Consider the following 64,731-nt stretch of genomic DNA (forward strand, 5'->3'; position numbering starts at 1 on the left):
GATCACAAATGCCGCGGAGCAACTAAGCCCATGCGCCACAACTACTGAGCCTGCGTGCCACAACTACTGAAGCCTGTGTGCCTAGAGCCTGTGCTCCACAACAAGAGAAGCCACCGCAAGAGAAGCTGGCACACCGCAACGAAGAATAGCCGCCACTCGCCGCAACTAGAGAAAGCCTGCGCACAGAAACGAAGACTGAACGCAGCCAAAAATAAATAAAGTAAATAAATTAAAAAAAAAAGTCTATCAAGCTATGTAAAAGTCATCCTTAAATCTGGAATAAAGATACACTAAAAACAAACTTTCTTGGGGATTTTTTGAGGCTTATTGGATCTGGAATTTCTTTCCAAAATTAAAGCAGATTTTCTATTATTTGCATATATGAGTTAAAAACTGTATTATTAATTAACTTTACCTGTTCCTTTTTACTTTTTTTAGATTGCCCTTAGCTAGCCATTCAAAATCCCTTGGATTCTATACAGTACACTGGAGATCACATTAAAGGTTCTAGACCTCTCATGAGGTGGGGAAGGGCCACAGAAGTAGCTGACCGTTTGCCAGTGAACCTGAAGGGGTTTCTGATTAGCATTTAATGAAAAGGGAATTCATGACCCTGGTGACTGGAGGGCATGGATGCAGTAGGATTGGGTACCAAAAATGAATGCCTCTATGCAAACTGTAGAAGTTAGAGCAAGTTGGAGGATAGTGATGGACAAGTTAACTCCTCCCAACCTCCTTCGTGGATCACTCATGGAGAGATGGCATGAAACATGGGAAAGGGCAATATAATCTTGAAACGGCAAATTTCAACTGAAAGTGGCTGAGTGTACCTTAAAATGACAGGATTATGTAAAAATGGAGGGCCATGAGCTAAATTAAGTTATAGAGAAATAAAAAATAATTTTGCACATCTGAAGTTGTGGTTATAAAATCATACCCCATCTCTGGTATAAAAATTTAAAGAAATTATTAAAGAATGCTTTAACTCTCAAAATGTCTTGGCTTAGGTTTTAGATTTAATGTGGAAGAAGAATATTACCCTGTCTTTTGTTCAAGAAAATTAAAGCAAATTATTTTTCGTTTATTGTCCAGCTTCAGGATTTTAATCCAAGCAATAGTTATGAGTAAGTCAAAAGACAAAGAATCAGATAAAAGCCTTGCAATCTGAAATCACACAAATTAATTACAAGGGTCTGACTGAAAGTTGGACTTAGCAGAGTGTCTGCCAACAGTAAGCTGGGAATAAATGTTATGATTGTCTTTATTACTTTTATTACATTCCACTCCTAACCAGTTTAGGAGAGAAGCAGGGCATTCAGGGGGAGCCTTCTTGGTCTTACCCATAACTACCTCCATGACAGTGTTGTAGGAGTTGGAAGCAGGCTTTGAGAGAGAAACTTGAACTTGCCAAATGATTTCTTATACTGGAAGTTTTGATTCCCTTGATTGCTGACCTGAAAGCCACAGCACAGTGCCTATACAGTAGTGGTGAGGGAGGGGAGGGGCAGCTCATGGACACATACGTTTGAATTGGTCTTCAGCTGTATTAGTCCTAAGGCGCCTTGATCTTGCTGGTGATAAAGCCCACCTATTGCTTCTATTTACAATCAAGGTTAAAGACTGTTAGTATTAAAGTAAATTTCATGGGCAGGAGGATTATAGTAATATCTCCATTCCTTCCTAAAACAACTAAGTTTCTGCGTATTCCAAATGGTATTTATACAAGTGTGTATGGGACAGTTTAACACCCTAAATGTGATCTAATAGTTCTACTGAATTTTAGACTGAATGCTACCATAAACATCTACTATATTAAAAATATTTGCATATGGCCTTCTCCTATTCTGAAAATTTATGAATTTTAATAAAGTTGCTTAGATTGTATAGCCCACAGTTATAATTGCTCATAATCCAGGAATATTATTTAAAGGGAATTGAAATTATATGAAAACACTTAAGAGGAGAATTATGTCTTCAGCTTTCCCATTACTTTTTATATGTTGATTATTAATTTCACCATGGTAAATGAAAGGATACTTAATTGAGATGAAAACTCTACTTAGCTTTGTAAATATGTTTATGAATTAACATGTGTACAAGTGTATCTTCATGATAACTTAAGATTTATCAACAAACAAACCTATAGAGTAATATGTACTTTGGTCCAGCCATTATAACAATTAAATAGTTGTTTTCTTAAGGCAAGACAACAACAGCACCGAAAAGAATACTATGTAATTATAATGAATGATTAAAAAAAAATAATTAGGCTCCAGATCAATAATGTACATCCAGTTTCATGTAATAAAAAGTAACAACTTTATACATTAGAAAAATATAAAATGGAAAATAAAGTTTTAGAAATTTATTTTAGAGCATTTTCTAAACTGGATAATTCCAGAAATCTTCCCTCACTGTCCTTCTCCTTCTATAGTAAACCATTACTAACTGTTCTTTTGAATTTTTTTGTTTTTTCAATTTAGTTTAACACAGCTTTATTGCTGGGTATACAGAAGTCAACAAGAGACATTAGGTGTCCTGAAGAGTTTCACGATTAGTAAGGAAGATTATTTGTTGGCTCATTTATGTATGCTCCAAATGTACAAAAAATTATTGAAGGCAGCCTTAAAAAATACATTGTAACAGTATAAATAATATGAATAAAAAACAGGTAAGAATGATGAAGGGGAGAATAAACAGGACTAGGGAAATAAAATGTAATTAGAAATAACATCCATGCATTATACACATGCAATAAAATCTTAAATACTTTCAGTGAGATGTGTAAAGTGATAAAATGCAATGTACGATTAAGTATAATAATTAAAAAGTACAAAGTAGAGCTGTAACAGAAAGAGAATTGAATGCATAACTAGCGAATCTTTTGAGGTTTTAGCTAAATCAAACAGGTTTTTGGAAGAGGTGGTATCTGACCTCACTTTTGAAGAAACAAGAGAAAGAGTAGACACATGGAGTAGAGGGTGGAACAATACCTGCAAAGTTGTGTAGGCATGAAACAGAATGGTATAGAACGTGGTACTAGTGTATTTAGGAAATCAAATGCTGCATTATAAAGTAGAAGAGAGGACAGGTAGGCTTATTGGTGGGTGTGGAACTGGCCAGATCTAGAGTGCGTAACTTTTTGTATTAAAAGAATATGGATAAAGGAGAACTTCAGTGACCCAGGTTTGAGATGCTGGTTCAGTTGAATGATTAGGAAGAGGTGTGAAATAATTACTGTTATTTTCAAGTTGGGGTTGGGAAATCAAACAAAGAATGGTATCGTGAACCTCCAGTTTTTACCCCCTAGATTTTTGAAGACAGTGTTTTTTTCATCTATATTTTCACCAACTACTACTTGCCCTACCCCAGCAATACCACTGGAATATTTTGAAGCTAATTCCAGAAGTTATATAATTTAATCCGCAAACAGTTCAGCATGTATTTCTATATGATAAGGACTTATTAGAAACATAACTGGAACACACATAAAACATTAATAGTAATCCCCTAAGATTCTCCAATACCTAGTCAATGTTAAAATTTTCCCAATTATTCTTCCAAAAATTCGTAGGGATAATATATTAAGGACACTTTTTTGCCTGGCTTTGTCTGTATATTTCATATAAAAGTATATTTTTTGGCTAAACTAATCAAAGTACTATTAACATCAATGCTAAAACATACAGTGTTTGAAATGATAGTGGCTTATAATGAAAGTTTTGGACTATTTAAATTCTGGGACACAGGATTCAGTTGTCAGCAGCTAGGATGAGATGAACTACTGCAGAATCCGTATCGCCTGTAGTTTTACAGATAGAGGAAAGGTGGCAGAACATAGCACAATTCAGTTTTCAAAGATGCATTAGTAAAGGTTCATTTCATAAATGATTTTTTTTTACTTGATGGAGAGCCAGAAACTACTTGAATATCCCCTGTATCTGTTTAAGAAAATAGGGTAGCAATAGGAAATGGGTGAAATGGTTACTAAAATCAGTAAATGCAAAGAAAGCAAAGGAAAACATAAACCATACAAAAATATTTCCAGTACCAAATTTTTTGTCATTTGTTAAACCACAAATAGGCATACACAGAGCTGTAGTTCAACATGCTTTTGTTGCTAACTTAAAGTTTGGAGCACTGCTCTGCAAATCAACCAGACTGGACCATGAGTTACAAATTTTATATATACATATAATATATATGTATATTATATATATATAATATATATAATATGCATATATGAAGTGTAAGAGACTAATTGGGAAGTTATAGTTGGACATGAACAAATGTTAGAGACAAATTATTAGAGGGGTAAGAAGACTTAAGCTGGGAAGAACTGACTAGTTCTTTACAGGTAATGCATAATTCTAACTGATAAAATTGAATTCAACATAGATATTTCAGAAAACTTATTTTCTAGTTGTAATATTTATATTAGAATTCATAGCCTGCCTCATTTGAGCTTCAGTAAGTCTGCAAGTGGCTCCCTAACTTGCAAGTGAAAGTGCTTATTACATAGTAACAGATGGAAAAATAGAACCAAACTGCACATGGGATAAAATCAGAGTCAACATATAGTTTATTTGCAAAGGAATATCTTTTCAACTAAAATCGTTGCACCCACTAACTGACCAAGAGTCTTTTCCTGTATTAATCATTAAAAATGACTTTTAAAGTGTTCATTTTAAAGGGAGATTTTTCATCTTAAACAGGTTTGTTGGGCAAGAAAGTTATTTAGTAATAAAAAATGACCAATACTGCTTTTGAAATCGTTCTTCAAAACGTATCTATACAAAGTTCTTTATGAAAGATAGAATAAAAAGGGATTTTAGCTCATCAGTAACTCTTAAAATGTGTAAGTCCTTTATGACTATAAACTCTGTCATTTTACTCTTATACAATAGCCAGCAGTGCTACACAGAGTAAACAGTTGTTCCCAACTTCAGAAGCCTGCAGAGGTCAGTATAGCGACAGCAACAAGACATCACATGGATCAGTTGATCAATGCTGAAAGTGGACCATTAGATCACAAACTTATTATTTATACATACCACCATCTTCAATATTAAAATGAAGTTTGTCATAATTAGGATAGAATATCCTTTGAGTAATTGGTCTTTATAACATTTACATTTAAAGAAAATCAACATTTGGAAAATCATTCTGCTCAAAAAGGGTGGCGGGCAGAATAAGAAATGAAATTTAAAATTACCGTAGTGACCACTTTATATAAAAATAAATGTTCTTTATATGTACTGAAGGATTTGAAAAATGTTCTGTTCCTTTGAACTGGGGAATATATTCTTCATACTTGGTTCACCAGCTTCTGGCACCTGTCAGTGAAGCTCACTGTTAACCTGGGCAAAGCTATGATTTTTTTTTTTTGACATTGATACATCAGTGAAGTTTTCTTATTTCTAGTCATATACTGTATAATTCAAAGTAAAAAATGCTTCCAAATATAGCCATAGTTCTCAGGTACAGTTTACAATTTTCTGTACCCACATTGAAAATAAGTATTTTAAATTTGGACATGGAAATGTGCACAGATATATTTCTTATGAAAACATTTTTACAATTTGTTTTTGTAAAAGTGAAGAAAATAGACAAGTTTTAGAAACTGTACTTTGATATCCAGAAGCTGTCTTATCCATGATGACCTGTCAGTGACCTTTGTTGTGACACTGAAGGACTACACTCTCCAGGGGTGAGAAGTAATTCAACTTCAATTGTTCCTGTGCGCCAGACATGTATAAAACAGAGACTATAAACATATACTGTAGGCTTATTTTGGCTCCAGTTAAGCTGACACCATCAAACTCATTTAGTTTAGAACTTGGAGACATGGTTTCAGTATCAGTTCTCTGCTGCAATCCAGAAGGTTAAAGAAAAACTAGCTAAAACCAACATTGGGCTTTTGCTGGGACAGCAGTTACCTATTGTAAAGTAAGTTCCTCATACTTTTTTACAATAATGCCATGTCAGTGTTTGCTGTTTCTAATTCCACTATGGATGGGCAAAGTCAAAAGCTTTTTCAAAAGATCAGAAGATAGAAAGTGAGACATTAAATTGACATTTTAAAAAAAAGAATATCTGTTTACTGTTTTAAATTTAGCTTTGCTTTTCCCTAAATGTACTTCGGTAGGCACTTGTGCAAAAATATGAATGAGGTATGCAGGCAGTTAGTTTTTATTGTCCACAAATGTATACTAAATTTTTTTCTACTTATATATTTGTTACGATTTTTATCTAAAATTTTAAAAACTTCTCTGAGAACAACATCTCAGTGTTCTTGTAGTATGACCATATATCCTAATCCATGGCAGTATAATGGACTGTAATAGCCTACAAATTAGGCAAAGATAAATAACCCTATAGTGGATATAAAATAAAGTTAATATAGTTAATAATGCTAATTAATATCACATTCTATATCCTATCAAAAAGTAACTTGAATTTATATAAACTGGTTACTTATTAGGCCACAAATACAACCTAAAAAAATCTCAAAAGGCATAAAGTATTTAGGATATTATCTTAATACAATGCATAACCAGAAATTAATAACAAAGTACAAGTTTAAAATGTCACTTGCAATAAAAAAAAATTCTTTCTTGAATAATGCTAAGATCAAGGAGAATGTCAAGCCTGCGATTACCAATTGTAAAATGACAATGGGAACATCACCAAGCAAAGCGTATGGTGTGCATCCAAAGCTGTAATCTGACAAGAATTCAGAGATGTAAATGCTTAAATTTAAAAATAAGAAAAAATAAAGTAAATAGGTATTAAACAGTTGGACAAATGAATATAACCAGAGTTGAAGAAAACAGAAACTTATAAAATAAATAACTAAAAAAACCCCAAATAAACAAATCGCTCCAAGATAATGTTCTTTGAAGAAAACTAAAATATGAAATCTGTAATATAGCTAATCTGGTAATAATCTGGTAGGCCTCCCAGAGATGTCACATCCTAACCAGGAACTTGTGAGTGGGTTATCATAAATGGTGAAAATGACTTCAGATATATGATTAAGTTAAGGATCTTGAAAAGGGGAGATAATCCGGAATTATCCCAGTGTGCCCAAGGTAACCATAAGGTTCCTAGTCTGGGGGAGGCAGTAGAGGTAGAGTCAGAGAGCTGCAAGGACTGAACAGAGGTTAGAAGGAGAAAATATGTTACGCTGCTGGTTTCGAAAATGGAGGAAGGGGCCATGAGCCAAGGAATAGGAGCATCCTTTTGAAGTGGGAAAGGCAGGGAAATGGATCTCCCCAAGAGCTTGCCAAAAGGGCACAGCCTGTGCACATGTTTTAGACTTCTGAAATAATTATATGTCATATATATGCATATATATAGAATAAACTATAAAAACTGTATCATGTTTTTATATGTACAATACAGTTGTTACATAATTGTGTTGCTTTAAGACTCTAAGCTTGTGATAATTTGTAACGGTGACAATAGGAAACTAATATAGCTAACAAATGAAAGGGAAAAGCTCACAAGGAGAATTAAAAGTAAGGCTAACTATAAAATAATATGTATGGCTGAGATTAAATATGTTGGATCACGAAATACAATTTAATGCTAATAATTTCAAAATCTGAAAGAATGCAAGAATCCCCTGAAATGGTTCCAGAGTCTGGCCAGTGAAGTATACAAAAATAAATGGTACAATGTACTTCCAAAGCTAGATACAAACATTACAAAATAAATTCAGAGAAAACCCAAAAGAATATTAAAAAAGAAACCATCATTATATGTATTAACACTTTAAGCTTCAAGATAATCCCATGAGGAAAGCAACCTTATTATCCCCATTTTGTAGATGAAGAAACTGAGGTTAATAGGCCCTCAATTATATAGTTAATAAGTTTCAGAGCCAGTTTTGAAACACAGGGCATCTGGTTTCAGTGCTTATGTTGTAACATTTTTACTTCAAAATACAAGGATGGATCAAAATAGATCAATTTCAGTAAGTCATTGAATCAATCAATAATTCAGAAAAAGAAATATTTTGTCATATTTTAAAGAATATCTTGATGAAATGCGATATCCCTTTCTAAAAATATTGGCACAAACTAAAAATAAAACAATGCTGTGATAAAGTTTATTTTAACAGTAATCAGCATTTTACTTGATTTTGAAACATTGAATACATTTTAATTAAAATTAGGAACCAGAACAACATAAGGATGTCTATTATCACTGTTATTCAAGATGCTTCTGAAAGTTCTAGAGAATATAATAAAGGAAGAAAAATTTTAGATGTTAATATTGGAAAGAAAAAGATAAAATTATCGTTGCTACAAAACATACTTGTTTAGAAAACTCAGAATAATTGATTAAAAATTTTAGCCCTAACAAGCAAGATTAGTAATGTAATCAGTTACAAAATCAATTTGTTTATAATATATCACTATGAAAGTTTAGTCAGTATAATGGCAAATATTCTCATTCACAAAGCAATGAAAATAAGTAATACAAATGATTTTAAGGTTAAAATATGTTCTAGACTTGTTGAAGAACCTCTATAAAGATTAGGAAAGGAAAAGAGAAAGAACACTTCAATAATTGTTTTCCTGAACTAGAAACATACTAAATCTAAGTACCAATTATCCCCCTAAATAAATGATAAATCCAATTAAAATTTTAAAGTAGTATTGTGTAACTTTTCTTAAATGTTTTACTCTGGGGTAGATATTATGTCAAGTAATAGATGTATAAGTATGCATGCTTTTTTAAGACTTACATAGTTTACTGGTTAGGATTATTATTATTTGTAGATGAAGAAACAGGTTTTGAGAAGTCAAGTGTTTATGACACAGGATTAAACATTGTCTCAGCCTGTACAATTTGAGATCCTCCCACTTTAATACTTTGTAACATGACTCAAAATCCCTATTAAAAATGTTGGGAAACTTTATCAAATGATTCTAAATTTCATGTGTAAGATTAAATCTATGAGAATAACCAGGATAATTCTATAAAAAATATAGCTTATTTAATGTTGTACTTGGCTTTTAAATGTTAAAGTACATTCTAAAATTATAGTAATTAATAGGGAGATATCAGTACAAGGAACAGAAGAGAAAACTTAACCATCAAACCTAAGTATCAGTGAAAACACTAGTATGTGATAAAAATGGTATTTTAAGTCAGTGCAAATTGATGAAATATTTTCTAAGTAGTGCTAGGACAATTATTTTTAACCATAATTACATTCGCAATAACATGCCATACTTCAGAACTTCAAAATATAATCCGGATTGGTTAAAGAATTAAATACAGCATATGAATCTACAAAAAAAGCAAAAAAAATTAAGCAAATAGTAATGTGATTCCACAACAAGAAGGTCTTTATAAAAATGAAATAAAAAATCATAAAAGAAAAGTGAATGGATTTCAATAAATAGACATTTGAAGTTTTGTATATAAATCAGTACTAGAAACAAGGTAAGCCACAAATTGGGAAAGAATTTTCAATGTATTTGATCAATGACTGATGTTATTATGTGGACAATTCTTATATATTAATTATAATAAAGTAGGCAATATTAAAAGAAATCAAATCACTAGACAGATGATTAAAATAAATGCAAATGTCTAATAAACACTTATAAAATTATTCAGCCTCACTTTTAATCAGTGAACACTAAACTGATCATACAGCATTCTCTCCCCCCTCAAAAAAGGCTGATTGAATGGCTGATTTCTGACTGTTAATGAAGAAGTCTGTTAGTTTACTTTTTTAAGTAATGGCTTTATTGAGACATGATTCACGTCATAAAATTCCTCCTTTCATGGTATACAATCACTTTTCAGTATGTTCACAGAGTTATACAACCATAACCACTATCTAATTTTAGAACATTTTCATTACCCCAAAGAGAAAAATTATGCCTATTATCATCATTCTCCATTTCCTTCTCCCCCTTGGAACCACTAATTTACTTTCTGTCTCATCAGGTTTGCCTATTCTGGACATTTCCTATAAATGGAATATCCATTTTGGTCTTTGATATTGGCTTCTTTCAGCTGGCATGTTTTCAAGGTTCATCCATGTTGCATCATGAATCAAAGCTTCATATTTATGGCCAAATGTTCCATTTTATGGATTTCCATGTTTTCTTTATCTGTTCATCAGTTGATGGACATTTGTTGTTTCCACTTTTTGGACTATTATTAATAATGCTGCTTTGCACATTCATGTACAAACTTTTGTGTGGACATTTGCTTTCAGTTCTCTTTGCTATATATCCAGGAGTGGAACTCCTGAGTTATGTAATAGTTGTGTTTAATATTTTGAGGAGCTGCTGAAATGTTTATCAGAGAGGTTGCACCTTTAACAATCTCAGCAGCAATGTAGGAGAGTGCCAATTTCTTCACATCCTTGCCAAAATTTGTTAATGTCTGTGTTCTTAATTTTAGTTACCCCAGGGGGTATAAAGTGATCTTTCATTATGGTTTTGATTTTTATTTTCCTAATGACACTGAGCATCTTTTCATATACTTATTGACCATTTGTGTATCTTCTTTAGAGAAATGTCTATTTAAATCCTGTGCCACTTTTTAATTTGGCTATTTGTCTTTTTATTGTTGACCTGTAAGCATTTGTCCTGGATACAGGTCCCTTATTAGGTACAAGTCTGCAAAAAATGTTCTCCCATTCTGTGGGCTGTATATATATTTTCTTGATGGTATCTTACGAAGCACAAAAGTTTTTAATTTTGGTGAAATCGAATCAATTTTTTTTTGGTCACCTGTGCTTTTGGTGTCATATCTAAGAAAGCATTGTCAAACTCAAGGTCATAAAGATTTACTCTTAAGTTTTCTTCTAAGTATTTTAGAGTTTTAGTGCTTACATTTATATCTATGATATATCTTGAGTTAACTTTTATATATTGTGTGAATTAGGGGTACATTTTCATCCTTTTGCGTGTAGATTTCCTGTTGCTCAGCACCAGTTGTTAAAAAGACTGTTCTTTCCTCATTGAATTTGCTTGATATCCTTGTTTGTTGTTGTTGTTTAGTGACTTAGCTGCACTAAGTTTATAAAGTCTATTTTTAGTTATGTGGAAGCATTGGAAGCTCATTAAGCTTAGTGGTCAATTAATGATGGAACAGAGATTACGTTATGTATCTTGAATTAATAAATCTCCCAACCTTTGCCAAGTGGTTCTCTGTGTATTGGAAGCCATGCATCACTGCTCCAACAGGCACTCTGTAACCCTGCCTTAGCCTTCTATTCCTGCCTGGGGAGAGCCTCAAGTTCTGGTAGAAGTGGGCGATTAGGGTGTTTTCAGCTTTTCCTTGAAATGTGCACAGTTCTGCATGTGTGCTTGGCATTCTAGATTCTCAAGAATATATCAGAGCTTTACAGCACTACTTATGGAAATATCATTCCCCAGATATTCCTTTTAAGATTTTTAGTCAGCCTCTTATTTAGCACTGACTAGTACTCCACCTCAGGCTGCTTTGATGTTGAATAATTGCCACTGATTATTTTCAACAAATGCTCTAGGAGTATGGCTGTTCACACAGGGCAAGCTTTGAGTTTGATCAAATGAAGGCAAACCCTAAGAATGGAGTTTTTCAGGGAGCTTCCAAATGGCAATATTTCTCTGGGAATGGGGCTTTTGGGGATCTCCAAACCCATCTGTCTCTTCCAGTGGCTACTAGGTTGCTAATTTTTATAGCCATCATAGTTGTGAGGCTGTTGGTTTTCAAGCATGCTGTGGACCAGGGAAGAGAGGGATAGGAATAGAGGAAATTTAAATGACACAAAGCTTACTGTTCATACTGAGATTCAGTCATTTTTCTTGATAAGTTCTCCTTGGATTATTGCAAGTCTTTGGTTAAATTTCCAAGATTCTGAAAAAGGATTGATAATTTTTGCCAGTGGTCTCATTTCTTCTGTGGCAGAGCAGATTTTTCAGAAGTCCTTTTCCACCATTCCCAACATGCTTCTCTTAATTTACTTTTAATATAAATTATTCTAAGTTTAAATTGTTTTAAGCTTTATTTACAGTGTGATGTTTAGAACATGCTAGAAATTGCATAATTTACAACTACTTAAGCTTATTAAAATTATGAGAAGCTTCAAATGAAAACTTAAAAATTTCCAAAATGGTACCTACTTTTAGAGTTCTTTTTGAGCTAAATCACCAAAACATATTTGACGTCTGTCTTAATAGGAAAGGAGTTTGAAGGACCTATTTGAAGAGAATGAGAATTTGTGACAACACAGATGGACCTAAAGGGCATTATGCTCAGTGAAATAAGTCAGAGAGAGAAAGGCAAATACTGTATGATATCACTTGTATGTGGAATCTAAAAAAAAAAAAAAAAAAAAAACAAATGAACAAGCATAACAATACAGAAACAGACCCATAGATACAGAGAACAAATAAGTGGTTGTCAGAGGGGAGGAGAGTGGGGGAATGAAAGGAAAGAAAAGGTAACTATGTGAAATAATGTGTGTGTGTGTACGTCACATTGTACACCTTACATATATATAATTTTTTGTCAGTTGCACCTCAGTAAAGCTGAAAAAAGGAAAAAAAAAGGAATAAGAAGACCTTAAGTATTATTTAGATTGGGACAGCAAAACACAAAGTTCTTTTGACTTCTCTATTTAAGAATATGACAGTGTTGAAGGGAATATATATGATATGAGAGAAGACAGGAAAAATTGTGAAGAAAACAAAGAAGAAAATGAGGAGGGAAGTGCCATGGTTGGAGATTGGAGCCTGTGGAAAGAGGCAAGTGGGAAATTCCTTAGGGCAGATGGTTAAATATCTTTTAAGAAAAGTGATTTCTAAAAATCAAATTTAAGTTTGTTATATGTGCATACCCAAGCTCTCAATTAAGTCATTACCAAAAAAATTACATATACAAAACATAAAATTAAAAAAAAACAAAAAAGGAAAAGTGAGAGCCAGCACGTATAAACTTTTTTTTGACCCAAAAGTTATTTATTAAAGTTACAATAAAATACTTTTCAATGCATTAAAAAATTGCAAAATAATTGATGCATTTTTCAATAAAGATACCAGATTTAATATTTACTGACAAGATAAAGATATGTTTAATGACTTGTTCTATTTCAAGGTCACCTTATTGAGCGATACATCATGAAATCAATAGTTGTACATGTAGGAAATTTACTAATGGAGCTCTCTTCCACGGGTGTGTATATTTTAATTTGTCTCATGTGTGTATCTCTTCCATTCTGATGATTGGCTAGAACAGCAATCTGTATCATGAATGTACGAGTTGGCTTCTTATGATTATCAGTTAAGGGAAGGTGAATCCAGCCACTTGGTTGCACCAATTCAAGTTGCCGAATTTCTTGAAGATTGTGAAAATTATTTCCTACTCTGACTGAGATCTTGCTTGGAGTATAGCTTTCATCAGATTTGTAGTCTGCATAAATACATAATGTCTTCACTGTTGTTTTTCTTCTGAATTGGATGTTCACTAAATGAGTCTGGGAGCCATCTGACTGCCAGTAAGTTTCTAGATTATCATCTTGTAATTGATCCACTCCAAATCCTGGTTTGCAAGATGAGAGAGCACATATAAACTTCTGGTATTCTCTGGAGGGTGTATTCAACTCTCTATCCTGCTGTAGCACTGTCTTCCAGTCTTATCATAAAACTGGATCACCAGATCACATGGACAGTTTGTATACTCTCTCGGGAGGACGAGATGTTTCTACAGTGTATTTTGGAACCCCATCAGTAGAGACCTCTGATTCATTGAGGATTCCAGAGAATGCCAACTTGAAACCTAAAAACAATTACGATAAATTTGAGGAACTTCAGTATTAATTTAGCATTGAATCCCATGACCTGGATGCTACTTCCCCAAAAATTTTGGCAAAGAATGCTTATAGTATTATCCTTGTGGTTGGAAACTTCTCAACAAAGCAACACACATAGATGAAAGCAATGCTTTGATGGACTTTTTGAGAAGGATTCAATTTCATCTCCATCTATGACTACATGCCCAGAATCATATAAACAAAGACTTCACAATTTAGCTGATGTTCCAAGATTGAAATTAGTTGCCTTGGTTCTCCTTGTTGAATCCCAGAAGATGGGCTGAATTCAGGAAGCACTGTGCCTTTGCACTGCTGAAGCGTGCTTTCAGTGTGTCCAGCAAAATGGTCCCAGAACACCAGCAGAGCCACAGAGAGCTGGAAAACACTTTGGGACTAGTAATAAGAACCTTTAATGATTCCTCTCTAAAGTCCTTAGCTGTAGAAAATCCATTTTCTGATCCTTACTGTCAAGAAGAATAATGGGTAATGCATCTATACCTATATTTGGTGGAATATAAATTTTTCTCCCTTTTATTTAGATATAAAACAACCAAGTTTTAGCACAGGTATTTTTTTGTAGCTATGGCACTTACAATTTTTTCACCATCATTTGAATCAGTTTGACTTCCCAGTGAGTGATGTACAGCAGACAAATACTTCACTATACCTGAGAGTGAAATTAAATCGACTAGCCACACACTGCTAGCTCTAAACTTGGAATTCTTGTTGACAATAAAAGATTACAAAATATCTTGCTTCAGAGCCTATGGTAAATAATTTCAGATATAATCATTTTATGCATTGTCTCCCTTGAGGCTCTGAAATATTCGCAGTATCTCTCCACACAGTCTACACTAGGACACAAGCACACTCACTCACTTGCTCATCTAAGTTAATATTTTGCTCTTGTTTCTTTAGTCTAAATGCCCTTCCCCTAAATTTCAAGTCTCATCCCTTAAATCTGGGCTCTACTGCTCATTCTTCCATACACTCTTTTCCTCATTCTCCTTGTACTTTTCTCAGAATATTGCTTGCACCTCTGTTTGGCTTAATTTCCTTCATCAAGGTATTTGTTGTCTGTTGGAGGCAGATGCAAAGCTCCTTGTAAGCAGATTCGCTCTCATTTATCTACTTTTCTCTGCAACTAGCTTTGAAATATTTGGTGATCTGAATAGAAAAAGGAGTCCAAAATTCAGACTTCCATGGAAAACTAGTGGAGAAAAATATCCAGTTACTCTGCATTTTTTGTATTTTGTATTAGGAGTTTATGGAGAAAACTCCTAGAAAAATCAGACAGGGAAAAACACTACACTGAGGCCTATGCCGTAGTGCTTAAATTTCATACATAGGCTCTAACTATGTGGAAATTTGCTACAGTCTCTGAGTAGCAAAGACTTCCACAATGTGCACAAAGGTTTTGACTAATTGGACTGAAATGACAGGTTACTTTAATTGAACAAGTTAGATATCATTTTGAGCTACACTCTTATTTGGTGTCTAGAGAGCCAATAACAAAGGGAATTGACTGAACTTTTCAACTTTTCACTATTTATTTAGACACTGTATAGACATAGCCCAAAGGAAATCTCTCCCAAAATACCTCAAAGAATTTTTTCTTCAACTGCATAAGATCATGAGAAAATAAAATCCCTCTGTTCTCAAATGACACTTTAAAGTTATGAGTATTATGTGGGGAAATCAGTTCAGCCATGGATTATCAAAACAACAGAAATATAAAACAGGTATCAATTTATAATATTTGCTGAAATAAATTGATTCAAACTGTCAGCTAGGTTCTTTGACACTGAAAATAAAATACCAAACATACTAAAGTAGAAACTTAGCAATGAAAAGCCTGACCCTCCCTTTTTATGATATTATCTTACTGTGAATTGAACTGATTGATAAATTAAGTTCAATTTGGCTCATTTTGCATGAATTCAGTCCTGGGTCAAAAGAGTTTTTAAAGTTTTCTCACACCTTTTCTACTGGCCCATATTTTTATCCTTTGTAGAAACCATTTTGCAGTTATGCTGAATTGATTCTACTGAGCTCCATAGCAATGGCTTTCTATCACTCTGTTGCCTTTGAAGAGAGCAGTTTTTCTGACATGATCTGGGTCTTGGGTGAGATGAGCGCATCTCTTCTTTTGTTGGTTGTCAGAAAGTCTCATTTGTGTGACTAGTTTAATACCAAAATTAAAAACTTAAGTAGTAAATGGACTGGGGGAGATTCAGGTACAACAAGTTAAAAAGAAAAACAGTAGGCTTTAAGAGCGTATGCATGAAAGAGCAATGTGCCAGGATGGAGTTGTGTACCTCGATGGATGACTGCCATCAAAAAGCACGCATCCATTGAATGCTGCCATTGTATGTCGGCCCAAGCTGTGTTGAAACACTTTCTGCTGAAGTGTTCTGCCCAGGGTGGTGACCTGTGGTCCCCTAGGTTCTAAGCTGTCCTATGGATAGAAATACATTTCCTGTTTCCCATATCCCCCATCTCCCCACCCATATATCAGGGATTGGTTTGAAAGAATGAAACAGAGACCTTACAGATGCTTAAAGACCAGAAATCCTATCAAGGGGAAAAAGAAATGGAAAAGAGAAGAAAGAGAATAAATCCCCAAATCCCTGCACATGCAAAGCTTTCTTATTTTTTTTTTTTCACACTTCTAAAGTGCCCATTCAAAACCACATGAGTAAAAATGAAGTTGTGTGTTTTTCACATCCTTCAGAACAGGCTAAGGGATGAGGGTGAGTTCCCTATAGTCAAACATGCCCAGAAGTAGCAAACTTTGACTTAGCCACAAGCCAAATAAACTGCTCCCGAATAATCGGGTCTTGGTTTAAATCCATAGAGATGCTCTTTTCATGTATGTGAGGTGGACTTTTGATTTCATCTCTGGAACAAAGTTTGAAGTTATTCTGTGACTCTGGCCTAGAAAATGAAGAAAACCCTTGTAACGGGATGGCTCATGTAGGCTTATTATGAGTGTGTGTTTAACTGCCTCATGTGAATTATATTTTGAATCATTACCACTCAAGAGTCACAAGGTTTCATCTACTTAAGCTCAAGATACCTGTGTGGAAAAGCATTCTAAACTCAACTCGCTGGGAAAATACCATTTTAATACTTGAGTACTTAAATACAAATATTATAACAGAAATTAGAGCTTTCTGGTTTTCTTGACTTGTATCACATTAAATTAACAGACACAGTAACAGACCTACATTACATATCAAAAGAATAACTTTTTAGAATTCATATCCGAGGGAAAGAGACAAAATTTAGTTTTTATGTCTTTTTACAATGGGTAGAAAGGTCCGTGAGACAGAAGGATAAGATGAGCTCTCATCCTAGCATATGATATAAAATGGATCTGAAGAAGTAAAAACATAGATGCTTAATGAACACTGAAAGCATGAGTGACACCAGGACTCACGTCTAATTTATCTCTTTCTTTTCCCTGGACTTAGTATACTGGACTGATAAACTTACCTCAAGATGGATAGTTCATAGATAATTTCATCCCAAATCCCACCATTACAAATGGATTTCAAGCCTTTAAACTTTCCACTGTCCCCTGAACTTGAAATTTTTCAATCCTACTTTTGTCAGAGTGATAAATCTTTCTGGATGTATCTGGAAGGAAATTTGCTTTAAAATTTAAAATTTGCTTTAATCCCCTGTGGTCTGCAATAAGGTTCTGAAAGGGAAATACCAATATACCAGGTCAATACAGGAATGAAAATTTTTAAAGTACCAAATCCCAGCATGCATATTCATAGTGAAAACCTAAATGACCAAACCAGGACTATGTTTTTTTTCTAGCTCAAACAAGCTCCAGTAATGAAACATCTAAAGCTATATAATAAAAATGATACTTTGTTATGGAAGGAGAATGGCTGTGGAAGTTTATTATTCTGTAGAATTTTATCTTCAGTAATATTTGTCTACATTTGGCCATGGAGCATATGAATTTAACCATTTGTTAAGAAGAGTGGAGGTTGTCTAACTTGAGGCAAATGCAAATGTAGCAATAATATTATTAGTAAGGGGAGTTTATTGTGCAAAGTATATTTTGCAAAATATACAGATAACTGCTAAGGTCATTGGAGAATTAATAAATTCCAACCCTAAATGTGCATGGGACGGTCTTTTACATGAATGTGTAATGCTCTTAATTTAATAGCCTGACATCAGCAATGGAAATAACAATGTTTATTCTGCTATAGGCATGTAGTAAAGCCTAACCACAGAGGCAGTATTCACAGTTTTAGAAAGGATAAAATAAGAGATCAACACCAGTTTTGTCTTTTTAGTGGCAGGGATTTTGCTTCTGATAAAAAATAGTTCCCAGTTTTCATAAGAGAATTCCTTAATTAATAATTTCTTGATAAAACAGATACTTATAAATGTTTATATATGTAAAAAATATATATACATATATAAAGCATTGTAATAGTGGAATACCTTCTTAAACAGTCTTATCTTTCCATCTTCTTTGTTCCTTTGTGTCAGAAACTAGGAGTATCCTGTTAGGTATGTCACTATTCTAGAAGTAATAACATTGTCCTTATTCACTACAGTAAGACCTCTGTGGTAACAGTGCTAATCTTAACCACTGACCAGTATAAGAATGCCACCCTCTATCTAGGGCCATACCTTCTATCCAAGTATATATACGATCAAACAGCAATAACCAACAAAAGATCAGTATAATAACGACCCAAGCTATATTTCTATGGCAGAATCATTTTTTGTAACTTTGAAAGTTCAGTTATCCTTTTTGGTTAAAATTATGCAGCCCTTAAATAACTCTGAGTAAATGGATTATGTGCCATTAAGAGGTTTCTTGAAAGTTTTCATTAGCTACGAAATAAAATAGCTTTAAGCTTTAGAATGTTCTACTCAGTTGGAGACTCTCATGTCTTTCTGATATTCTTGTGACAATTTCTATTCTAAGTGTCAAAAACAACTCTGCTATCTGGAACAAGTCGTGTAGTATTCTCTCCTTTTAATATTCTAATCGTGAGGTGTGAAGTGAAATGGTTGCACAGTGTAATGGTGGTAAAGAAGTGGAGTGTCAATGAGACACGGGGAAGGTGACAGACTCAGAATAGGTCCCTGAGGTGCTCTCCAAGTGCACTGGATAAAGATTCCCCTGGGAAAATTTTCTCATTAGTTCTCAGACACAGTTCAGTAATTCAATAGCGCGAGGTTACCATTAGTCACAAGACCAAAACATGTTACTTTCCATGCTTTAGTTCCTTTATTTGTATATGTCATTTTCAGACTGAAAATTATGAGCCCTACTCTCATGCAAAGACAGTCAGTGAGTTGTTTACATACTGAAGTATGAACTATGACAAGCAGATTCTGTAGAGTTTTCTTTTAATTGTTGATGTATGAAGCAATTCAAAGGGAAATAGACATTTTAAATGATTCTAATGATACTTCCCTAAACAACTGTCAGTTCTTTATACCAGAATTACTAAACATGCACACATATACACACGTGTGCACATTTTCATAAGAAAATCAGGAAGCATTCAGACATGGTTAAAGAAAAGATCACATTATCAAAAACCTCTCTCACCCTTATTTATGCTACTTATAAAGTAAACTTGTCACTGCTTAAAACCAGTTACTCTCTAGTGACTATATTCTGTTTCAGAAATTGTTAACGTTCTTTCTAAAATCAGAAAATACTGAATGATTTACTGCACATGTGAATATGAAATATTCACATTTTGTACTGCAACTGAGGGGAAACTCAAAGACCGTGGCCCTTAATTTCCTATGTAATTACTGAGAAAGATGTTAAAACACATAGATTATAATTCTACATCTTTTCTTTTTCACTGTCATAAACAATATGTACCTTTTTCTATCTTTTGAAAGTTAACTGCACTCCCACTCTACACTTGAAGGCATAATGGGTCGGGGGATTGTCTGCCTCATTACTCACTAGGTCAGAAAGAAAGAAGTATACACCCGACAACCCTATTGGTCACTTAAATCCTCCTTGTTAAATTAGGGAAACATTAATGAAATCTGTGAAAATGAAAATTAGATGCTATACTAACAGATTGTTGTAGATTTTTGTATTTCATAAGATAACTCAGTATTTTACTTTGCAGACTTTGCAATGATAGTCATTCTTGTGTTTAAAAGATAACTAGTGTATGGTGTTGTAAAAAATTACTCCATTTAGTTTATAATATATATTCTAGAGGAAATATAATTTAAATGTATCCACCTAAACATCATGACAGAATGGAAGAGGAAGTTAACCTTTTTTAAATGCAAAGTATGTTTCTTACAGAAATAAAATGTGGTAAGTAAACTGCAAGGGGAAGTTATCTATTAGAAATAATGATGAGACATAGAGGAAAGACTAGACTTTTCCATATGAACTGGTTAAAAAAAAAAACCACTTCCTAATAGAAACACACTCCTATCAAAATAGTAATGATCAGGATTCCAAACAAACCATCAGATACTTCTGTTTATGTGCTACCCATAGACTTATTGTTGAATTATGAATTGTAAATATTTATAAGTGACTCATTTTAAAGAAGTTGTCAGCTGCAGCTACAGTTCTTCACCTTCTGTCATCCCAGCTATAAAGGGGGCTGACTCAATCACTTTCTTGTCAGGCTACCTTTCTTCCCTAGAATACTCAATTCCCAAAACACAACAAAATATAACTGAATGGAAAGTGCTAATGATGCATGATTGCCAAGAGGTATTAAGTTTTTAAAGGTACTTTGCTGACTACATTTTAAATGAGCAAAATCCTGAAATTAATTTCCCAAGGCAGTAATATTTGTATTTTTAATAGATGTCCACTGAAAGGAAATATATAATATTGTCTTCTGGTATGTCTGTCTTTCCTGTGGTATGAATCATATCAGCTTTTAAAGTCCCAAGTATATGTAGTTTACTCCATATTTAATTATATGATCTACACTCATAAAAACTAGACTAATGAAAAAAACCCAACATTTTAATTAAAGGAAAGTGGCTTGAAATGATAAGATTTGGAAACTGTCCTGTATTAAAGGTATATTTTAAATCTTTAGGATCAGGCTGATGTCATTTTCAACAATTGAGTCAAAATCTTTATATTTAGCAAATAATACAGAATGGTTCTCAAATCTTTTAATTTCATGCCATTTCCCCTTTAAATCACCTTAAAAGTGCCACTCTGATGACAAAAGCTGTCTTCTCTACTGACTTGATAACAATCTAAACTTGTAATTTCTTTACTATTTTTGACTTGGGTTGGTTATATTATGTTTCTGCTGACATTGTGTTTTGTGGTATGTTTTCATAACTGAGAAGAATCTTTTCTAAGCAGGAGAGATGGATGGTTCCTGAAAGCACAGCTTATGGGTTCAAATTTTTAGAAACAAGTGAAAAATTTTCTGTTGTGTTTATTTAGTCATTATTTTAGAAAAATTAGGCTTTTACTTAAATTTTATGCTGTGAAGAGTTGCTTATATCTATATATATTTTAGTATACACAAAAGTCAAAATCAGTAATGGAAACTTAGCAAAACAGCTGAGTACTTTTCATTCAAATAATCAGATAGTCTCATTGAAAGGAGGCCTTAAAGTAGGAAATCAGTGGTTTTCCCAGGTTATGGTATAAGTAAGCTAATGGCAATGTGTTAACCCTTCTTTAAGTATCTGTCCATTTAAAAAATCTTCTATGTGAAATAGCTCTTAAGAATCTTTTAGAAATTTGTGATGTCCTTACTATCATTGTAGTGCTGTGACTTACACATGCTCTCACTGACACTCACAAGCAAACAGACTCTATACCCACATGCAAACACATGAAAGTCAGGGCCCGCTCAACAGATGTCCTCTTGTGTGGGAATCATATCACTTTTTTCTGAAACACTGAAGGCACGACTTTCAAGTAGTTTTAAATTTAAAATCAGGTTAGTGCATATTTAATTTCGACATGTTGGTTTAACACCAAGCCACACCAGACCTTTTAAAAATTCAGTGGCTATGATATAAAATTCTTCACTGTGTTGCACCAATAAATTGAGAAGTGCAGTATAATTCTCCACTATCACTGGAACCATCGTGAAATGAAATAAAGACTTTGATACAGGTCCTCACTCAGGTGCACACTCTTTCACAGTTACATTCAAAGTGTTTGTTCACAAAACTTCATAAAAACCTACATAGAAGATGCATAATTTATGGAAGTGAGTAGTAAAAAAGAAAATCAACTCCACCATTTTCTTTCCTATTGGTCACTTTACATGCCAATAGATTAAAAGACTCTGAGTTCCTTTTCTTTGAAGACCACCTTTGTAACTGAGTTATTAAGTTTTTTTTATTTTTTTAAACTAAGCAGCCAAAAGAAAGAGGCACTTGACACCTCCAGCAAGTATCTCAGTTCTTTTCATATTGTCAATAGCTCCACTGATAGCACTGTTCTTTTGACAGCTAAAAGCAGATGTGCGGGTTAAGTATGGGAGCAATTCAGATGTCCACAGTAAACTGCAGGGGGGCAGAGAGAGCTCAGAGAGCAGCAGCTTTAAAGTAATTGACTAATACAGTAAGGATATTAAAGTCATTTAGTGCCAAAAGGGAACACACTGATCCCTGACCCTCAGCCACTTTGGAGTAATCTAGTATTCAATCCAGCGTGTAATGACTGCCAGGCCTGTCAATCCTCCAGGCTCTCCAGTCAAGTGCCTGTGGCTACTATTGGCTTATGGTAAAAGGACAGAAATGCAAGGAAATGCCTCTCAATCAGCCTGTGATGTGATAATGTTATTGCTCCAGTGTATTCTATATTGTCCCCGCATAGTTTAATCTGTTGAGACCCATGTCAAAAATTGCCCGTGGTCCCTAGAGGTCTTTACTCAATCTTTTAGTAATACAAGTGGATTTGAAAGGAAAGGGGATAACTTACTTGATGAATTGTTTCCAGCTAATATATACATATATATATATATATATATATATAATATATATGTACACACACACGCACAAAATAAGAGGTGAACTGTGGCTTAAAGGCTATCTGTGCAAGGTATAAATTAGAAATGTGCTAATCAGCTAGTAATCTGATTTGTGAACCCTTGTTCTTCTTTTACTCCAATGGGCAAAATATTTTACAATAAAAAATATTGACGCAGAAATGTATTTACATGGTGGCTGATTCATATTCAGTGCATGTGCCAAAAGGAGTTTTAACAGGGGAAGATGTCAGAGAAAATGATTTGCTTGTTTCTGCCACTTTGAGCACGTAAGAGTTGGCCAACTTCTGGGAAGCTTGCATTTTAAATGAGTTATTTTGCATTTGTAAAATATAATTATTGCTACAGGCTGCAATCGGAAAAAAAAAAAAAAGAACCTAAGAGAAAGTGTAGGAAATTGCCATTTTTTGTTATTTTTATTTTGCTAATTAAGGCACTAGAAATTGACCCATATAGAGAGAGACTCTAAAGTTGAAAAATCAAAATGGGATAATATTCAAATCCTATTTTATTATCTTACAAAAAGTCTTTGTATTTCTTAGTCATTCCCTCATTTACTTTTCCAAACCTACTGTATAGAATCTTTGGAAACAGAAAGCTCCAGTGATGAGAATACACTATTATTTTTAGAGAACATTAAGGTTACATAGGGGAGGCATTTTGCCTGTTTTTATTCTGTAGGAATCTGCCCAGTTCACCACTGGCAAGGTGCTATACAAAATTAGAAACAAAAGTGAACATCTATTTGCTTGTAGGCTTGAAATAACTTTGGTGTCAAAAACAACTGACTTTCCCCCTCCGTCAACCTGTCCTCTTTCCATTCAGCACTGTAATTAATCAATGTGTGGTTGTATTCTAAAAACCATTCTGCACATTACCCACTTTTGCCACTTGAGATATTCTGAATTTGTGTACAATTTTTGGCAGAATATAAGAGATAGAGGAAAATCTCACTTTTGTGTTCAGTGACTTTCCAGACCTCAGGGGCAGAATGAATGCAGGAGGAATCCCATCGGGTAATTTTTCATTAGTATCCACGACAAGCTGTTTCACCACAGGCTATTGTTTTCATGGAAAGTTCAAATACAGTAGGATGGGATAGGTGTGCTATTAACACACAATGGTGTGATTATTACCTATCATATATATATGACCTTTGTCACCTAGAACATTGATACGCTTCATTATGATGTACCATTCTAGTATAAGAGGAATAGTTGAACAGCTTTAGAGTTCTTTTGCTAGTTGTCTAATTTTATGTTTAAAGTTTTCAGAGCTTTCCTAAGAGGAGAGATAGAAGGGAAAACCAAATAGGTCAAAGCATCGTAGGACTTTAAAGGACCTTGGCATTAATTTATCTACTCCTTCTACATCCTGGCATCAAGTAGCTAAGCTGTTTCGGGGGAGGCTATTTTTTTTTTTTTTTTTGCGGTACGTGGGCCTCTCACTGTTGTGGCCTCTCCCGTTGCGGAGCACAGGCTCCGGACGCGCAGGCTTAGCGGCCATGGCCCACGGGCCCAGCCGCCCCGCGGCATGTGGGACCCTCCCGGACCGGGGCACAAACCCGTGTCCCCTGCATCGGACTCTCAACCACTGCGCCACCAGGGAAGCCCCAGAGGCTATATTTTATATAAAATTCTAAAATTCAGCATCACGTGTATCTGTAAAAAGCAATATGACTCTCAAGTAATAACTTGATTCTACAAGGACAACAAAAAGTCAGTCTTTATAGCTAACCATTGTATTACAAGCTTCTTCAATGAGTTGAAACTTATTTCTTCCTACCATCTCCTTACACAAAGCAATAGTCCCTTTTTATTTATTTATTTTTTGTATAACAACCTCATGTTCCCAGTGACAGTTGTTAAATACACATTTAGTTTTCTCTAGAGTGAATGTGAGTAAAGCATCATTCGGTTTGGGTTCATTGAGTAGGTTCTCCTTTAGCTTCAGCAGAATTAAGGGCACATATCTTCATTTCTCATAGTCAGTATGTGGTTGAAAAAATTTCATTCCTTCAGCAAATGTGAAATTTCAGCTCTGCACATGGCATTATGCCAAGCTCTATAAGGGGTATAAAGAAGAATAAGATATGATCCCTAATTTCAAAAAGCTTACAGACCAATATGGGAAGTAAGACACTAGTCAAGTGACTATAGCAAACAGTTGAAACAGGAGAAGGTAACTAAAATTATTAAGCACCTATAGGTGGCCAGTCAGTCTATATAACTCCAATGAATGGACACAGGATTGTGAGATACTTTCATTCGTTAAGCTGTCCTTACTGAGGCTCGGGAAAGTCACCGTGTTGCAAACTCAGTGACTATATTTGAAACAAGTTCTTTCTGGCTCAGGGGCCACTCTCTCCCAGCAAGACTGCATCTTTTCCATAACAGGAGCCATGATGGCCTAATTCCCCCCATTTGAGGAAAGCCACCTTATTCTTTTCCAAATTGAAATTCTGTTTTTCATTTTAAGGAAAGGTAAGACTGAAGGTAACCATGCCATGCAGTGTATGCAAAGTGATCTTTATGTGGGCTCATCTCTTATTAAATTCATCTCTGAGTCCATGAGGTCAAAAACTATGTCTTATTTCTTATGGTAATCAGAATATACTGGGAGTTTAATAAACATTGAATTGGTTAAATGGGTGCACAGAATGTCTTTATTCTTCTCAGGCCTGGAATTTTCTTCAGATCTAGAACAACTCCCAGAGAATGAAGATAATCCCACCAATTTACAAAGTTGTAAAAAGCCATAAACTTGTTAGCCATCAAAATGTTTAGCCTATTTATATTTATCAGGGTTTTTCCCATACTTTTAATTAAAGCATGAGGATAAGAAGGCAGAATACTTGTGTGTATGAAAAAAGTATTATTTTCTGTGACTTTCATAATTCCATATTTAATGGCAGAATTGTACCAACAGGTTAAAATCAATGGATGATTAGTCTACTAACCAGTTATATCTATATTTACATTTCTAAAGCTGCTGGCTTAGAAGCTACTATTATTATTAAGGGCCATTATGGCAACCTACAGAGGTTTTTTTGAGCCTTAAAAATTATGAACATCTCTTTATTCTTTCCCTTTAACCTGCCCTTTCTTGTTTTTTAAACCTTTTACTGTAAAGTATAACACCCATTCAGATGATTTGCACAAAACATAAATATATAGCTCAAAGAGTGATCACAAGTGAGCATCTGAGTAGTCACCAGGCAGGTCAACAAATACAAAATTGGCAGCAAACCAACAACATCCTTTGGACCTTTGACAATTGCTACTTCCATCTTTTTTCCTTCCTCTTTTCCAAAGGTAACCACTTTTCTGACTTCTAACTTTAAAGTTAAATTTTGTTTGGTCTTTATATACGTGGAATCACTTTTGTATCTGGCTTCTTTCACTTAACATTATATTGGATAGGTTCTTCATTGTAGTTGTATACTTCAGTAATTGAGTCATTGTCGTTGTTGTTATCTATTTTATGAATACCACTTGACTAATTTATCCGTTCTACAGCAGATGAACATTTGGGTTTCTAGTTTGGGAATATTACAAATCATGCTGTTTTAAACGCAGTGTGTGCAGGTTTTTTGGTTGTGTGTATAATTAGGAGTTGAATTAGGGTCATAAATCAGGCATATCTTCAAAATGACAAAATGATGCCAGTTTTTCAAACAGATTGTACCAATGTATTTCTTCACTAACAGTATAAGAGAGTTCCTGCTGTTTTATATCTTAGTAGAGATTTGTGTTGTTGAAGTCTTATTAATTTTAGTCATTCTTTGGTGCATGTAACAGTATCACATTGTTGTTTTAATTTGTATTTCCATGGTTACCAATGAATATAAGCACATTTTAATGTTTATTGGGTAATATCAGTAGATTTTGCAAGTTGCCTTAAAAAATTGCACTTATATCATCAACAGTATAGAATGCATATTCCCTCACACCCTTAACAGCACTGGGAACTATCAAACTTTAAGTGCAAACAAACAAACAAAAAATCACATTATTACCGTGATGCTTTTCTTTCGTTATGGCTGACTTTGAGCATCGTTCTGTGCTTGTTGTTTTTTTTCTTTTAACCATTTTTGCCATTTTTTGTGTGATATTTACTGCTGTCTTTGATCATTTTTTTTTATTGGATTGATTATTTTATTGATTTCTTAAGGATTCTTACAAATTTACTAAGATTTTTGTCTATGGCAAATATTTCCTTTAGTTTGCCCTTTGATTTGGCTTATCCTATCTTTAGCCACACAAAGGTTTTTGTTTTTATGTGGCCAAATTTATCAATCTTCTTTCTTCATGGTTTTAGGGTTTTGTCTATATTTAGGATGGCCTTCTCTACTCAAAGCACCACAAATTATTATTTTTTTAAGTAACTAATGATCTCTTCTAGATCTCTTATGGTTTCAAATTTTACAGTTAAATCTTTGATCTAGGGGGGTTATTTTGGAGTAAAATAAACCCAGAAGCATTTATTGTTCCTTTTTTATCCCTAAATGGCTAGCTAGTTGTCCAAATACTATTTCTCAATTAATACACTATTCTCTACTGATTTAAATTGTCAACTTTGTCATTCACTAAATTCCAGTATACACTTGAATTTATTTCTGGACTTCCCACTTGGTTAAAACTTTCTGTCTATTCCAGAACTTAATTATGAGCTGTTATAATTAAATTTGTTTTTTTTAATGTGTTTTAATAATAGTTTCTTTTTCCTTTCAAAATGTTTTAGATTTTTTACCTTAACATTTTGGATGAACTTTATTAAATAATTTATTTATTTTTTATACCTTTATTGGAGTATAATTGCTTTACAATGGTGTGCTAGTTTCTGCTTTTTAACAAAGTGAATCAGTTATACATATACATATGTTCCCATATCTCTTCCCTCTTGCGTCTCCCTCCCTCCCACCCTCCCTATCCCACCCCTCTAGGTGGTCACAAAGCACCGAGCTGATCTCCCTGTGCTATGCGGCTGCTTTCTGGATGAACTTTAACATCATTTGTTGACTTCTCACCAAAATTTGTGTAATATTAAATTTACATTATACATTAATTGTTGGGAAAATTGGCCTCTTTGCAGTATTGAGTGTCCCCAAGCCAAGAATAAGATGTATTTTCATTTACTCAAATTTTCTTCTCATTCCTCTTCTATTTACTTTTTCTAATTTGCCAGCTTCGGCAAAGAGAGCTTAAGATGGCCAATTGGATACATAAGCCACTAGGTTTCAAATGAAAAGATTTAAATAGGCTAATTTAATAACTAGCTCATTACTGAATGTCATATACTTTACAAATGTTATAGTTTAAAAATGCCCTGAAGTTAATACGTACATTTGTATAAATATGTTGCCCTGTATGTATTAAATGAAAATGCACTGTTTCTCTTATAATTAATTCTCTGGACCCACCAGAAGTCTACTTACATGTATAGGCATACGTATACCCATGTGCATATGATGTATGCTAGTGATCTTTATACAGGTGGAGAGAGGGATTCAAGGTAAAAGTTATATATATTTATTCAGATATATCTCTGATTACATTTAAGATGCAATACCAACAGTAACATAAAGAAAATTATGTACCTCAAGTAAATATTAAAAGTAATATTTTTTCTATGTGGTACAAGTTTGTAATAAATTAACTATAGAATTTAGGAGTATTTTTCCTCAAATAAAAAAGCTCTTATCATGATCAAGTTGTTATTTTTTATTGAAGTAATCCAATATCTGAAGGCCTCATATCCAACCAATATGGTAGCCTTCTTTTCCACAAGAAGGCATGGTCTGGTTGGATAGCAGTAGAATTGGGTGAAGTTGTATGCAATCACATCAATCTATCAAATAACTAGAAGGTATGTGCCGAATGCTTATCATGTGTTTACTTGAAATATAACAGCAGATGAACTGCATATTAACTGACTATAAAGGGAGGTCAGAGCCATGAAAATTGCTGTGGGCTGGAAAGGAGGAAGACGATTTCATAAATTAAGTAGGATTTATAGAAAGTCTTTTAGATTTCTTGAGAAAAGAATGCTACGTGGAAATGGGGAAAGTAGGACATTCCAAAGAAAGAACAAACTGAGCAGATAAGAAGTAGTGATCAAAATGTTTGAGAGATGGAACATGGAAGCTCTTGAAAACCCTCCCTCTTTTTAGGTTTTATCTACAACTCTCCAGTTTGACAACTTTCGACAATAAGAGGCTTAAATTTTGCAATGCTGTTCACCTTCTATTTGAGTTCAAAATATGCCTCCATAAAAGATCAGGCATTGTTGTGATGCTTACAAGCTCTAAGGAGCATCGTTGCTGCGTCAGTTCTCCTTTTAGACTAATTCTATTCTCCTTTTACTCAGAAATCTAAGAGCTCACATGCCAGCTACCCAAGGGATTTTGTTTTTGTTTTTTAGTGAACTAGTACTAAAATCCTAGCCTTCTGCTTCACAGTTGAAAGTAAATAATTTTATCTTACACCATAAAACTATGATTTCGCCTGTACTATTCCTTCAGGTACATTTTAATCTAATAGAACCGTTTTGTAAACATATGAAATGACAGTGCAGTCTTCTCCAAGTCGGATTTCAAACACAAATATATATGTATATACACACATGCATAAATACACACACAAACGTATACACATGCATACTTCTTTATTACCTCAGAATGAAAATGCAAATGAATTTATTAGCCTAAGAGTGGCACCAAATGGAAATTTATGCACATACATTTAAAAAACAGAACCCTTGAAAATAAAGCAGTTGCAGCTATTAATTTTCCTCTTTGACAGTTTTTTAAATTCCTCTAAAAAAATGAAACAGCATGAATACTATCAATATATCACAACAGCCACATTAGGTTTTGTGATATACATCATAATATAAAGAGCACTATTAGAGCACAACCTGGGAACCATTAAATCATTCTAAATCACTGTTACATTCCATTAGTGTCAATGGTGAAACCACATAATAGGCTTTATTACAAACTTCACCTTGGTAGGCCATTGTCTCTAATAACCACTTCTCTATGATGTGGTATCATACTCAGAAATCCAGGGAGATAATAAAGGCTCCCTTATTTCTTTTTTATTGGATGGGTAAAGTTAAATTTAGCTGTAAGTAAAAAAAATCCTGAAGCTTTGTTCACTAACTGCGAGTTGCTGCTATTTGGACAAAAAAAAATTAGGCAGGCTTTGGAAGAACAGTTTGAAATAAATTTAAAACCTGGCAATGCTGAGGCCAGGGTAGGCTGGGCAGTGCCAGCAATTACGATGTCATTTTTGAAATGCAGTTTAGCACATTTGTGCACCTCTTTACACTTTTGTTCAGGAGCAGAGTATTGATTATAGAAACACTGTAAGTTTCAAACCTGCCCTTTCCCTCATTCTCCCCTGGTTTGTGCTGTACCCTTTTAAAAAGTCATTTGGGCACTTTGTTGAGGTGAGGCTGGTAAGGACTTCAGCTCAAACTGAGATCAATTTTCAAATGTTTCAGGGAGAATTGTTGTACAGTGTTCTGTGCCCCTCTTCTTTACAAATAGAACCATTTATTCCCCTCCCCCACTATGAATTTAGTCACAATCCCTTCACTCTGTTTCTTAGATACACTTATAAATATAATCTCACCACCAAGATTTATACTACACGATAGACACCTTTGTTATTGGCTAAGGATGTTTTAGGATAGGATAAAATAAGTGAAATTCAGATGCAATTGCATAAATGAATAATAACGAATGGTTGAAATAATTCATCATTTAATAGACTACCAGATCAAAGACAAAATTCTTTATGTTCTCTCTGTATTAGTTTTGATACAAAATTCTTTATATTCTCTCTGTATTAGTTTTGATAAATTGTAAAGTGTTTAAACAGTTATTGATTATAAATAAGTACATTTATTTTTGTAAAACAACAGTCTATCCTCTGCCTGTGAGCTTTGAATAAGCCAGTTTAGGGCATTGAAATAGATGATTATTCTAATGGCTCCACTTTGCTTTTGGTCCATTCTTTAGGAACAGACTTAAAAAAAAAAACAATAATACTACATGTGTCCCTATGATAAGATGATGTTTTAAACTTAGGAAGAGAAAGCGATAAGGCAAAGAGGAACAAATAACAAATACATTAAGGGAAGTAGAAGTCACCAGGAGTTGAATACTTCAGAAGGATAAACAAATAAAAATCATAGTGAGGAATCTGGTAGATGTCCGTTTATAAGAGTTATCTAATAAAAGGGACAAAAATAAATAAATTTGGAAATCATAAAGTAGATAAAGTATAAGAAATACAGAAATCTGGTCTCATACCTGGTAGACTTATTTAACGTATCCTCATGCCATGAAACACTTTTAGATTTCTCTGTTAATAGTGTTAGATTTCTTTATTAATTTGCTTACCCAAATCAGATATACCACATTGAATAAAACATGTCTCTCCATCCCTCCAATTTCTCTTCCCTTCCGTTTTCTTTTCTTCTTCCTCTCTGTATCTCTCTACCTGCCTCCCTCACTCTCCTTTCCTTATCTTTTCCCCTCTGTCTCCCTCCCTTTCCCTCTTCTGTCCCATCTCCCGCCTGTTAGCTCTCTTGCCCTCTCTTCTTCTTTCTTTCCTTCCTTTTTAAAAAATTAAGTCTTTTTCAGTGCTGGTTTATGCATAATATGTTTGGAAATAACAATGCAGGAAAGTGTTAACATAGCACTTCATGGAAGGAAAAATAAAAACCTGAAGTATTATGGCTTTTTTTATGAGGATTCGAACAGAAAAAAGAATAAGCTTGATTTGCTGTCTCTGTTGCCTAAAGAAAGTCTTTTAGCTAAAGCCTCACCTCTGACCTTGTTTTCCACTTTCAGGGTATATTGTATTTCTCTTTTTTGTTACATGTCTGGTTTGCAATGTCATTGATGTTCATAGGAAAGAGAGAGAATTGCTGTTTGAAAAGTCCATGCTCTGCTTTATGAAGGCTAGCTTTATTTTCTATTTTTGTGATATTTTCTTTTTTTGCTTTTGAAAAAAAAAATCATGATAAAGGTCAACTCTTAAATACATTGGAAAACTTACCTGAGTCAAAATTACAACATTTAAAAAATAATAGATGTTATCTTCTGATGTCAAATTGGCATATCAGACTTTATCACTTCAGAATTGAATCTCAAAGTGTCGTGAATAAACTGGTATCAGAATTAAAAGGAAAACATTGTTGATGTTTGTTCTAAAGCACTGGTTTTAGGCTTCAAATGGGGAACACACTAGGTTTGATTTGTATCACACAGTTATCCGACAGAGTAGTTGTGTCTTCCAGATCAAAGAAAAAAAAAAACCCAAGTCAAGCCATATATTATTGCTTCTTAATTTCATTTACCTTCTGATTCCAGAGAAGATTTTGCTGAAGGCTTAGGAAGAGTAAGAATCTACAGGGAGTGCTTCACTTGTGGCTTTGCCTAATTCTACATTCCTTCTAAATGGAAATGGTGACAGTTGGAAAGGTGGGGGGAAAACTTTGCGGTAGGATCATACTATGGCTAATCTGCCAGGATCAAATAACCTACTTATTACTGAATAAACTAATCTGTTTTCCATATTCTGTACATCCATTCCAATTTTAAGAAACAGTGCTTAAGGAATCTGGATTAATATGTGATTGTAAAGCCTGCTTGGAAAACCAAGAAAAGCAATGCCATTAAATACTCTTTCATAGACCTGGTGTGTATTTTGTGCGATTTTTTTGTTAAATGCATATACATTAAGATTTATAGCACTGCAAATCCTGAAACATCTTGCAAATTGTATACAGATTTAGAAAAGTAGACTTCCAGATCGGGCATTGGTTAATCAAATATAACTTTTTTTTTATAACTTTTTATAGTGACTGATTTTGAGAGTATAGTTTTGATATTATCCTGTTTCTGTAGATGCTATACATTTCACTTATTTATGAAAATAATTCCCTTATCGTCTTCACTTGCCCAAATAAAATGTAGGGTCATTTTCTTTAAACTATCACATAAATATACATGGATTTTCTTCATGGGAATGATTACTTCACATGGTTTCCCATATAACCTTTACACATTAATGTATAGGATATTTAGAAGTCTGTAACTTTTTGGAAATTATAACTACAAGCTGAAAGATTATTTTTCCTTAGAAGACAGCCAGTAGTATTTCATTCAGTTCATTTATGACAGTATGTTAGAAAGCTGCCTGCTAAACCACAAACCTCATCCTGTTAACTCACAGATTCCTATAACCTTGAGCTATTCAGATTTCAAATGGCCAAGTGAAATGTCCCGACCTTCCATTTTTTAGTAAATACTAAGGCATTTTAAGAAAACAGTTGTTTGAGTGCCACAATCATTGTGAACATGTGGACAAATGAGACTTATTTGATGTAAAATGTATGGGAAGAAAAAAGTCACAAACATGTCATAGTCTAAACATAGTTTAGACTAAATACTAAATATATTTTTCTCAGTTTCTCTGTTGTCTTCTTAAAGATCATCTCATGAGAGGTTCCATTCTTCTTTAATAAGTTAATTGAAAGTGTAGTTTTAAATAGGGGAGTTCAGTTAGAAATGGAGAAGGAAACAATGTGAAGCAAACATTTATTGAAGGTTTGCTAAGCAGTAGGCACTTAATTTTCTATAAATATCTTATTTAACCACTTAACTTTATGAGGGATGTGATGGAAATGGTGTTTCCCTTTTTTTTTTTAAGTGATTAAACTGAGAACCAAAGTTTCTTTCTCAAGGTAATATAACTAGGTCTTCAGTTTAGATGTTATAATTCTACTGAATTAAATGTAACACAATGGCTCCTGCCTCAGGGAATGTTTCATTCATTCATTCAACTAATTTTATTAAGGGTCTAGAATGCCAAATACTCTGTCAGTCTCAGAATACAAGCCTGTGAATACAACTCAGTGCCAGTCCTCAAAATTAGCATATTCTAAGTGGGAGAGAGGCACCCAAATAGAAAAGTTCAATTTAGTATAACAAATGTTATGATAGAGGAACACATTCGGCACTGTGCTACCAATATATTGGGGGCAGGGGAAGTTATGTTCTTTGTTGGAGAAGCAAGTAAAATCTTTCTCAGAAGAAGGAGTACTGGCATTGAGCCCTATGAGAAGTTAGTTTAGTGGAGCTGTGGGTCAGACAGAAAAGGAGCCACGTAATAATAAGGAGTCAAAAAGAGCAGGGACTATTAAGAATTTTAGTGAGATTTGATCTTTCTGTTGTGGGCATCAAATAAGTTGAGACCTTTGGCTGTATTTTAACACAAGTGTAGTCAGTGGAACGGAAATGATCATGGTTGATTTTTATTTCCAAAAGATTCCTCCCGCTGCATGTAGAGCAGAAGAGGTGATAGTGAATGCAGGGAGACCAGAGAGCTACTACAGTTGTTTAGGTGACAGAAGAAGAAGGACTCCAGGATAGATTTTTGAAGTGGCATAGAAGGAGTTGCTGATAAATTACTTGTGGACAATAAGGGAAAGGGAAAAAGAAAATCAAAGATGAGTGTATCAATTAATGTTTGGAAGCTTAAACACTAAAATGACTCTTTAAGTTGCAATAGTCTTTTGAAAATAGAGTTTTCAGGAGTATCCTAACTTTTACTTCCTGAAAGAGTAAGAGAATGTAGAAACTTTTGTGGTAACAATTTGTAGAGCTGAATTATACTAAGACTCATTTCTAAGGCTGTCATGTCGATTTGTTCTCTGTGGATTTTGAGATCTGATTCAAAAGGCGTGTATTAATCACATGACAACACATGAGGAACAGACGGTCTCTTCAACAAACGGTGCTGGGAAAAGTGGATATCTGCTTGGAAAAGAATGAAATTGGACCCTTATCTTACCCCATATATAAAAATCAACTCAAAATTAATTAAAGATTTAAATGTAAGATCTGAAACTGTAAAACTTTTGGAGGAAAACACAGGGGAAGAAAGAGCTTATTGACATTGGCCTTGGAAATTATTTCTTGGATATAACACCAAAAGCACAGGCAATAAAAGTAAAAATAAGTGCAACTACATCAGGCAAGTTATCAATCAGTCATTCAATTGATCAGTTTATAGTTTGTTTTTGTCTCTTCTGATTAACAAAGCAAGGTTCCAAATCAGTTCATAGGTAACGGAACTCCATGTACACTTAAGTGAAGTCATATGACCATCACTGTCCTTTTCTCATAGCAGCCTTGGACCTGGTTAGGGACAGAAGGAAACACATGCAGAAATGAAATAGTCAAGCAATATACAATAATAGCTTCTACTGACTGAACATCTATTATGTGGGACTACATCAAACTTAAAAGCTTCTGTATAGCAAAAGAAACAAAATGAAAAAGCAACCTACAGAATGGGAGAAAATATTTCCAAGTCTTGTATCTGATAAGGGTTTAGTAATATAAAGTACTCATACAACCCAAGAGCAAAAAAGAAAAACTGATTAAAAATGGACAAAGGAGATCCATATATGTTTCTTCAAAGAAGATATACAAATGGCCAACAGAAAAGATGCTCAACATCATTAATCATCAGAGAAATACAAATGAGTCTCCAATGAGATACCATCTTACACCTGTTAGAATGGCTATTATAAAAACAAAACAAAACAAAAACACCTACAAAAGACGAGTGTTTGCAAGGTTGTGGAAAAATTGGAACCTTGTACAGTATTGGTAGGGTTTCAAAATGGTTCAACACTATGGAAAACAGCACAGAGATTTCTCAAAAAAATTAAAAATGGAGCTACCATATGATCCTGCAATCCCACTTTTGGGTATTTATACAAAAGAATTGAAATCCTGATCTCAGAGTGATAGTAGCACTCCCATGTTTGTTGCAGCACTATTCACAATAGCCAAGATATGGAATCAACCTAAATGCTCATCCATGGTTGAGTGGATAAAAAAATGTGGTATATACATGCAATCGAATATTATTCATCATTTAAAAAGAAAGAAATCCTGCAATATGCCACCTCAAGGGTGAAACTAAGGACATTATGCTAAGTGAAACAAGCCAGTCACAGAAGGACAGATATTACATGATTCTACTTATATGAGGTATTTAAAATAGTCAAACTCAAAGAGGCAAAAAAAAAAAAAAAAAAAATTGAATGGTGTTTACCAGGATTCTAGAGCTCTGCTGTACAACATTGTGTTATAGATAAGAATGCTATATTATACACTTAAAAAAATCTGTTAAGAGAGTAGTTCCTATGTTAAGTATTCTTACCACAATAAAATAAAATTAACAACAAACAAACTTCTGAAGAGGTCATGATTATTTAATGTTCAGTTGCAGGGCATGATGGGAGTTGTAGTTTTCAGTTATTCATATGTGGTTTGTGGAGCATTATCTAGCCTTGCAAAATTCCACTCACCTGTCAAAAATATCACTTGCCCCAGGCAAATGGTTGAATGCAATTCTGCAAGACTGATTTATATAGAGCAGTGGGTGACAACCAGTTGCAATTTATAATTTCTTGGAAATAGCGCTACAACTACAGGTCTCCTTCCTTCTTCCTACAGAAAACATCCAGGCATACCCATAAGGTTTTTGGTAATATAGTGAAGCTACCAGCAGGTAAATAATTACCACACACTGAGCATCATTGTAGGTATTAATAGTGGTTGGCAGGGCACTTAAAGTGTTCACAAAACAGACCCAAAGAAATTATATACACAGGCAATACTCTGAATCAGACTCAAAAGTAGATAGTTCTGGTTATAAGAATATTTAGGGAGATTTTAAAAAAATACTTAGGATGACAGAATTTCATTACTGGATTGGGGACTACCCTTTTATTCTTTCTGAGAATAAGCAATGATAAATGGAAAAATGCCAGACCAAAGCAAACTCATCTTTAAATGATGAAGTGAAAAGAACAATGATGATCAAAAGCCTTGGTGACTACTAAACAAGTTACAGTTTGTCCCCCGGAGAGCTATAATGGGCTTTACTTGTCATTAGGAGGAAGATTAAGTGCCAGTGGTTTGGACTTGGTTAATTATACACTCAAATCCTTTCAGTATATCACAGAAGCCAGGCTTTTTGCCTTTGCATATCTGTATTGTGGCTCTTTGGATTGCTTATTGGTTATTTCTCTTGACAACTTGAACCTGAACATTAAATCCCATTGGCAACAACTGTGTGTCAAGAGCAAAAAAAGAAAAAAAATTAAAAAAAATAAGATTTGTATATTTAGTTTTCATTATAGAAGTGTTTGTAGTTGAAAAAAATATGTACCTGTCAAGATTTCAACATCTCGCTGGGGATGCAATGCTGTTGTGATTTCAGAACCTGGCTGACAAATTCACGTTTCAGTATAAAGACAAATCAAGGGTTTTTCTTCCACCCCTCCCAACTCCTTTTTTAATTCTTTTTTTCTTACCGCTTTGACAGTCATACATAACAATTTGAGACCTAAGTGCCACTTTGATGCACTATTCCATTATTAAGTGGCACAGGCACTATAGACTAGATGATGGGCCTCTACTAAAGGCATTGTGAATTAAACAGCTTTGTATGATGGGAAACTGAGTGGTCCAAAGAATTCTGAAATATTAAAAAAAATAATTAAAAAGTCTTTCGGAAACATCAAAGTATATAATTTAAAATAATCTCACGTAGTAAATGGTAAACTATGGAAAACAAAATATTTTTTAGCAGAATAGTTAAAGTTTAGAGGAAACATTAAATACATTAGCAAACATCCTAAACCCCACAATTACTCATTTCAAATATGAGTGCATGATGGGTCTTGAGGAAAACTAAAGAGCAGCATGAACCTATGCAGACTTTAAGAGGGGAAGAAATGAATGTTTATTATGTGACAGTAATTTTACACCATATTAATAGAAGAATATTCTAAGAGTATTTCTTTATACCTAAAAGGTAAAGTGTCCACTCAAGTAATATTGACTTAAAGTACTTAAATTAATTCTTTTGTCAATATCTCTACAGTAAATCAATACACCTAGAATTAAACAGCAGTTTTTGCCAGAAGGCAGGCTAATCTTGGTAATTTTTAGTTACAATTCATTAATCAATTGGTCACAATAAGGAAAAAAATAAAAACAGAGCAGCAAGAATTTGATAAAGATGCCAAATAATAGAAGTTTAATATTTCTTCACAGGTTCTTCTTTTAATTCAGGGATTCAGGGAATAAAATAAATCAAAAGCTACACTGTTACATATCCCTATTTTAGCTAACAAAATTAAGTAATTACTTTTTCTAGAAATATATTAAAAATAAAATTTTGGGGCTTATTGCACTCCAGGATATAATGGGTCCCCAAATATTTTTTTCATAAGGTTATTAAAGGCAAAGGAATTATTTTACAGACATTGATCCTGTGATATGTCCTAGGGCAGGGTGGGGGGAAAGACAAGAAGAATTGAAAATTCTGTTAATCCATATAGTTGTTCTGAAATATTTGCCATAACAGTTATCTCTTTATGGTTTTGACAACTCAGTCAAACTGATGAGAATCTGAGGATGTGAATTACAATTTCAGTGCTCAGTACTCCAAATCTGTTTTTTCTTTCTTATTTTTCTGCACTAGAGAGACAAAATTGAATTACTACTTTATCCTCTTTAACTGGTAATCCCACAAAGCAAGAAAAAAATACATCAAGGATAAAGGGGGTGTTTTATACCTTTTATAGTGTGATGGTAGAGAGCTATGGCTCTGTGAAATAGCAGTCAAAAGTAAATACATTGTTTCTGATGTACTTGAGGCTGAGTCATTTAAGAAAGATAGAAAAAATGAATTTCATCAGTTTCCCACTTTTCACTTCTGAAGTGCTAAAGGAGTTAAAAAAAGAGAGAGAGAAAAAAGTAATTATGGGAAATAAAATAAGAATTTTCTTAGTTACAATTCCTGGCCCTTTGCTGATTGCAGTAAATTATAAATTATGCAGTCAATGTAGGCCAACAAAAGAAGACATCTTCAAATCTCAGTCAAAGATAATTACTTAAGTCGGCTGAATGTTCCCTTTTCATAGAGTGTGATCTCTTTCTGACAGCTCACACTGACAGATGACCTTCTCGGCAACGTTCTTATCCTTCGGATCATGAGCAGTGTGCCTCTCTCCCTGAATATCTCTATATATTTGTGACACTAAGCTTTCAAATACAGCTATTGACAAATCAGAACATCAGTCTAAGTGCTGGTCTTCCTATCACTCACAATAAAGTAGCTATCACTTGTGGTGGTGTAGAGCAAGCACATCTCTGAAAAATGAGTTCTCACCAAGTGCTAATTTGACACAGCTCGCTTGCCTTCCCATAATTGCTCTGTCATTGTCAGTTGGCAGTTCGGGCTCATTCCTGGAAGCTGTGCCGTACAATTGGATACAATTACTCCCATTTACCACCACTATTATGCCACTGATGTTGCCCAGTCCGCATATTGACATGCCTCATTAAACCTGGATGCGGGCCATTAATGAACATTGTTAGCATTTCCCTTAAACTTTTTTGCCTCTAATAAACAGTCAGTGTTCCATGAAGGAGCACTGCCATCCTTGTGATATGATATTTATTATCTTATGGGGGAAGGGGACTCTGCAAATGGAAACTAGTTGTGGAGGGAGAGATATACAGTTAGATCAGTGGAGAATATCGCTATCAGCGGGAAACTTTCTCTGTCAGGAGCATCCTAACCATTAACCGAGTGACCTCTTCTGTCCAAAAGAAGACAAGCAGGATAAACATGAACACCCCAGAAGTACCCACACCACAGCAGGCTTCTCAAGGTTGCATCATTGCCAACACTTCTCTCTAGCCCTCTCCTACCCCCAGGTGGTGCTATGTGCCATGACAAAGATAATTTTGCCCTGGGTCTTCAATCCATTATGTCCAGCTAACTTCAACGTGCATTTTTATTCAGAGATAATTATGTGTTGATCAGAGAAGTCAGTAGCTGTCACCCATATAGCAGGCACACCTGCAGTGTGACATAGGTGGTAACGATGGCATGCTCTTGAGCTGTCATGACACGGACAGGGACTTTATTATGTATATGTCATCATTTCTCTTAAGAAAATTATACTTTCCCACACAATGATAATAATGAACCTTTAGAACAATGCCATAAACCTCATTTGCAGTTTTATTCTTGACCTTCATTAAATACATTCTAAATATGTAGAAACACCTATAAATATACAGTGTGCTTTGAGTCTCTATAAATAAGTTTGTATCTGTAACCAAGTATGAGGTATCAAATTGGAAACTAAAAATGTCTTGAATGCGATTTGAATTAAAAACTAAAAATGTCTTAAATGAAAAATAATTTAGCCACTTGGGCATTTTTAACTTTTCCACAATTATAAGAACATAAATATTTATACATTTGGAGGTATTTGTTGAACTGTTATATGAGTGCTACCAAAATGGACTTTACTGGATTAACTAGTGTCAAGTTATCATGTATATGCTATAATTAAATTTACATGATAAAACTAAAGAGAAAATCTTCATGTAGACGATGTTGACTTCTAAACCTTTATGCATATAAGATTTAAATAAAAACTCCCTATTAAGTCATTGTAATAACTGAGTTGACATCCATATGACGCTGAGACATATAGAAAACAAAGGCAATTTTAAAGTTTTAGTTGCAAACCTTGTTCGTAAGTATAGAATTAAAGTATATGTTTTAGAAAGATGATATGAAATTGACCTGAGCTAAATTTTGGATAAGGTGATTCGTTACATTACAAACCTATAAAGGAATGGTTAAGGGATAATTTTTAAAATGCTGTTCTTTCAACTCCATAATCCATTACCCTTATAGACCTGTAGAGTTTGGAGGAGTACGTGGCATAGAGCATCCACGATCCTGGGCAATTTAGGGTCCTTAACATTTAATAGTTGGCCTAAGATTACCTCTGTATTTATGTCTTGTGGGTCCTTTTAATAGAAACAAGGGTCTCCCTCCTCTCCTTTTAGTTAGGAAATGTAATCTGTAGCAACTTCCAGGATTCGCTGAGCCCTGTCCCTTTCTCCCCTAGTCTGACTAAAACAGAAATTTATTTATTGAACAGTTATTATTTCCTAGATATCATAACAAGCCTTCTTTGCATTATTTCGCTTAATTTTCAATCAAATCTATGAATTAGGTACTATTGTTATCCTCACTTGAGAGAGTATACTGAGGAACAGAGAAGTTAAGTAACTCTTCCAAGGTCAACAGAGCTCTCAGCAGAGGCAGGATTTATACCCAGGGAAGATGTCTCCAATGACCATATTCTTAACCAAAATTTGACACGGCCTCTCAAACGACTGACATTTCTGTCTTTAAAATGGCAAGCCAGTTTGATTCATTTATTTCCACAGGATTAATTTTTTTATTGGAGTATAGTTGCTTTACAACGTTGTGTTTCTGCTGTACAACGAAGTGAATCAGCTCTATGTATACATATGAAGTTCACTGTTTTGCATAAGGCTCGCAAATAAAGAAAAACTGTTTTGACATAGTGAAAGAATTATGGAAAGTGTAGACTTAATTAGATTATATTCTGTAACTTTCAATATTGGGGGTTATTCTGCATTTTGGTACATAAAAATGCAAGGTAAAAAGATTAAATTTATTTTTTATTTGAATGTATTCTGTTTTAGAAATAGAAATATATGTCCTTTGTCTCTCTTTTAAAAATATAGGTCTAATTTCTTTGATCTAGTAATTTTTGATCCGCTATTTGCAAAAAGAAGGTGATATATTTTCATATGATATGGTTCACTTTTTTTTAGTCTGATGTCTAATTTAACCTCAAAGCCATTCTGCCTTTTGGTTTCTGCTGAGTTTTTCCAAAGGTTTCAAGAGCAGTGACTTTATCTTTGATGTGGACATCTATCTGTTATATGGAACAGGGCTAAGATCTCCAACTCATGTAACCTGCTAGTTTGATAGTTGGAATAGTTGCTTGTGAAACTAGTAAACTCTGTCTTTTCCACATTTGATCATATTCTTTGTGGGTCAACTAAAGCCAATAAATAATTTTATAGTTGAATGAAAAAAGAAATGTTTAAGAATTTCTTTGGCTAGATTTTGTTTTTTGGCAAGGGAAGGCTATGCGACTTTAATTGCCCTCAGTATGGATCTGTCAGCATAAACCTTGAAGTATTATTTTGGAAATTCTTGGGCTTGTTAATCATTTTAATTAAAATTAAGCTTAAAATTGGCTGCTTCTTCTCTTCCCCGCAGTGTTCCAGCAGTGTGGGAATAGAAAGAGAGGTGTGAGATGTGGCTAGCCAGGTAAACACAAGCTAGTGTTAAATTTTATAAAGGGGAAGGATTATATTCCCTGCTGGTGTTCTTTTCCCTTGTCTATATGTTACGAAAGTGAGAGATAAACTCTGGTTGGCAACCAGAGTAGTCTTTGATGTGAGGATAGATGGAACTGTAGCAGAAGCGATGATCAGGTCTGCAAATAGAGAAAAACATAACTGGCTGAGTTAATGATATACTCACCAATGGCCTAGGAGTTTCATGGTGTCATGTCTTACAATTAGATCTTTAAACTATTTTGAGTTTATTTTTGTATATGGTGTGAGGGAATGTTCTAATTTCAGTGTTTTACATGTAGCTGTCCAGATTTCTCAGCACCACTTGTTGAAGAGACTGTCTGTTCTCCATAGTATATTTTTTGTCATGTACTATGTCTCCTTTGTCATAGATTAATTGACCATAGGTGAATGGGTTTCTTCCCAGGCTCTCTATTCTGTTCCATTGAGCAATGTGTCTGTTTTTTGGACCAATACCATGATGTTTTGATTACTGTAGTGAAGTCTGGGTGGGTTATACCTCCAGCTTTGTTCTTTTTTTTCAGGATTGCCTTGGCAATTTGCAGTCTTTTGTAGTTCCATATAACCATAAATCTCCTAGAAGAGAACATAGGTGAAACACTCTTTGACGTAAATCATAGCAATATTTTCTTAGATCAGTCTCCCAAGGAAAAATTAATAAAAGCAAAAATAAACAAATGGGACCTATTTAAATTTTAAAGCTTTTGCACAGCAAATGAAAACCATCAGCAAAATGAAAAGACAACCTATAGAATGGGAGAAGCTTTTTGCAAATGATGCAACTGATGAGGGATTAATATCGAGACTATAGAAAAAGCTCGCACAGCTCAATATCAAAAAAACAAGTAATCCAATCAAAAAATGGGCAGAAGACTTGAATAGACATTTTTCTAAAGGAGACATACAGATGGCTAACAGGCACATGAAAAGATGCTCAACATCAACTGATTATTAGAGAAATGCAAATAAGATCCACAATGAGATATCACCTCTCACTGGTCAGAATGGCCATTATCAAAATGTCTACAAATAATAAATGCTAGAGGCGGTGTGGAGAAAAGGGAACCCTCCTACACTGTTGGTGGGAGTGTAAAATTGGTGCAGCCACTATGAAAAACAGTTTGGAGGTTCCTTAGAAAACTGAAAATAGAACTACCATATGATACTGCAGTTCTACTCCTGGGTATATATCTGGAAAAAACGAAGACACTAACTCAAAAATATACATGCACCCCAGTGTTCATAGCAGCACTGTTTACAATAGCCAAGACATGGGGGCAACCTAAGTGCCCAGCAACAGACGATTTTATGACTGGAATATTACTCAGCCACAAAAAGAATGAAATATTTCCATTTGCATCAACGTGGATGAATCTAGAGAATATTATGCTTAGTGAGATAAGTCAGGCAGAAAAAGACAAATGCTATATGATATCACTTATATGTGGACTTTGAAAAATAATACAAATGAATCTATATACAAAACAGAATCAGACTCAGACATAGAAAACAAACATATGGTTACCAAAGGGGAGAGAGAGAGGGGAGGGAAAAATTAGGGGTATGGAATTAACAGATACAGACGACTGTACATAAAATAGATAAGCAACAAGGATTTACTCTATAGCACAGGAAATTATACCCAATATCTTATAATAACTTATAATGGAATACAGTCTGCAAAAAACTGAATCACTGTGCTGTATACCTAAAACTAACACAATATTGTAAATCAATTATACTTAAAGTTTTAAAAAGTATACAGAGAAATAAAAAGAAATGACCTAGGAGTTTGGCTTAGCTTGCTGCAAGCTGCAGTACTCAGACCAAAATAGTTAGAAAGAGGTACATTTTACATTCATGCTTATTCTTTTAGGAGAAAGTATTTCTCCTCTCTCCTTCAGTGAGATATCTTAATGATTCACATTCATTCATTCAGAAATGTTTTACTGAATGCCTGTAAGTATGAGGCAATGTTCTAGGACGGGGGGATACATCAATAAAAGAGGTTAGAAAAAAAACCTCCTGTCTGTAACGTTAACCAAAAAATAATTCAGAAGTCTTCAAGTAATAAAATTGTTTATTTGGAGTCTTAAGAATTAGAATCTGGAAGACAGGTTTGTTCTTCCCCAGAAAGAGTGTTCTGGGGAGAAGGAGTCAGGGGCTTAAAAAGGCAAAAGCCATGAAGTTGTGCTCTGACACAAGAAAAGAAATATTTGTCTTAAGGGATGGTTATCGTGAGTTATTTTAGATTAAGTGTTCCATAAGTATCTTGAGTTTCTGGCAGATGTTCTGGATACTCTCTTTAAGTGCAATAAGTAGTGAAAAGGTCAGATCCCATCCAGGCTGAGACATGCATAAGTTACACTTCATCATTGGCCTCCCAGCTCCATTTTAGAGAGCTCTCTTAGCAATACTGACTCCTTTTGATTTTCCTTTCCCATCAGAAGATATACCAACGTGTAGCAACGTGCTGTTCTGAAAATTGAGTCGTTGGTTTTCCATCTCCCTTTTAGAAGTGCTAATGCCATGCCCCTCTTATCTCAAACAGAACCGGAGATCATCATGCCTGAAACAGGCAGCACAGATTCTTATTTGGGTTCTAGAAGCCATAATGTCAATACTAGGTAACGAATCCAGCAAGTTTTTTCTTTCTGCAAGTATTGGGTTGGCCAAAAAGTTCGTTCAGGTTTTCCGTAAGACATGGAAAAACCCGAACGAACTTTTTGGCCAACCCAATACTATGTTGGAGAAGGACTGCATTGTCAATCTGTTCAGTGTGTTACTGTGTTGCACAAGTCCCTAAACAACATTCACAGATTGGCAATGGTTTATGAATTTATATTTTCCTTCAGAGGTTAATTTAGTTGGCAGAGTTAAAGACATTTGAGACTAATTTTGCATAATTTTTGTTTTCTTATAGCATATTGAGCAGAAAGTTTCAGTGAAGCAGAGTAAAAATGTTAACAAACATATTATGTCCATTGCTTTCCCGTTATTCATTTATATTACATATACATGAAAGAAGCACATTCTGCCCTACTGTACTAGCTGGCTTAGAGTTTCGTTACTTATTTACTGTTTTTTCTCACTTTATATGATTAATAATTTGTATAAACTAGCTGTTCTAGGACATCTTAATTATTATTAATATAATAACACATTTTATTTAACACGTGGATTTTTGAAACACACTCTGTCCCATTATTTATATAAGCCCGTGTTGCGTTATTATTTCATCTATGGTTTCTCATAGTTTCCACACATGGTGCTGCCAATTTTACACTTCTTATAATGTTTAAACTTTTGATTCAATAAATAAGAATTCAAAAACATTAAAAGTAACTGGTTAAGCATATAAAAAATTCTTTCAAACATACATATATACTCTATTATGGTCCAAATAGATGACTCATATGGTTCAATGCAGAGAAGTTAAACGTTTTATGATGTCACTACCTGCCAGTCATATTTTGTATAAAATTTATAAATTAATTGGATTTTCTTGACATAACAACTGGGTGTTTGTTTATGTATTAACTGGAGCAATTACATAACAATAAAAGTTGCACTCTAAATATATGTATAAATTGGTAGTAATGATAGGAGGTAAAAATAATACAAAAACAATAGATCCTTATATATGTAGAATGCTTTGAAATCCATACAGTTTTTTCTATCGTGTTCTTATAGAAATGCTTTCTGATTGTTAAGATTGGAGTCTTTAATCACAAACTTGTCTCTGTGGAGAGTGGAACATTTTGAGACCTAACTCTCCCCAGGAATGAAGATAATATGAAGCCGTTTATAAAAACTTGGCACATTTTGGCATCCGTTTGACCATCTCTCTTTGTAACCAAAAAGCTAGAAGAGGGAATTTCCATCATTACGTATAATTTATTTCTGCACAGTTATAGTAAACTACCCATAATTCACTTTATGGTATGGGTTGAATTCTTTTATTTTTTCTCTACCAAGAATTTCAGACATTATTAAAGAGAAGTATCTGAATCAAATGGATCAAAATAACATTACCATAAAAATTGTAATGCCAAGAAAAAAATAGTGAACAACCCCCCTCACAAAATGGCACTTTCCTAATATGACATATTTTTCATAAGCAAATGGAAAGAACAGCCAAGATCCGTGTTTACAAGATGGAGTTGAATATGAAGTTTTGAATCAACATTTAAAAATGATAGTTGAAAGAGAAGTCAGCATTTCTGAACTGAAAGGTTTTATTTTTTTGAACCATTATTCTCATCATATTAAAGTTTGGAAAATTGAGAACCAGAAAATTAGAATATAATAGTGAAGAAGTTGCACACATAACTAACATATAAAGGCAGGAAAAAAATCTGAAAAGAAGAATGAGGGAAAGTGTTAGAATAGTGAAGATAAATGCACGGCAGCAAGTAAGAAGTTGTGAAAACATGATTGCACCCTCTCTTCCAACTCCTCATAGTCCCTGTGTAAAAGATCCTTTCAAAATTTTATTTTCAGGTCTTTTCCATCTATTTTCTTCTTATTTAACATCTGATTAACAACATGTGGGAACATAAATGCCTCTACATGTATCCTTTAGCAGAAGGTTGAAAAATTATGGATGTAGAATATAGAATACAGATGGTCCCCGAGTTAACCATGGTTCGACTTATGATTTTTTGACTTGATGGTGTGAAAGCAATACAAAATCAGTAGAAACAGTTTTTCAGATTTTGAATTTGAATCTTTTCTCGGGCTAGTGGAATGTGGTATGATACAAGATATTCAAACTTTATTATAAAATAGGCATTGTTAGGTGATTTTGCCCAACTGTAGGCTAACTTACTTGTTCTGAGCATGTTAAAGGTAGGCTAAGCTAAGCTATGATGTTTGGTAGGTTGGGTGTATTAAATGCATTTGGGACTTCACAGTGTTTTCGAATTAGGGTGGGTTTATTGGGATGTAACTTCATTGTAAGTCAAGGAAGATCTGTATACTTTTAAAGAAGGATTCAGGAATTCAATTGTTTGTAGTTAGTTCATATCACATTTGTACCATTGAATCTCATATGATTTTGCAAAACTAATAGCTGCTTACATAGACTGGACACATAGTCAAGGAGTAAAAATATCTAAAGTGAATGTATTGAATCAATGTAAATATCCCAAGTTACACTGATTCACTTCTTTCCCTATTTTAAGTAACAGTATTTGTTAAAATGCCTTCATATTTATGTCAAGATGCAAGACACATGATTGAGGTGTATACATAATATTCATTGCACATTATTTCTTATACTATGAGAAGCCTGCTACAAAATTGAAATTCAAGTGTTTCCATATATATATCCATTCATAAAAATTAAGATACTCTCAGTATAAGCCACATTATATTCCCAGTGAAAGTTTATAAGACATACTACTTACAATAAAATTTGACAAAAAGATTTAAGTCTACCAAAAACATGAATGCTGTTGTTTTCAGGAAGGTGTAAGTGGCTGGGAGCCAGCTGTAGCAGTTCATGCCAGAAAATCTGTACGCCAGAGCCTTATAGAGAATGATTAGTTAACATCATTTTAATGATGAATTAATGAGCAATAAAAGCATTCTAATTCCAATATGTACAAAACCTTCTACTTGAAGACACAGGACCAGGGAGAACAGATCCATGACCTTTGTGATACTGGCAAAGGTTGGGTTCACTACAGTTAACGTCCAATCTGTCTTTCAAGGTTAACTACACATGCCATGCTGGGAAATGAAACAATTACTAACGAATTTTATAGGTATATTCTGTCAAATTTAAAAGGCAATCAGAAGTCTAAATGAAAATTATGCCTGAGGAAAGCATATAAAAGGAGAGAAACTAGGAAGGTGTGTGTAGGTACATCTATGTACGTGTGTATTTCCTGAAAAAGACACCTTCAGAAAAAGGCAGCATAAACTTTTAAAGGACACAAATGAAAAACATGGAATGAAGGGAATACCCAGCTTATGGGAATGGAAGTGTATTCAGGAAGGACAGCATCTAATCATCTGGGCAACACTAGCACAGCAAGGGTAGATGATTCATTATTCTGTAATTAACTTTTAATTAACTTTACTCTGCTTTACTTATTTTAGAAAATTAAATAAACTTCATTTTATTGCTTATGCTAAACCAATGAGCAGAAGCTAGAGTTCTGCTCTAATTAAAATAAGCAGTTGAGCAAAATTGTGTGTAAAGCATAATGAAGAACTGTTTCTGTCCAATTGATATATTTCGTATGTTCTGAAACACTTTGATAGGTTTTGCAAGAATTCTATTAGGCACTCAAGTCTTATAAAAATATGTGATTTAAGATATAATATTATAGGCCAGTCTTCAGTATGGGACACATAATTAATTTAAACTTGTTAAGTAACATTTCGAATTTGATGATTGAGAGAGAGAGAGAGAGGAGAGAAGAAGGAAGAAGGGAGGGAGAGGGAAATAATTTGAAATTATGCTATTTCATCAGTCATCAAAGCTGTATATATGTATATGTGTAGTATTCATATATAAGTAGGAGCCTAGGAGCCAAAAGGAGAAGTTATAGAGTTAATATAGTAATATTACATATTTTGCATCTGTTTTTTAGAGTCTAGCTGTTTTACTCATTTTTAAACATTTGCTACATGTTTTGATGTTAAGCCTAAGACAGTGAAATTCAATAATCAAGTGATGTTCTAATAGTTCTAATCGTGTGCTACAAAAGAATATTTGATAGAAGAATAAATTACATTTAATTTGGCGAACTTGACCTTTAATGTTCTTAACATAAAAGTCAAATGAGTTTACTTGAACACCTAAATTATGAAGATATTTTCTGTTTTGTTTATAACTCCTAATGTACATAAAAACATCTACATAACTCTAATGTATCATTTACTGAAATCCTTTATTTCACCAATTAAGAACTTCTGGGTTCCTTGCTGACAGTCACCTGCATCTCCATTCCATAATAGTAACCCAATGACCACTCAATTCTGATTTCAGATTCTAAATTCTATAATTTGGAATTTCTGAAATCTTCTTTCTGACTATCAGCTCTGATTTCCACCTTCTCTAATTTTTAATTTCTTCTGAATCTACTTTTTCCTTATCATGTGCTCTTATTAAATATTGTGTTCTCTAAGGACATCATCTCTTTCTGGTTGCATTACTTTTCTACCCAGCCTTTAAACGTAGTCAACCTTATCAACAGTATAAACACTAGCATCCTAGAGATTGCCCTATCAAAAACTCCTAGATAACCAGTCTCCACTTTCTCCACCTGCAAAGCATTGAGCATTGCAAAGTTATACGTACAGGAAACTAGGGAAGTGAAAACGAACCAGGCCAAATAGCTGGATTGGATCAAAATCATCTTTAGCTAGAAATTTCTCATACTCTTAAATCTACTTAGTTCAGCTCCTGATACATAGAAGATGATTAGAAAATCTTTAATTTTCTTTTTTGTCTGTTTGTTTTAAAGTGGGTGAATTAATGAATTTGGTCCACAGCAAATTCCTTTCATTTAATGCCAGCTAAGCGCTTCTTTATTCTCAATAATCCCTTTATTCATCTTTGACTACACCCTTTGCCAAGGGAGCAGCAAACCTCTTGTTACTCTTGGAAGCATCTCTCTTAAAACTGAAAAACTTTGGAGCTTTAGATAAGGCAGTAGGAGGTTCACTCGTAAGAGGAAAGGATAGAGGAAGCAGGTAAAATCTGAAGTTTGAGCAATGAAAAAACCCAAATGATTGAAAGCAGTCTGAAATCAACAAACAATGAATTTTTCATTATTTAATCAGAGAATTAATGTTTAGTCCTTTTTAAGAAAAGGAAATATGTAATTTTTATTGGGTTTTCCTTTTTCTCGGGTGGAAAAGTATTATGTATAGAAAGAAATATGTTTGTTTTCAGTGATCTCTTTATTATTTAATTACTGTTATTATTTAACATTTTCTTTAGGAGAGGGTCTGAACCTGTATAATTAAAGCAGTTATAAAGAGTATGCTATGTATAGATCTCTGTGTGGGTCAAAAAATCTAGGTAAATCTACAATCATAAACTCCAGCTATCATCACTTAACTGCATTGCTCTTTATCAAATGCAAGAACATAGCCAACAGCTGGAAATTACTGGGTGTCAGAGTATAGTAGAATAGTTGGTTATAATATAGGCTAAATTTTTTCATTTATTTAAACGTTTTCAAGTTTTGGTATAGTTTCTTAGGATGAGACTTAGAGAATCTTATTTAACAGAAAGATTGGCAGCTAACATTTCACACATCCTGAACAAGTGCATCTTCTGATCCTGTGAGTGTCACTGTTTTCCATTCTTCCCTTTGTCATTTCTGATTTATTCTCTGTACTTATAGGTACATCATTTTCAGGCCTTTTCTAAACTTTATGTATTGTCCTTGATTTTTATTTCTAATGCAAAGTCCTCCTACTGTTGCAAAGTATTTCTTAATATAAGGCTGAGACATTTTTTCTTTAGTTCCAGATCAGTGCTCCTTGTCCTTCCGTCTTCTGATGCTTTGAATTATCACATTCTTTCATTTATACAGATAGTACTTGTAAGGTATTTATAGACTGTGATCAAATCCCCTTCAATTTTCTCCTCTCTTGACTCTATAAATGTCTGTGACCCTATATCTCATCCAACACACTACTTGTATCATCTTTTGCCCTTCTTTTTTTATTATTAATTTTTCATTAACCCTCTCAATTCTTGTACAACTTTTCCATTGGCAGGATAAATAGACGTACAATAACTCATTTATTTTTATCATAGATTAAGTAGATTTAATACTTGAAAGGAAGGTATTGTCAGTGTGTCAAGTTATATACTCATTATATAGACTGTAGTTACTCTTCAATTATTATATATTCAATTTTTTCTGGATTATAGTGTTTATGGCTCCTCCTTCAACTTCTACATATTACTTCCCTGAAAGAGCCTCAATTCTCTGATTCACTAGGAATACCTATGTTGACTCTGGAAAGAGTGTTATATTCTCAATAGTTTGTTGATTACAGCTGCAGAAACTTGGTCTTGAGCTTGTATTAATTCATCATAAACTTAAGTAATTTCAAATGTGATTATTACTTCTGAAGTCTCTAACTTTGTACATTTTGTAGGAGTTTTTCTAAATAAATAACAATGCTAATTATCTCTGCTTTTTCTATGTTGGTGTGGGTGTCTATATGCTTAGATATGTGTTTTACAAAAGTAGCTATAGGTGTTCTATTATACATGCATATTCATAAAAAGATGCTGTAGTGTTCTACTGAATTTTTAAATGTATTTGGTAGTAGAGATCTTGAAGAATTTAATAGGAATATTTATTTGGCTCACTGATAAAAGTGAACCCAAATACAATGATTAAAAATTACATAAAGACCCCTGACTAAAGAATTGTGAAAAAAATAATAATTAGGGAAGCAGGGTGTATATGTATATATGTGTGTGTGTGTCTTGAGGTGGGGAGATTGTACGTGTTTGTAATCTGGGGGATGATTAGTCCTCAGAAGTCCATAGAGTATTTCCGGAAGGAGTTCACCACAGAGAGGCGATTCACTTAAGGGAACCTAATTGTATGTACGTATGTATGTATGTATGAATGATATATTCATTCATTCATTTATTTTCTATCGAAGTTTGGGAAATAAATGGAGGGATAGAATATAAAGAGGTGATATTTAACTGGAAATTTTTTTAAAAACCTGATTCATTTTCTTGCTGACTCTGGGGGTAGGAGCAAGCATTTTTTTGACACGGCCCTAAAGTTCTCCATGGCAAAAATAAATATATAAACTAAACGTAAGTGGAAGACAGCCCAGACCAGTCCCCCAGGAGTCAGTGTCACCTAAGGTTAGAGAATATAAAGAAAAAAATAATGCTAGAAATGCTTTCTCAGGAAAATAGACATGCAAAAAAGCTTTTTTTTTTTCCATATTTGTTTTTCTTGAACCAAAGGAGCCAGCCTTTGTAATATTGTTACAGGCAATTGCAATCCTAAGGCAAAAGGATCTACGCAAACAATTCATTTTCTCTCACTGCCCCTATCGTGAAATACCAAATGTGTGCACTCCCCTCCAGTCTTATACATATTGTCTGTTTTATCCTCTTAGAGCTCTCCTCACAAGACCAATGCACAAACTCCCATTCCTTTCCCTATAGGATTAGAAATTCCCTCAGTGGGCATCACCTGAGAAATTTTCTCTGTTGTTGGTTGTAGGGCCTTTCCCTCAGTTTCTGTTCTGAACCTGAATGATTCCGTTTTATTCACCATGATTATGCTTGGATTCAGATACATTTTGCCATTGCTTTGCCAGCTTGCAGGTCTTTTAGCAAGTTCAGCTTGGGTTCACAAACTTGGGTGCATAATCTCAGGGCAAAATACCTACCATCCTTTGCACTGGACATACACTTTCATTTGTGCATCACATATCCCAGCCACAGCCTCATAACAAACCAAATAAAACAATATAATCTACTACTACTAATAACAATAATAAAACATTCATTGTTAAAATAGTAATATTTTCCTTTGTAACACCCACATAATTCTGACATGTTATTTTTATCTCTCATAAGTTCATATGTATAGAAACAAAATATTAATTTGCTCTAGTTCCATTTTGCATGTTAATGAAGGACTGGTAAACATCTTATTAACACTTTTTTACATTAGATGTTTATTTTAAGCCATCCTTCAGCTCTCAATATTCTTCAGATTTTCATAATTATATATAGGTACCAGTTTTTCGAGTCATTTTTGCAAGAGGACTTAGGCGGGGTTTAGTCAGGCTAGGGACTGCGGCTTGAGTCTGAGATCATGAAACTGGGAATACAAGTTTCTGAGATTGCTGTAAATGAGGGATTAGGCAAGGGTCCAGATGACCCCAGGTCAAAGAGGCAACTAAACAATGTGGACTCTCAGTTCTTGGCAGCAAGCTGACAAGCCAGCAACCATAAAATCAAAGCAGAGGCCAGGAAACCTGTGATATCTATGATTTTGACAGGTCAAAAATCTGGGAATTGTGATGTCAAAGGCAAGCGCAGGATCAGTAACTTCAGCATGATCCAAGTATGTAACATGCCATGACTGAGATGTCTGATTTTGCAAGAGAACAGCCCTAATAATCAAACGGAGTGAACAAACGAAATTGTGTCTGGCCTCTTTCTGCTTAGCACAAGAAGCAGGAAGTGACAGGTCCCTAATATAACATGGTGTTATGGACAGAAATGTTCTCTGAGGGACCCTAAGTAATCATTCAACACACATTTATTGAGCTCCTAGGTGCCAGGGACAGTTCTGGGCATTGGGCAGACAACTACAATTAAGATATGTAGTACTTATCCTTCCACTTGTAGTCTAGGAAATGATAGGTAAATAGGTAATTACCCAGTAATGTAATACATACTATGATGTGAAGACATATCAGGGCTCTGGTCATACATAAAGGGGCATCAATTTTTAAAATCATGGAAAGTTTCTAGGAAGCTAAATTGACACTTCAGACATAAGAGAGAGGAAGAGTTTTAGGCAGAGGAAAAGCATGTGCAAAAATGTTAAGAAATGAGAAAAAAACATAGAGCATTAATAGATATACAAGCAGTAATATGCCTGAAGGAAGCACTGGGGCTCTGGAGGAAGTATTGGAGACCCATAGGGTATTAAAAAATGAAAGGACACTACAGATTCTGTGATCTGGACCTTAGAGATGTGAAGCAGTTGAAGCACCTGACTAGACACTTGAAACCAGGTAAAGGGGTAAGGGCTTAGAAGGGTACAGTTCTGAACTTCCAAAAGTGGCCACCCCTCAAAATTTCCCACTAGAATATGCCTTAACAAATATGTACATATACTAGCTTTCCTCTTTATGTCTTTTTTTTAAAAAAACCTCTGAGTAACTCGTAATATACTAGACTTAAGTCATCCTTTGTGCTAACTCAGTGTCTAAAGCTGGTCAGCCCCCCAAAACCTGTTTTTCCTCTGTGGTGTTGGTTTTGACATCAAATTTATTTATAATTTCCTACCTTGTGGCCTTGCTTTTAATTTAGTGAGGTCTCAAATATATGTATCACAATATTCCTATTTAAATTTGTGCTCTTATACTTTTATTTATGTCATGATTTTATAAATATTCTAATACTTCAGTTTAAAACTTTGTTGAGTACCTATTATGTGTGATAAGCACCTAAAGGTGACTGAGACAATCCTTGCCATCATGAAGCTCATAGTCTTTTGGGAGGATATACATGTAAATAGAGAATTGAAAATATAGTTCAGTTCATACTAAAGCAGATAGATGGATCAAGAGATAGAGAGGCACAAAAGGCGAACAAAGAACTCTACCGGAGGCAAAGGCAGCTTCAGGTAATATTCGACTTGTATCTGGAAGAATAAAAAGTGAGCGTACAAGACTGAGAAATCATCAAGTATAAAAGCCAGAAGAATCATAAAAGGAGTAGGCAGGCCCCAAGAAAAGTGACAGAGAACTTCACTCTGGCTTGCAATTAGAGTTGATGAAGTTGGGTAATATTCTGAAATGAGACTGGACAGAGGTTGGGAATAAATTATGGAAGTCACAGCTAAGTTATAGAATTTGAATTTTTCCTCTTGGTAGCAGGGATCAAACAAATATCTTAACTAGGCAATAGTTTTCTTATCTTTTAATTGAAGAAAATAACTCTGACAGCATTGTAGAAGGTTGTTTGACCTGGAGAAAAATTGGTGGCAATGAATCTTGTTATCCCAGAAGTTCAAGTTAATGACAAAAGATGAGTGTTGAGAAGGGAAGGTGGAATTCAAGAGATGTTTTTGAGCTATAATGGGTGAAACACCTGGATTGAGCAGCAGTAGTGAACCTGGAGAGAAATGGTTGGATTCTAGAGATACAGAAGATGAAGTTGACAAATCTTGAAGATTTTTCGGTTATGGATGTGGAGACAGGAGGAGTCAAGGCTTACTTCCATGTTTCTGGTTTGCACAACTGAAAGGAGGAAGATGCCATACACTGGGATGGAGGAGGTGGGCCATGATGTGTGGGTTACTTTAGACCTGTTCCACCTAGAGTTTCTTTTGAGACATGGAGGTAGAGATACCAGTAGGTAGAGGCTATACTGACCTGTAGCTCAGGGAAGAAGCCTAGGCTAGAGATGTGTCACTACAGATGAAAACTGCAGCCAGAGTAGCATATCAGGTTACCTTTGAAAAGCATGGGTGAGCAGATAACAGAGTCTAGGACAGATCTCTGAGAAATCTGAACATTTAAATTCTGAATGGTGAGCCAAAGGAGACGCCTTACTTTGTTTTAAGTAAAACAAACAGAAATTATGACATCATGGAAGCTATCAAGAAGAAAGGAATAATCAATAGTATTGAGTCAAATTGAGAGATCAAGAAATTGAGAGGACAGAAACTTAACATAAAAGTCATTGATGACTAAGCCAAAGTTAGTTTTCAAAACAGTTTTGGAGGGAAGTCAGATTGGAGTGTTTTAAGGAAAGTTTGGGAAGGGAAGTCAATAGAGTGAGGGTAGATAATACACTCAAAATTTTTGACTGTGAAGGAGAGAAGAAAGGACAGTAACTGGGGTGAGGAGTGGGGTTGAGTTATTTGTTTTAGAATGGACAAAATTAGGGTATACTGATGGGGGAAATTGTAGATGGAGAGTGAAGTGATAATTGGCTATCCTTGCTTTTGTCTTTACACAAAATATTCTTCCCAATTTAGAGATGTCCTATAGTAAAACAAAATGATGTTGAATTTTAGAGGCCTGAAAGTCACCAAGTTTGGGAAGCAGGAGTATCAGTAGGTAGTTCATTGTAGGAAAAGAAATTAATTCTGGGGTCTGAACCTGTAAAAGGAAAGGGGAAACCCATACATTTGCTCATCTTTTTCATCTTGAAATGTGAAAAAGTAACTGAATAATAATCTTAACTGTCTCCTCTTTAGTTCTATAATCCACATATGGATAAAATAGGATTCACTCAGCAGGTTGCAAGCTTGTGCCTCTAAACATTTAGTTGAGCAAGAAGGCACAAAATGGAACCATATGTGTTTTCTTTTAAGGTAATCTGCTTCAGTAGTATTGTCAGCACTTCTGAGGGCCTCTTCCATATGCATCTTGCCATACTTTTTATAAATACTCTGTGTTGAGTCATTTTGATGTCATCTATTAAACCTTCCTTGCAAATATTTATTCATTGTTTTACAGGATTTATGAAAATAATAGCCTCTGTAATAAGATATATTGTAAGAATGTTAAATCACAAACAGATCCAGCAAAGATATTGTATTTCAAACATTCAGTACCGCCTAGGAACAGCCATTTTAAAAGATAAGCCTTGTATCAAGGTTTGATGGTCAATAAACACAGGTGAGTTTCAGACAAAAATGAGATTCCTAAAATAATTATCCTTTGGGAAAAATCTCATGTTTCTTGTCCATGGAATCCAAATCCTAGGGCTATTATTAATAACACCCAGAGCTACTTTACTTTCTTTGCTTTATAATGACACTTTAAAACAGCATTCATGGATTTTCTTGGCAATATTGACCTTGATGTGGCATTTAACATTTGCAAAGCAATCCTCTGACATGTTTCTGTTAACATTGAGAAATCTATTTATGTTGGACCACTACACATATATTCAATGTGGTGCATTTTCAGTGGTCTGTGCTTTGAGTTTATAAGCTCTATTTAAACTAGAACCTTGTTCCCCACAATCAGAATCACCTCCACTGCACCTCTCTCTCCCCACTAAGTCCACTAAGTCCTTCACACGTGCTCTGTGCATGGAGCCCATTCAGGAAATGCTCTTTCCATTTACAGCCATATCAATTGGAGAAAAATAGTTTAAACAAATGAAATGAACAATTGACAAAGTTTTGCACACTGTAAGTGTTTGTAACTAATTCATTAGCATTCTACAACACTTTTTTTTCCTAACACAAATGGAAGATTGCCATACAAATCTATTGAATTGAAATGCTGTACTACTCACTTCAATCTCAGAATTTTTTTCTCAGACTTACTGCCTGGTTTCCAAAGAGATTACAGCTTGATTTTGTACCCATAGAATTTTCCCTTAGTTGCGCTGCAGCCAGATATCCTGGTTAGTTTATTCCCTTTCACATGCTGCTCTGTCAAAACTGTTCACTTACATTTTCCCCAGATCACTACTAGCCAGGAACAACATTGCTCTGCAGAAAAGCTGCTGTCCGTGCTCTCTACACTAGATGCCATTATGCCTAGCACTGCCTTTCTTACTCTGGGACATGCCACTCATGTGTTTTAGCAATGCCAACTGTCCCTTATATCTAGCACTCTATCTCTCCATTGGGGACACTTTACAAGTATTCTATATTCATTTTACTTGGCGCTTTCTTCTATCTAGCAAATACCATTAATTCATTCACTCCTTCTGGCTTCTCTCACCAAGTACAGTATTCCCTAACCCAGGAATAAAATTTTGTAACATATTTCTCTTTTTCCCTTGTGACAATATTTTATTCAGCCATTTCTTTTACTTTTGCAGGCTGCATCTCTGTCTTTTGTCAGGAGCCTTTTCAAAAACAACATGTATATATATTTTAAAGTGTATCTCATTATCTGTTTTTTCTCTGTGGACCAGAACAACTGAGGCTATGTGTACTCTAAAAATAGGTAGTGAAGAGCTATCACTGGAATATTGCATTTTTTTTCTATGTAAATGTGTATTTCTTCTTTTGTGGAAGAACATGGGATATTATACACATAGTAAAGATAATCCCCTGTAATAAAAGCTATAATGTTAGAAAGTGAGTAACATTCATAGCTTTAATCTATGGCAATGAGTTTCATCAGTAAGAGTGTCAGAGAACATAAGCAGTTAAGATTCCTGGAGGCAAAATGTACCCAATTAAGGTGATTTACCACATTCCAAAATGACTTGACAAGTACATTTAACTCTACAAAACGATATCTGTTCCTATGTCTGTCATGGCTTAGAAAATTATGAGAATTCAAGATGTCATCATCACCATCATCGTCATCGTAATCAAAAGCATCTATTAATTGTATTTCTATGATGGATCTGCTACTAAAACCTTTTAGATATATAACTCATACCATCAAAGAAGTTCCAATCTGCTGTAGTGATACTATAAACCTATATTGAACACATGCATACATTAAGTAAATGAATGCCCAGATTGAATAATACTTTGCTGTTTTATTAAGTCCAAGATGTTTGTTGTAAGATAAATAAGTTGCTGATGATTTAGATCAGGGGTCCGAAAACCTCTGTAAAGCTAGACAGTAAATGTTTTTGGCTCTGTGGCAACTACTCAACTCTGATGTTATAGCACAAAATTAGCCATAGAAATTCATAAATGAATGACCATGACTGTGTTCCTATAAAATTTTGTTTACAAAAGTAGGCAGTAGGCTATACTTGACCCACAGACCATAGTTTGCTGACCTCTCATTAAATGGTGGAAGAAACTGTCATATCTGTAAAGTCTTCTTTCTTTATAAAAAGTAAAACTAGAATAGATTTTTACATGTAAAAGGATAATGATATGAGCCATCATTATCAGAGCCATCGCTGAGCATTTAAGAGAGAAAAGAAAATTTTTAGAGGCTAAAGATAATGAGAAATGACAAATCCAGGGAGGTAAACCAGTACTAAAGCCTGTGACTGCTGTGGAATATTTCCCAATCTCCAGCAGCCTACAGCTTTGATTTGAATGACTCATGTGAGGAGGACTGAAAGCAAAGACTAGAATCTCTGTGAGATAGGAAGGCAGACTTTAAATCTCTATGAAAGTCTATAACTCTGAGAGAGAACCAGTGGTTGATCTTAAAATTTAAAATAACACTCTGTATATCTATCAATTGATTGGTACATGGGCTTGGATGGGCTTGGATTTTTAATTTATCTTTGGATCAACAAAAAAGGTATAAGCTCAACATTTAATTAAAAGTGGTTTTATGTTAATTGTACCCCTAGGCATCTAGAATGAGCAAAAAACCCAGACACATCTAATTTTCTCACACATAAAATTGCAAGGAATATGAACTAAGACTAGGGGGAAAAATCATAAAGCACATACAGAAACAAGCTACCATGAGTTAAATTTAGTAGAACCAATAATAGTAATATCAGACCAGCAAAACCTACAGATATTGGAATTATCATATATAATTATCATATATAAATATGATATAATAAATAAATATATAAATATAAAATTAGTAAATGTTTAAATAAAAGAGAGAATAACAAGTGTGACTAAAGAGCAGGACATTATCAGAGTTATCAAGGTAGTATTGTAAAAGAAAGCCATAGAAATACAAATATAAAAACGGAAATTAGAAACTGATTGGGACAGCTAAACAGCAGATTAGTCACAAGTGAAGAGAGAATTAGTAAACTGGAAGATAGAGCTAGAGAAATTGTCCAGAAATCAACACAAAGAAACAATGAAATAGAAAATAAAAAAGACATTCTAAAAGATATGAATTGTAGAAACAGAAGTTCTAAGATGTATGTAATTTGAGTTCCATAGAGAATAGAATGAATGGGAGAAAGGCAATATTGAATGAGGTAATTAATGGCTATGAAATTACAGTATTTGAAACCCAACTGATCATAAGAAATATAAATCAAAAGCCATCCCAATCATGATTTACTATAATTAAAATGAATATTGATGGAAAACAAAGTCAAGTTACAAAGGAGCAACGATTAGACTGATATCTGACATTGAAGTAGATGCTCAATGGAAGCCAGAAGGCTGTGGAATAATATCTTTAAAATTCTGAGAAAATCTAATTTTGAACACAGACTTGTATAGCCTGTAAAATTATTTTTCAAGAAAAAGCGTTAAGTAAAGACTGTTTTTAGATAGGGAAAATTGAGAGAACTTACTATCAACAGATCTTAAAGAACTAGAGGATGAACTTCATGAAGAAGTTAAAAATCATTAAGAAGGAAAGACAGAGTGACAGAGGAATGGTAATCAGAGAAAATAGCAAGTATAAGGTTAAATAAAACGATGGTATAGAACAATACTAACAATATCTAATTTGTAAAAATTAAATGTTAGAATTAAAATATTGGGTAAAAATATAAGTTTGGAGATAAAACACTCTAAGGGCCTATAATGTTTAGAAAGAGGGAACAGATATACCTTAACTTTGGACATGTAAAGCTAAATATACATGCTAACATTTTTGGGATAATCACAAATAGAATAGAGGTAAAGTATGTAGTTTCCAAACTAATGGAATGGAAATATATGGGGACTAGGGAGGGGACAAACAAGCAAGCAAATAATGATAAAAAATATTCTATGTCAAATTTTAAAAAAAGCAGGAAAGGAGAAAAATGATGTAGAAAAAGGGAGCATTAGAAAGCCCCAAATAATTAGGGTGGAAACAATTTCAAATTTCTTAATTATTATATTTATTATATTATTATATAACGTATATAATGTTATATATTATATGTTATATATATATTATATTATTATAATAAATATAAATGGACTAGATTCTGAAATTAAAAGACAAAACTGTCAGAATAAATCAAAAAATACCAACTGTATTAATAATAACCAAAAGAATAAATAACCAGTAGTTATTAATACTAACTAATACTAAGCAAGAGAAGGCGTCCTATATTGTTATCCCACAAAGTAGACTTTAGGGTAAAGGACGTTGCAAGCAATAAAGAGAAGCAATAATTAACGATAAAAGATTCAATTTCACAGGAACATATAACAATTCAAAATTTTTATACTGTTAATAATATGACTTCAAAATATAAAATGAAAAAAACTGAAATACTTCAAGGAACATAGCTTTTAAGTGTCATCTATTATATTTGTTAAAAGGAATCTGATAAGTTTTATGAGGTCTTCACTAACATTAAGAAACTCATGAAAAAATCTACTGTGATTGACTTTTTAAAAGCAAATGGATAACCTACTATAGAATTTCTGAATGGAGAGGCAGCTTAAAGATAAGCTAGCAAAATCACTGTTTGTAAGAGTAAAGAAACTGAGGTCCCAACATGTTTGGTAATCCATCAAAGGCCAGACAACATATACTGGCGAAGCTAGCACTAGAAGTGAATTAACTGACTTCCAGACCCTTTAAGTAGTACTTGCATACAGCCCTTTTCTCAATTGCATTTCTCTTGTAACATAAGTTTTGGGTTTATTATTTTTGTTTTCTGTGCTTTTTTCCCTCTTACCTTATTTGGTGTAGAGAAGTAGATTTGTCCTAAGATAAAAAGTGGAAGGCAAGGAAAGGCATGGGTGTAGACATGTGGGATTTCAGATAGGATGAAAAGAAGTTTCAGATAGGATGAAAAGTAGATGGAAGTACACAAGTGAGAGCAAAACTCATTCGGAAGAACATACGGAATTACAATTCTGGTAGAGAATCCTTTCCCTTACAAGTTATAGGTAACACCCATTCCAGTCCTGGAAAGAAATACTCTGGATTCTTCTGGGAATCATGTCTGCCTGGAAAGAATCTGGACTATATCAAAAGTCTGGAGAATCCCATACTCTCCTTTGCCATTCACATGATGTGATGAAGTTTATAGGACTGCTGGGGAAAAAGATGTTAACAGTAATAGAAGTAGAGTTCCAACAAACATGTTCCAACAAACAAGAGTCACATACATGAACAAATAAAAGTCTGTGGGCAGTTTTATTCTGCTAGAATTCTTCTATCACAAAATTCTTAAACCCCAACCTTATTTTGTTCACAGACTTTTATCATAATGTTACTCCCTACTCATTGCATTATGCCAACAATGTCTTTTGTTTATCCTTATTGTGATGCCCAGGCCTCAACTCCTTTTATGCTTCTAGTTTGAGTTAAATACTTCTGATTTAATTTTCTTCTCTCTCCATTGCCCTATTGCCAGTCACTTTAACTGTCATCTTAATTTTCCAAAAGTACTCTTATCTATGGCAGTATGTAGCTGAGCTCCTGCTAACATTAGAGAAAATCACAGGGCCACTATAGATAAGCCCCAATATAATACAAAACTGATAACGTCATCTGCATCTTCAGGAAACTCTTTGTATCTTTAAAGATATCTGGATTTTTCATTTTCTGTAACAAATACCTCAAACATTTAGCACTGTCCTTAAATTTGTTACCATGCCTTTGTTGCTTTTCTCAGCATATTATCTTGAAACTATGACCATCATAGGAGAAAAATAGAAAACAAGTCTTCAATTTACCATTACTCCCTGATTTGCTAACATTCATTCAAGTCCCAATTATGAATGCCTACAATGTGCCAGGCACTTTCATTGTCTCCTTTCTACTGTCTTAGATAAACCTTTAGCTCATATTAATACAAGATAAACCTTTTTCTTTGCCTTAGCTTTTGGCTCTGTGCCTACACACACCAAGAATCTCTCTTCTCAAGAGGTTTTAAAAAGAAATTATTTTGTTTTGTATTTTCAACACTCCCTTCCATTTACTTTCACTTTGTCCTACACACATTTCTAAGTCCCTTCCATGTTAAACATTCACTTTCCTTAGGTCCAGATGCCCCTGGTCAGTCACTGCCATTGTGCTCCCCAGGCCTTCAAAACATCTTAAAAGGATGGTCTCTGCTTTAAGCTTCTACTTTTTACTCTCCATTGATTATTAGACCCTTTGAAATCTGGCTTCCTTTTGACTTCTTCCCAAAAAATCACTGTGGAAAATGATTACAAAAAACCCCCAAACTCCAATGACTATTTTTAGTTTTCATTTGACTTGATCTTCCTTGGTCTTTAATGTTATTTACTGCTTTCTCCTTCTTAAAGATGATTTTTTCCCTTGGTCACCATGACATTATTTTCTCCTTTTTTTCCCCCAAAAGCCCCTTCAAGTGCTTCTTTAATCCTCTTCTCCCTCAGTTGAAATTACCAGTAATTAATGTTCAGACTTCTTCTTTCCTTACTCTATATGCTCTTCCTCTGAAAGGCGAACCTACTATGACTCCTGACTCACATGAATTGAGATTGGACATTCATTCAGATGAATTAGTAGTAATCTCATTCTCTCTTGATTTAGCTATACAATAGCACTTTATTGATCTCCCTACTTCTAGTTATTTTTACATTTGATCCTTTCTCCATTATATGCCAGGTATACTTTTTAATATAAACTCTAATCATCACACTCTTACCCCTAACATCTTTATTTAACTCCCTACTTCTTGAAGGAATTTTAAAAATTCCCTCCTTAGCACAGCATGCAAAGCCCTCTATGATCTTGCCCCAACTAAACATTCTAAGCTTTTCTCTAAGATTCTATACCATATGTATTATACTTGGAGCTGCACAAAACCCCTTATTAGTCTCCAAACATGCTATTTTCTTTCATGCTTCCATAATTTTGGTGTTGCTCTCTCAATGTATAGAAAGCCTTTTTTGTTTGTTTTTATGAAATTCTCTGCCTGCTAGACTACTGTTCATCCTTCAAGGACTAGTGTGTATGTTATTTCCTCACTGAAGTCCTTCTAGGCTCCCTCAGGCAGGGTTAATATTCTCTTCCTTAATGTAGCTATGACACTTTATTCTCTCTATTATAGCCTTTCCACATTATATTAGAATGCTTTGCTAACTGCTTCTCTTCCCCAGTGGACTGTGTGCTCCTCAAGGACAAGAAAATCAAAGCAGAGCAAAGTGCCTGGAACATAGTAAGTACTAGATAATTTGGTATTGGCTGAATAAATTATCTGCTCTGACAACTGATGACTTGCTAGCATTGATGAATGCCTGAGTGTCTCCAGAATTGAAGTTTACATCTCACATCAGCTGAAGTAGTTGTCTCTGTAAAAAAAAAAAGGGGGCAAATATTTAGAACTTTCTTATATATAAAACAAAATATAATTAAAAGCCAACTCTTTTCATCCTTTTGACTTTACTGTTTTTACAATTCTGTCTTTGATGTAGGATCCACTTCTTCCTTTGAACTCAACATTCAATCAGTCACTACCAATTAGACTGTCATTTAAAAAAATCACCTTCTCAAATATGCTTTAGATTCATCCTTGTTATTACTACCTGAATTTAGACATATCACACTTGGATTGTTATGATAGAATCCTAATTTTAAGTTATTAATTTCAACCTCCTCCGCCATAACCCATCCTATATATATACTCCTACTTTAAGTGGTTGTGCTAGATTATACTCCTACCTAAGTGGCAGTTTGAGCCTGTCACTCCCTTACTTGAAAAAAAAAAAAAGAAATCCAGTGACATTAAACAAACCACACTAACTTAGTATTCAGATTTTCTCTTACTGGGGCTGTAGGATTCCTCTCTGGCTCCATTTCTTCACCATGAACTTACATGATCTTTATTTGTAGCTTGACTGTAAGCACCTTGAGACAGGAGCTGTGTCTCCTGTAGTCAGCATTCTATCATTACCACATAGCGCATTTCCTGGGACATTCTAGATGCTCAACTTTTGTTGAATAAATTAATGAAAGTATGCAGAGTTTTTCAAACATGCTTCTTCAAGTTC

General features: G+C 34.2%; 1 pseudogene; it reads right to left on the reverse strand.

Annotated features, from left to right (window-relative positions):
• Window positions 1-12,930: 12,930 nt before the first annotated feature.
• Window positions 12,931-57,442, reverse strand: LOC111182426 (anaphase-promoting complex subunit 10 pseudogene; annotated as a pseudogene).
• Between the last annotated feature and the right edge of the window lie 7,289 nt (window positions 57,443-64,731).

Source organism: Delphinapterus leucas, chromosome 9 (genome assembly GCF_059928025.1).
Source record: "Delphinapterus leucas isolate spDelLeu-1000000601 "Yukka" chromosome 9, BTC_Dleu_Yukka2, whole genome shotgun sequence".
Lineage (NCBI taxonomy): Eukaryota > Metazoa > Chordata > Mammalia > Artiodactyla > Monodontidae > Delphinapterus > Delphinapterus leucas.